Source organism: Vulpes lagopus, chromosome 7 (genome assembly GCF_018345385.1).
Source record: "Vulpes lagopus strain Blue_001 chromosome 7, ASM1834538v1, whole genome shotgun sequence".
In the NCBI taxonomy this organism is placed as follows: Eukaryota; Metazoa; Chordata; class Mammalia; order Carnivora; family Canidae; genus Vulpes; species Vulpes lagopus.
In genome coordinates, this window is record NC_054830.1 from 41,077,137 (window position 1) to 41,149,225 (window position 72,089).

A 72,089-nucleotide genomic window follows, 5' to 3' on the forward strand; every position below is an offset into this window, starting at 1 on the left:
TGGCAATAGCACAAATCACACAAGTGCTTATTTCTATTTCCATTCTATATGTAAGTTAAATGGGACCCGGATAAGTAAAATGATTTGGTCAATATCAGTTGTTACTGACAGAAGGAGTCAGGCCTGTTTTCTCTTTGCAAGAATTTCAGGGCTCCCAATTTCAGTGTAATTCTGTTTTAGGCAAAGAAACCAGCCCATACATTTAATGTTGTACACACACACACACACACACACACACACACACACAAATGTTTTGTGTTTTTTTTTTAAGATTTTATTTATGTATTCATGAAAGACAGAAAGAGAGAGAGAGAAGAGAGAGAGAGGCAGAGACACAGGCAGAGGGAAAAGCAGGCTCCATGCAGGGAGCCCGACGTGGGATTCGATCCGGGTCTCCAGGATCACGCCCTGGGCCAAAGGCAGGCGCCAAACTGCTGAGCCACCCAGGGATCCCCACATAAAATGTTTTTAAAAAAATCCAAAACAACCATATCTGGATATACACATTTTTTCACCTTCTTGTAATTTGCAGACCCAGGTCCAAATATATGTGGCAGGCCTTATTACTGTAATTAGAGAGGCACTCTATTAGTCTAAATAGAGGGGTACTAGGTAATTTGCCCTCTCTATCGTGTATAAAAAATAGCCTGTGGACCAAGAAAGGACATCCAAATCACATCTCAGAACTACTTCAGTACTCTTGGTCACAGATGCTACACTGGATTGTGGCTAATGAGACTAGAATTTCTGTTGGTGGGATCTCCAGAAAGAAGAGAGAAGTATAAACACTGTGGCAGAAATGGATCAGACAGGATATCTACTTCTAGTTCAAAGTTTTATACTCAGACACTGACATGTATGTTTCTAACTAGCAGAGCATAGGTCACAGGTCTCCCAGCATTTTTTTTTAAGATTTAGTTTATTTATTCATGAGAGACAGAGAAAAAGAGAGAGAGAGACAGACAGACAGACAGACAGACACAGACACAGACACAGGCAGAGGGAGAAGCAGGCTCCATTCCATGCAGGGATCCTGACCTGGAACTGGATCCCGGGTCTCCAGTACCACACCCTGGGCCGAAGGCGGCACTAAACTGCTGAGCTACCCGGGCTGCCCTCTAGCCCAGCTTTAAGAGAGGTTGACAGCATCTGTTTCTGGCCTTGAGAAGGGACAGATTTCTAAGATGGGAAATTAAGAAGCAGAAGCAGAACATTCAAAGCTTCTAGGCAGAGTATCAAATGGCAAAACAAACATTGAAAACCCCTTCCTCTACACAAGAAAAAAAGTACAACTTCCATAAAAGCACACATGGCCTTCAACAAAGTTTAAACCATTTTGGAAGAGGTGACATGTCTCATCTTTCCTTGTAGATGACTGCCGCACTGAATCAACTAATGAAATTAAAGTGTATAGCTTTCCTTAGCAGTCTTTTTACTTACTTTTACTTGGAATCTGCCTACAGCTCTTGGCAGGTTTGCCTTCCCACAATTCCACTTAATCTGAGATGTACTCTATCCAAGGACATCATTTCTTATTTCTGATAATAGAATAGGGACTTGGAGCTAATGAAACACCTTTCTGATACAACATGCACATCCACTGTGACACCGGATAGGAAAAATCTGCATTAGAATTATACATTTTTTTATCAGAGATTACTAAATAAAACATTTAAAATAAAACTAATTTTCTTTCCTATAATTAATGTCTTTCACTGTAGCAACTTCTGACAAAATTCTCCACTTAAAGGTGAAGTTTCAAAATATTATCATGCTCTATTTTTTTATAGAATTCGATCTGCCCTATATCAACTCTACATTTAAGTTTCATTTAAATTATATGTGTAAGTTGCTCTTTTGATATTAAGTCATGTCTGTTTGAATTTTGGTAACAAGGGTGTTATTAATTCTGTTCCAGCTTCTACTCAGGTTTCTAGCTTACTCATTTCAGCTTTTGTTTCTAAGTAGCCCATGTTAGCTGTCAGAGCCCCACAGCTCTGGCTTTCTTCTGGGTTTTTCAGCATTCTAGACATGGGGAGAGTTTAACCCATTCCCTTTTTTAGCAAACCCTTCACTAGGCAGCATCCATTTCCACCTTCCTTTTTTTTTGTTTTTTTTTTGTTTGTTTTTTTTTTTTTTTCCACCTTCCTTTAGTGGGGGAAAGGGGATTCTAATCTTACCTGAGTACATGACAGCCCACTGGAGACTACCTTTCCCAGCCTTCTTTGCAATTAGACTTGGCCATGTGACCAAATTTGGGCCAATGGAATTAAAACAGAATTATGTCTTCAAAGTCATCTTCTAAATAAAGATGAATTGCTTGCCTCTGACTTTCTCACTTACCACCTCCTAAGGGCTGGGTCACAGATGTGATCATGATCCAAGTTTGACCATGAAGACAAGAACAGCACATGAGGGGATGACAGAGTAAAAAGTTACAGTAAACCAGCCTTACCAGCCTGGAAAATTCAACCCTACAGCTCTGCAAGAAAGACTGCAATTTTATCATTTTGATCTCCACTGTATATTGGGATCTAATGGCAGCTTAAGTTGCAGCCTTAAGTAATATATCTGGGGTAGCTCCCAGGATTCTAGTATATCCTTCACCTAACTTCTCTTCTGAACTCTCCCATTGAGATTCCGTCTCAATTACAAGAGGATTCTCCTTCCCACGTTTTCCTCCCTTGATCTCTTCTTCCCTTTTATGTTCCCACAGTCCCCAACTACATTACCATGTTCCTTATAACATCTCCCCAAATCCTATTCACACATCCTATTTTTCTCTTTGACTCTCCCCCTGCCAAATTAACCTGATGTCCCTTTTTATAGCCAACCAAATTCATCAGAAACTCTGAAATTATTTTACATTTCTTTGAGGGCGAGGAGCATTCAATCTTCAAATCATCCAAGAAATTATGGAGAAATATATGTAGTTATTCTTTTAGTATCAAAGAAAGGAAAATGCCAAATAGGAATTTTCATATTCAATTTATAATCCAGTAGTTTTCTAACATCTGTAAGTTGTTCTGGATTTTTAATTTTTAAAAATATCCTGTTCACTTAAAATATACACATATTTATATAAAATACATTAACATATCTTCCTCAAAATGCCTTTCTTCTTCCTTCTAATTTCCACAGCATATTAGCTAGGTATAATAAAATTCAACATATTGGGACAGAAAAGCATTTAATGAAGCATTTGTTTTAGTTTCCTTATTTCTGATTGAGGGATCTGAGAACCAGATTAACTGAGCATGTTACTCAAACTGATAAGGCTAGAAAGTGGTGGGTTGGAACTATACCCAGAAACCTGGCTTTGATACATATGCCTTCTACTCTCCCACCTGTTTATTATTCTTCAGGGTAAGCTTGTAATTGACTTTTAGTATAAAACCATAGTGTTATAATAGCAACAGTCACTTTTCAGGATCTTAAGTAGCCAGTAAATAAATTAACAGAGTTAGAAGGTCCCAGTTTAAAATCACTGAGTCATTCAACATTCTGGATCTAATTTCTCTTTAAAACTGTACTCTTGCTGGGGTGCCTGGGGGTCTCAGTCAGTTAAGCGTCCAACTCTTGGTTTCAGCTCAGGTCATGATCTCAGGATCCTGGAATCAAGCCGCATGTCCAGCTCTGCGCTCAGCATGGAATCTGCTGGAAATTCTCTCTCGCCCTCTCTCTCTGCTCCTCCCCCTGCCTGTGCTCTCTCTCTCTCTCTCTTTCTGTCTCTCTGTCTCTCTCTCCCATTCTCTCTCAAATAAATAAATGAAATCTTTAAAAAACAAAACAAAACAAAAAAACTGTACTCTTGTTGACACAAGCATAACACAAATTCACAAAATTCATTTTAATTAATGTGTTTCTCAAAATTCACAGTCTAACTTTTTTCTCCTTTGGTCTTTTATTTTGTCAGCAAAATATGTATTGGGAAGCTTTCTTTTCCTTTTTTTTTTTTTTTTTTAAGAGGGAGAGAGAGAAAAGGGACAGGGAGGAGAAGGACAGAAGGAGAGAGAGAAAATCTTAAGCAGGCTCCACCCCCTAGCACAGAGCCTCACATTGAGTTCAAGCTCACAACCCTGAGATCATGACCTAAGCAGAAATCAAGAGCCTGACACTTCCCAGACTGAGCTAGCCAGACACCCCAGCTTTCTTTTCCTTTATCTAAAATACTCACTGCTTGCTTCTCAGTCTTGTCACTTTCATTTTCTTTTTCCTTTTTTTTAAAAAAAATATTTTATTTATTTATTCATGAGAGACACAGAGAGAGGAAGAGACATAGGCAGAGGGAGAAGCAGGCTCCATGCAAGGAGCCTGTCATGGGACTTGATTCCGGGACTCTGGGATCACACCCTGAGCCGAAGGCAGACACTCAACCTCAGAGTGTCACCCAGGAGTCACTCAGAGCCACTCAGAGTCACTTTCATGTTCTATAAGAAAATTGAGGGAATGCCTGCATGGTTCAGTCAGTTAAGCATTGGACTCCAGATCTCAGCTCAGGTGTTGATCTCAGGGTCCTGAATTCATGCCCCACATTGGGCTCTATACAGGGCATGGAGCCTACTTTAAAAAAAAAGAAAAGAAAGTTGAGTACAGTTTCTTTTGATCTCCTTTCAAGAAACCTGCCAATAATGGTAGCACAGTACCCATCCTGTGGGCCACGTGCTTATGGATGCTTTTTTGTTTTATAGTTGAAGACTACTAATTGATTACTTGCATATTCAGTACACTGACTTCTGCATTCAGAGAACTGTTATCTGTAATAACCAGACCTGGGAAGCAGCTTGTTTGCCTTTCCACTGTCTAGTCTCAGCAATAGCAAACATCATTTTGCCAATTTCATCCCTTCCTTTCCATCCCTTTCCTTTTACTTTCCCAAGCAATTAATTTTGCAGTACCAATGAGCCTCTCTAAATACCTCAAGAGTGTCATGACATTCCCTAATGGTTTTAAAGGACCTGCACATTTCCTTTCCATCAATGTCTCTGAGTTGATATCCTTGTACTTCCACAGATGGTGTTTGATGCTGTCCCTTGGCACTATCTTGTGGCATTTTCCCTTTTTTTCCCTATATACAACTGTGCAACTGAGAGCATTGCTTGTGTCTATGCTTTATTTATGTTATCTTATTGTGGAGGACATAGATAAGTTGATAATCTGTACAACCAGTACCCATACTTCCATTATCACTGCTTTATTTCAATTTTCAAATTAAAGAATTAAATTAATAACTAATTTGAATAATCGAGTAAATTAAATTATTAATTTAATTTATTTATTTAATTGTTTAATCATTTAAATAAATTAATAAATGATGGATTAAATAAAGGAGTTAAATGCTTAAAATGAAATTAAGATCTCTGACTATTCTCTAAATCTCATCACTTATACTGTTTCCCAAAGGCAACCTTTATCAAGGGTTCATTTAATATTATTCCATTCCAGTTTCTATATTTTTCAACTGTAAATGCATTTTTCTAAACTACATGTTTTGGTACAAAAAGGTAGCTGCTTAAACAATTTGGCATTGGGTAATTATAACCTTGCAATTTTCTGTTTTCCAATCATGATTATGTTTTTAAGATCTATCTGCTTTAGTGATGCCTAGGTGGCTCAATAGGCAAGCGCCTGCCTTCCGCTTAGGGCATGATCCCTGGAGTCCCCGGATCAAGTCCCATATCAGGCTCCCTGCATGGAACCTACTTCTTTCTTTGCCTGTGTCTCTGCCTCTTTCTATGTGTGTCTCTCATGAATAAATAAATAGAATTTATGAAAAAAATTCTATCTGCTTTAAGATGTTAAGAGTTGCATGTAACATTCTATTGTGTGATTATATTCACGCTTCATTTTGTCATTTCCCTATTAATTACATCCATGTTGTTTCCGATTTACTATTACCTCAAATGCTGTATGCTGTAGTGAAGGCACACTTGATCATGTCTCCTAATGAACATGTGATTCTCTGGTATATATGGAAAAAAATACATATGTATAATGAATAGGTAAAAGGATGTGTGGATTTCAGTTTTACAAGATATCACCAAATATCTTTCAAAATAGGTTATATCCATTTTAAGTCTTAAGAGTACTCTGAGAATATCCAATTATCAAAATCTTTCCCAATATAGGATATAGATAGACTTTTAGAAATGATATCTCAGTGCTATAATTTTAATTTGCATTATCCTTATTATTTCCTATTAGGAAAAGAAAACATTTCCTTTACTTGACATATTGTGAGTAAGGTAGCATCCTGCTTTATATTAGTCTGTAAAATAACTTGATTTATTCTTGCGTTAATGGCATTCTTACCTTATTCAGCCTTTTTAAGAACTATCCATTCTAGGGACAGCTGGATAGCTCAGCAGTTGAGTGTCTGCCTTTGGCTCAGTGAGTGATCCCAGATCCAGGGATTGAGTTCTGCATTGGGCTCCCTACGAAGATCTTGTTTCTCCCTCTGCCTGTGTCTCTGCCTCTCTCTTTGTGTCTTTCATGACTAAATAAATATAATCTGTTTTGAAAAAAAGAACTATCCCTTCTCAATTTTAAATATATCTAGACTATATTGTATAATGATTTTCTGATTTTTCTAAACTCTACTTCTAGAGCTTATTTATTTATTTATTTTAGATTTTATTTATTTATTCATGAGAGACACAGAGAGAGAGAGAGAGAGAGAGAGGCAGAGACACAGGCAGAGGGAGAAGCAGGCTCCATGCAGGGAGCCCGACGTGGGACTCGATCCCGGGTCTCCATGTTCAGGCCCTGGGCCAAAGGTGGCCGCCAAACCGCTGAGCCACCTGGGCTGCCCAGAATATTATAGATTTACAAGATAATACAGTAAAAAATCCTCCAGGATCCCTGACTTTTAATACTAAGGCAGCATGCTCTTAATTCTCTCTCTTGGGATGAGTGAAAACTTAGATCTATCTTGCAAAATCTGGCTGTGTCTCTACTTTTCTGAGTCTCCAGCCAAGTTCTTCATACATTTCAGAAGCCTCACAGGCTCTTCCAAATAGTGAGGATGCTTTTCTCCATTCGTAACTATGTCTTACAGTGTCCACTCTAATTTTCCAATCACCAGTAGCTGAAGCCTGCTCCTCCATGGACCATCTGCTTCTCACAAAGTGGAGATCAGAAGCAAGATCCATTGGCTTATTTCCTTCCGAAATCCATTCAAGAGAAGCAGAAGCAAGCACATCATTATTACTTCAACGGCTGTATCATATTAACACAAAGCACTAAGATATTCTTGTCATCATGTTCTAATGACTAGAATAAATTATTATTTTTGCTTTTATTTTTTTTTGTCATAGGATTTGCTAATCCTAAACAGTCTGGTTGTCTTTTTCTCTCTCTCTTTTTAAAAAAATGCAGTCCTCAGGGCACCTGGGTGGCTCAGTTGGTTAAGCACCTGCCTTTGGCTCGGGTCATGATCCTGGGGTTCTAGGATTGAACTACACAGCAGCCTCCCTGCTCAGCGGGGAGCCTGCTCTCCCTCTCCCTCTACCTGCTGATCCCCCTGCTTGTGTTCTCTCTCTCTCTCTCTCAGATAAATAAAACCTTTTTTAAAAAAAAATACAGTCCTCAATAAATGCAAACCAAATATTAGAAACTATTCTAAATGCTAGGGAGCATCCAAATGTTTGTTCTGAAAGTACTCCAGTTTATAAAATATATTGCAAGCTAATCTATCAAAATGTCAGTGATTTTAACTCTTAAGACCTAAAAATTTGGTAAAAAAGATCTTTCTCAAAAGTACTGTTCTCTGACAGCAGAAAATAGACAAAATGTGGGAGAAACCAAAATTAGAGTGTAACAGTAGAGGATGTGGGACACCATTTAGAGGCATGGTGCTTTATAATATCTATGCTTTTCCTAGTGTGTTTCTTCTTTAATGAGACATTGTGGTAACCAGGGTCCCAAGTCTAGCAAAGGTTAAACTGTTTATCTTCATTATCACAAGTGCCGGAGAACTTAATAAGTCTCAAGACACATGCCGAATGGTTTCTGTCCTATATAATCGAGTGTGCTATACTTCCAACCAAGATAAAAACCTCAGGATATATTTTTAAGGCATTTCTATGAATGTTTACTATATTCTCAGAGGGTTGACTAAGCTCAGTACTATTTTCTGAAAATGTAACATCCTTTCTGATAAGCTCTCAGTTCGTCCAAACCAAAAAAGGAGAATTCATTTTATTTAAAATTGAGCAATGGATTATGCAATCATGTTTTACAAGCTGAAAACAATTCCATTACTTTTATCTTACTAATAATCATGAGCTGTCTCCTTTGAATAGTAAAAATGATGAGACCAAGGTATGATCAGTTAACAGTACAATTTGAGGGTGTTTTCCCTTCAGTGATGATGAATTCATGGAGATCCTTTCCTCAGCATATGCCTGTTTCTGTGTACAGCTCTACATGTGTTAAATTGCTGATTCTTATAATGTTGTAATCTGAGACCCAGACTGAAGTTAAATGAGATTCAGCCCAGAACTCCTTCATAGGAGATCTCACAGACAGATGTTTGCCATGTGCTAAAACCCAGTTAGGAATTATTATTCCTAAATATTTTTCTCAGCTAAGTAAAGCAGCAGGGTGGACTGATACTATCAGTGAGTATTTAGATTTTGAGATGATTGTTGTGACTGAGTGTCCCAGGCTAAATCAAATTAATCCAAGTTGTTGCTGATATATGCTGTATCATAAATAGTAGGGGCATCTGCTTTGTTATCCATTCATCCATCCATTTATCCATCCACTCACCTACTCACTGGTGCATTCATTCATTAATAGAGCACATATTTATTGAGTCTTTATTTTGGTGGCAACCATATGTCAGGCACTAGTCTAAGTACTCGGGCTATAATGCTACATAAACCATATAATGGTGCATAAACATACTGATCTATATCAGTTAGGAAGTCAAGCTAATGATATCAAAGGCCCCTTCTATCTCTATTATTTTGACTTCTGCTGAGTCATTCATTCCACTATTAAAAATGAAAATGCCTTATAAACATTCACAAACCCAAATGCCTACAAAGGCATTATGGACTGATTCGTGTCCCCCAAAATTTGTATGTTGAAGCCCTAATCCCCAAGGTGACTTTATTTGGAGATGGGGTCTTGCCTTCCTGGAACTTACTGATTTGTGGGTGAGACAGACTAGTGTATGTAAATAAGCAGTTATAATAAATGTTGACATGTAGAGAGATAAAGGTAGGCAAAGGATGCTTTGAGAGCCCCTGGAGAGGTGGTATACTCAGATGCAAGGGGAGATCAAGCAACATTCTGGAGAAGGTTGCATCAGAGCTGAGAAGTGAAGGAAGGGGAGATATAAGGATACAAGAGAAAAAGCAAATATAAAGGTTAGGATATGTGCAAAAGTGATGCATTTTAAAGACCTGAAAAAGGTTTGGAAAAGCTTGGCCATGTTGTGAAAACTAGAGAATCACAAGAGAGAAGGCTCGATAAAACTATGGGAGTGGGGAAGGGTGTGACATCATCTCCCAGATGCCTTGGGGTGTGGTTGGCTGGAAGTACTGATCAGAGAGTGTGGGTGATTAAAACTGGCTCTGATTTTGTTTTTGTGGTCACATTATTTTCAATTCATTGTAAGAATGTATTTAATTTATGTGATTTTTAAAAAATCGTTTAAAGTAGTTTCCAAGGATACCTAAAATACAACTGCATGAATTTAGGTAGAGTGCAAGGAGACAGACAAAAGAAAACCACAATTGGGATACAATGAATACTCCTACAAAGGCATGTTATACTGATCTATAAGCTACATCTGAATAGCACAAACAGTAGGAGGCCGGAATTTTTTTATTCTTATGATGTGACGGGCAGTATTTTCAATGCTTTGCACCTGTTCTGTCATTTCATCCTTGCTACTTAAAGTGTGGTCCATAGACCAGCTGCCTCAGCATCACCTGGAGCTTGTGGGAAATGCAGAATTTCTGGCCTCATCCCAGATCAGCTGAGTCAGAATCTACAGTTTAACAAGGCTCCATGTGATTCCTGAGCACAGGAAAGATTGCCAAGAACTAGACTAAGAGGCACTCAGTGTTATTACATTTTCACGTGAAAGATCAGAAAACAAGGTTCTGAGAGAAAAAGCAATTTCCCCAAACCCAAACACTTAGCAAATACAGGGGAAATTTTTGAATTTTTATCTTTCTGACTCTTGACACTGTGATGTCTCAGTGGCATAGCCTCTCCACACATTTGTTCCTAAGCTCAACGTTGATCAGTCAAATAGGAAATCTGGGCATTTTTACAAAATATGTTGTCACAAAGATAATATCAGGCCAATTGCTCAGAAGAACAGCTGGGCAGCTGTCACTGATGTTATCAGAAAAGAATGCTTCCCAGGAACGTACATAAACAAGATTTTGTGTGATGTGATGAATGATAACCCAAACAAAATTCTCCCATAAATGCCATCTGATAAATCAAAATGATGTGTTTCAGTGGAAAATAAGTAGTAGTGAGTAATTAGCATTATTTGATTATCTCATAAGGCAAAAACAGAAGTTGAACAGACAGGGACGATGACCTCAGATCTACATCAGTTAGGAAGTCAAGCTAATGATATCAAAGGCCCCTTATACCTCTATTATTTTGACTTCTGCTGGTCATTCATTCCACTATTAAAAATTAAAATGCTTATAAACATTCACAAACCCAAATGCTTACAAAGGCACTATGGGCTGATTTGTGTCCCCCAAAATTTATATGTTGTTACCCCCAAGGTAACTGTATTTAAGATAGGGTTTTTTAAAGAGGTCACTTAGATTATATAAGGTTATAAGTATGGGGCCCTAATCCAATAGAACTGGTTCTTTAAAAGAGGAAGAGACAACAAGGAGGCATGCACACACAGGAAAGGCCCTGAGGACATGACCAGGAGGTGTCTGTCTACAAACAAAGGACAGAGGCCTCAAGAAAAACCAAACCAGCCAACACCTTGATCTTGGACTTTGAGACCTGTCGCTATGAGACAGTAAATTTCTGTTAAGTCTCCTGGTCTGTGGTATTTTATTACATCAGCCCTTGCGGACTAATGCAAGGAGGTAGGCAGATAATTTAAGTAAGGGAGGCAGCAGGGATTAAATGTAAATGCATGCATATGGCCACTGGTCATAGAACTATAGAATCCATATTACCCAACTCCGTAACCTTAATTTAAAGAAAGAAAAAAGGGGATACCTGGGTCGCTCAGTGGTTGAGCATCTGCCTTTGGCTCAAGCCCTGATCCCAGAGTGTGGGGATCAAATCTTGTATTGGGCTCCCTTCGAGGAGCCTGCTTCTCCCTCTGCTTGTGTTTCTGCCTCTCTCTGTGTCTCTTATGACTAAATAAATAAATCTTTAAAAAGAAAGAAAGAAAAGAAAGAAAGAAAGAAAGAAAGAAAGAAAGAAAGAAAGAAAAAAGAACAGTCGTGTAAAGTCTATTCTTTTTAAGAATATTTTTATTTATTTAAAAAGGCATAGGGGGATCCCTGGGTGGCGCAGTGGTTTGGCGCTTGCCTTTGGCCCAGGGCGCGATCCTGGAGACCCGGGATCGAATCCCACATCGGGCTCCCGGTGCATGGAGCCTGCTTCTCCCTCTGCCTGTGTCTCTGCCTCTCTCTCTCTCTCTCTGTGACTATCATAAATAAATAAATAAATAAAAATTCTTTAAAAAAAAAAAGGCATAGGGGTGCCTGACTGGCTCACTCAGTTAAGCTTCTGCCTTTGGCTCAGGTCATAATCCCAGGGTCTTGGGATGGAGCCCCAAGTCTGACTCACTGCTCATCAGGGAGTCTGATTCTTCCTCTCCCTCTGCCCCTCTCCCCAACATGTGCCCTTCTGTGCTGCCTCTCTCAAATAAATAAACAAACCTTTTCTAAAAAGTCATAAAATATTGTGTGGTCTATGCAAAACACATCTAGAGGTTGTAACCTCTTTGCCCAGACTGTTAACAATATTGTATAGTAGAAGCAGTGAAAGATTATTTGGCCATTGATACATCTCGCTTTTATATCATATCATCCAAATAACACAAGTATAAGCATTTTTTCTCAAACTTCATAGATGCTATACTTAAAAGAAAGGCTGCCCTAAAATATGCAAGATAGAACTGTCAGACCTTGACACCACATGTATATTGAAGGAGGCCAGAATAGCTATTGCTAAAAATGCATTTCATTGACTATTCCATCTGCAAATGTTGTGCCATGATGACAATCAATCAGGATAAATCACACAGCTACTCAACTAATTCATCCATAAAGAAAACTGGTAATTAGAATGTTGAAGTCAGCAAGGCTGAATTCAGATGCCCATAACATCTGCATTTGTGGGAGATGAGGCCTTAATGGTAATCCATCAGAAATTTTAAGAACAGCCATATCAGTATTATCCACAACCGTCATATGAATAGCATCTGCCATGATTTTCAAGGTCGTGTGAGTAGTTAAAAATGCAATTCTTGTGCATGTATGAATTGTAGGGACTTTCTGGAAGAAGTTCTAAATAATTTCCCTGTTGCTAATTGCAGTTCTGAAAACTCCAAATTTGAAATGCCAACTTCTTTGTTGGAAAACAGTTTCATATTGGTGCGGGTCAGTAAGATTTCCCAACTTGAATCTATCACTTGATGACATTTTATTCACCTAGAATTCTTATCACTTTTGTTGTTTGGTTGCAGGACTCATTCCATGTTTCCTCTCTAGTAAAATTCTTTACCTTTCATCACAAACACTGTTCTCATCACCTCTTTCCTGGATTTTTGCAGTAACTACCATCCTAAGGTTTCCCAGCCTTGCCTTACTCTACAACATGTCATTAATCTTTCTCTCTAAGGAAAAAGTTTATCACAGATTTTGGATTGACGTCCCAAAAATATAGCCTGGTATTCGTGATTCTTTAAGCTCTCGCCCCAATCTGCCACTCCAATATTATCTCTTACTAGGCTCCTTTTCTGTTTCATATGGCACTGCTCAAAGGAACTTGTTGTTCATGGAAACACAGGTTTACCAGTACGAGTGTCCATACTGTCACCCGTTAATTCTGGAAAAAAACAAAAACAAAACAAACAAACAAACAAAAAAAAAAACCAGATACATTACTATCTAATGGTGTATGTAGAATTGGTGGTATATGTAGAATTATAAATTTTAAGGTTTTTTTTCTTGCTTCAAATATTTCTACAGATATATTCTCTTTTCCTTTTGGTATTTAGGTATTGTGTATGTTATACTTTTTTTTTTCTTTTAAGGTAACCTCTGCACCTAACATGGGACTTTAACTCACAACCACAGGATCAAGAGTCACATGATCTACCCACTGAGCCAGCCCTGTGTATATTACACCTTTTGATATCACCTTACAGTTCTTAGATGTTCTGGGGTTTTTTATTCTTTTCTCTTCCTTTTCATTTTATTTTGGGACATTTCCACTGATCTATCATCAGGATCTCTGATTCTTTCCTTGACCGTGTTCAATCTAATAAGGACTCTGCAAAGGCATTTTTCATTTCTTTTATAGTGTTTTTTATTTCTAGCCTTTTGTTCCTTAGAGTTTCCATCACTCTGTTTATACTACCCATCTGTTCCTACATGGTATCTACTTGTTCCATTACAGCCCTTAACCCATTAGTCACACTTATTTTACATCCCCTTTTTGATAATTCCAATACCTAAGACATATCTCAGTTCTTGTTCTGATGATTATTCTGTTTCTTTAGATTTTTTGATTCTCTTTTGTCATGCCTTGTGATATTTTATAGAAAGCCAAATTTATAATATTTTATAGAAAGTCAAACATGTTTTATTGCATAGTAGGAAACTGAGGTTAAGTAGTTCTGTCATGTGAGAATTTTGGGGAATCTCCCTAACAGTAAGGCTATATTTAATGTTTGCTATAGCTGCACTGTGTCAGAGGCTTCAAATTCATCTAATGATCTCATTTTAGTCTCCCCCTCTTGATGTGGGGCTACCCTAAGTACTTCTTTTCAAAGAAAGGCTTTGTTTTGCAGCTCTTTTAGCTATAGTCCACTATCATTATGTTGGGACCTTTTTCCTGTGATGTGAAGGTGTAGGGAAAAGAGAATATAATATAAGCCTCCAATTAAATCTCAGTGTCTGAATGGGCCAATATCCTGGGACCATGACCTTCTTGGTATAGCTTTTCCCCCACTGCCCCGTATCTCCCTCCCTGGCTATAGCACTCCCAATCAATTTCCTTGAACCCTGAATATGTTTGCTCCTCCTAGGTGAGACAGGAAGGCTAAAGGGAACTTGAGTGGGAGAAATGCCCTGCCTACTTACTGAAATAAACTTCTAGCAAATTATTTTCCTCTGGAGAGCCCAGCCTTTCTTACAGATAAAGCTCTGGTTTCTTTCCAGATTATTCTTCCCTTCCTCCTGCCTGAGCCGTGAGGGAGTTTTTCCAGATCTTCAGTGTGACAAACAGGTCAAGTGTGAGGGACCCCGGTATAGCACCCTCCACCCCCACCATCTAGTATTTTGTCAGAATTAGCATCTAAGCGTTCCTACCAGTATAGGGCTCCAGCAGCTTCTGCTCCAGGTAAGCAGATCCCCAATGTTCCTGTCTGGGTGCACCTAAGGAGTCCCAGAAAAGTCAGTAGTGTTGAACTTGTTTAACATTTCCTTGTTGTAAGACAAATGTGATGTCTAAGCTCTCTACATTTCAGCTACAATGGAGCTGAAACCAGAAGCCTAAGCTTTCTTTTTTTTTTTTAATTTTTTTATTTTATTTTATTATTTATTTATGATAGTCATACAGAGAGAGAGAGAGAGGCAGAGACACAGGCAGAGGGAGAAGCAGGCTCCATGCACCGGGAGCCTGACATGGGATTCGACCCCGGGTCTCCAGGATCGCGCCCTGGGCCAAAGGCAGGCGCCAAACCGCTGCGCCACCCAGGGATCCCCAAGCCTAAGCTTTCTTAAAAGTTAGGGGGTTTTGTTTTTCTTTTTAATGTTTAGAAGCTACAAAAGAATTGAAATGCATGCGAAGAATGCCTTGGGTAGTATGAAGGCAGCCTCCAGTCTTTTCAAGTCTACTGAGGGCCCAAAGGATAAAATGACTTCATCAGGCAATCATATCCTCACATAAAATGTGTGCTCCATTGATGCTTGCTGTTGCTAATAGGGACAGAATTGAGACTTGAACCCGAAGGTTACAGTGCTGTTTCTGTTAATACAACATAATGCACATGTATTCTTTGAGCTGATAATCTAGGTGGAGGTACTCCATTTGTTATCCATTGTGAGTTTTGACAATTTCCTAGTCTACTATCAATTCTTTAAGAATAGCAGGGTCCTTATTCAAATACATATTTTGTATTTGGATAAGGAGAGAGAAATTTTACTAACTGGCACACAGAAAGCTTAGCACTTAAAACTGTATATTTTAATATCCAAACAAGCCTAGGAGAATGAAATTTCGTAATCCCCCTTTGTAATCCTACATCTCCTTATGAGGTGAGAGGTGAGTCTCAGATTGGATGGGCGATATGGTCAAGAGTTGAATGAGCAGCAGAGTCAATGGAAGCCAGCTCTGTCTGATTCTGGAGATCATAGCAGCTCTTGCAAGGCATGACTCTCACAGTTTTGTCTTGTCTTTTCTCTGTATTTCTTTCTGTACTCCCATTACCACCCTCTCCCGAGCCAGTGTAGAGCTACAGGTAGCTAATCAGTTTCCTGTTAGCATTTTAACCATAAGTTACCATACACTTGGTTATTTAAACAATACAGATTTTTACCTTACAGTTTTGGAGGTCAGAGTCCAAAGTGAGTCTCACTGGGTCAAAATCCATGATATGTGTATAGTTGCCTGCCTTCTTGGAGGCTCTAAGGAAGATTCTTTTTTTTTTCCTTCTTTTCTCTCTTTCTGTATTTCTTCCTTCCTTCCTTTTTTCTTCTTCCAGTTTCTAAAGCCTGTTTGTAGTCTCCATCGCATGGTCCCTTTGCTATATCTTCAAAGCTGGTGAAATTAAACTGAATACTTCTCACACTGCCATCTCTTTGGTTCTCTCCTCTCTCTACTTTTAAAGACCCCAGCTGATTTACCCCCCTAATACTATTTTGCCCTATAACCTAACATATTCGGTTTTTGACAGTTAGGACATGGACATCTTTGGATGTCCATTATTCTGCCTACCGTAGACAGATAGATTGAAAGATAGTAGATGATAGATGATAGATAGATAGATAGATAGATAGATAGATAGATAGATAGATAGATAGATATTCCTCCTTTAGCACATAACTGGGTGATTAGATGTACAAGTTGGAAGACGGAAACATTTATTAGAGATAAAGATAGCATAGAACAATTGATTGATTAGGTTCAAGTTGTGACCGTTAGAATAAAAAGAAATCACTGATCTAAAAAATCTGGATACATTCAAGAAAGTTACCTTTCTTGATGCCCAGCTAGCTATTGTGCTAACTGGGAATGTTATCAGAGACAGGGATTTTTTAAAATATATTTTTAAGTCTTTATTTATTCATGAGAGATACAGAGAGAGAGAGGCAGAGACATAGGTAGAGGGAGAAGCAGACTCCCTGCACTCAACAACTGAGCCACCCAGGTATCTCAAGGATTTTTTTTTAAGATTTTATTTATTTATTTATTTATTTATTTATTTATTTGAGAGAGAGAGCATGAGGGGCGGGGGGGTGGGGTGGGGAGGAATAAGCCGATTCCCCACTGAGCAAGGAGCCCAACATGGGACTCCATCCCAGGACCCAGGGACCACCACCCAAGTTGAAGGCAGATGTTTAACTGACTAAGCCACCCAGATGCCCCAAGACAAGGATTTTTGATGATGATCTTCTTGTAAGCACTTCCAGAGAGACTTTTCTACATTTGAGAGAGAAAATGCATGCATTTTAAGAATTTGGGTTTTTGAGGAAGAAAGAAGGAATTTTACTTTTCTCCTACATACATTTGATTTTTGACATTTCCACACCTAATTCCCAAAGCACAAATACCACCTGTGGCCACTGAGGGACCAGTTCTGTGTAGGTAACCAGGTGGCTTTTTCCTTCCAAGTAGCCATCTCCCCCTGACCAGACTAAACCCTCAACCCAGGACCAGAGCAGAGAGCAAGACTTGACTCCTTCCCAGGGTGACACAGGACAAACACCACGGGAGCCCATGCTGCTTCTATCCCTTTCCTGCCTCCTCCATGGGCCCTGCAGGCAACACATCTTCCTTTATCCACCCACCACCCCCCTCCACACACCCCTCTGTTTTAGAGAAATTCAAATTCCTGACCTATGTTTAGTTTCTCCCTACCATCTCAATTTCATACATTCTCTTACATTTAACTTGTGAAATAGAACGTGCTATTATTATTATGTAACAAATTAAAACACATTAATTTTTAAAACTGTCAAATATCAGCAATTAATTGTGGGTCAGCATAAAAGATTTGTAGAGGTTCATTATTACCTAGAAATGTGGGGGAGAAGGCAATGATCAGAAAGTTGTTCTTTAAAATCACCACAAGAGGGTGGTAAGGAATTATGCTTTACATGTGCACAACAGCAGCATGGTTGTCTTTTTCTTCACCCACCCACAAAAATTATTATAAGATGGAGCACTGACTATTTTTTTCTTTCTCATTTACATTCGTTAATCATATTTAACATAGCATTGTTTGGCATCCTCGGAGTGTGTTGGCTGACAGCTGGACATCTTCAATGCAGAGAACAAGGCTTATAAGCACATATCTCCATCTTCCATGTGTGCCTGTACACACTTAAAATGCAACAGCTTCATACATAAATTATGAGCACCTCGTCACTGTCAAACTTCTAATCTGTGATGATGAATTAAATAGAATTTTAAATGGATAAATCTCTATTTTAAATCCATCTCCTCTTCTTGTTTATGAAATGAAATATTGAAGTGAATTGAAGGGAGTGGTCCTGTGGTTCATGCTTGAATGTTGGTTAGTCAAGCTCCTACTGTTTACTGTTCCCAGTGACCTTGATCAAATTGCTCAACTCAGCTGGGAACTCAGTTGTGTATTTAAAGGATTAAGCAGTGCTCCCCGGACATTTGGGAGTCAGACACACCTACCATTCTTGCTATGGCATTAACACTGTGTCCCTTTCGGATTAAAGTAAGAATCTCCGTTCTGCAAAGGGAAGGTCTCAGGGGCTTGAAACCATGTTTACTCCATCCTTCTTGTGTTGATTTCCCTTTTCTTTCTTCATTTCTCTTTTTTAAACTTAAAAATTTCCAGTTATTAATAGACATGTATTTAATTTCTCTAGAATTTTCTGATGTTGTTCTGTGCCCCTGTGTGGGTGACTGTATTGGTATGTGGGTCTGTGAGAACGTGTGCATGTGAGTATATACATATGTGTACGTATGTGATATATATGTGGGTGCTTGCTTAACACATGTGTGTGCATCTGTGTTAGCATTGTTCCTGTGTCTGCATTGTGAATTATGTAAGCGTGAATATTGCATGCATGAGTGTGTATGTGTGCCTATATGAAGTGTGTGTGTGTGTGTGTGCATGTGTATGCACATGCATGGGTATGCATTGTGTGGTATTCACCAGTATACTTGCATTTATATGTGCGAGCATGGGATATGCAATACAATGAGCTTATGGGTGATGTGTGTGCATGTGGTACATGTGTTTGTACATATGCATGTTCTTGATGTGTATGTGTGTGTGCCTATCTGTGTATTTGTGGCATTTGGGTGGGTAGGTAAGAAGACTGCAAGTTGTGTGTGTGTGTGTGTGTGTGTGTATACATAAAGATAAGGAACTAGACAAATTGTCTATTGTCATAAGAACACTGTTTGTAGTTATTTTTCTGAGCCAAGAGAAGGCAGTGTGCTGCTGGCACTAATCTTTGAGTTCAACAAGAAAAAGCTCTGAAATCTAGTGACCTGTTATTGCTTTGCCTCTTCCTCTGTCTCCCGCATAGCATTTCATTTTACTGTATTGTGTGAGAATCCATTTTAAGTCTCACCAACTCTACCCTCAATTTTCATTTCACCTGTGTGAAAGCCTTGTACTTGAAATTAAGAGCACTTCAGAATAAGAATACAAGTGATTTATCAGGGTATGAAAGCAATGATTCATGTATTTGTTTCTGTCACTTCAACGTCTGACTTCCTTTGGTACTTTACAGTTTCTGCTTTTGGGTAACATCATAAAAGACTTTGAGTTTCTGGAGAAAAGAGAGGTGTAATCTATCTTTTGATTTATCTTTTCACTAATAATGACCTTTCATTAACCTCAGCAGATTCTTAAAAAGAAATATTTTCAGCTAATCTTTCTAAAGCTCAGTTTACATCTGTGTTTAACATAAATTCAGTACTTTTTGCCAAAAATGCCAGAATAGACTTTACAAGTTCTTCAAGTTTGCTCACCTTTAAGATTTGTCTTGAAAATGTGTCCTCTGGCTTCAGTGCTTGGTACTTACTCATTTATTTTTCCCTCTTCCTTCCTGGTTAAGTTAGTTTTCTAAGTCAGCTTTTTCTAATTTCAGAGTACTGTAAAAAGAGCAATGATGTTGCAATCAGAGAAGCCCAAGATCAAATCTGGGACCATCCACATATCAGGTTAAATTCCTGAACTTCATTAATTATTATTATTATTATTGAAGAATTTATTTATTTATTCAAGAAAGATACAGAGAGAGAGAGGCAGAGGCATAGGCAGAGGGAGAAGGCGGTTACTTGGGGGAGCCCAATATGGGACTCGATCCCAGGACCCCAAGGATCACCACCTGAGCCAAAGGCAGACGCTTAACCACTGAGCCACCCAGATGTCCCATTCCTGGACTTTATAACTATTTCTCATCATATCTTCTGAACATCTAAAAAAATTTGGTCTGCACTATAAAATAAAGAGTTAAATAGTATACTGTTTTGCATTTTTCTTTTTCACAGAAGTAGCTTTGACTTCTTTTTTACTATATCCTGCCTACCACTAAGTCATATAGTTCAGTTTGCCATATACTCATTGTCAATGAAACTTTATGAAGGAAACTCTTTTAAAACTGACCATTTCAGACAGATTACTTTTGAAATGTGTTAATGTAGTTGATTTTCTGCATAAGAGCCAGAACATTTTAATTACACAAGATCCAAAATAGTGAATTTTTTTCTTCAAAAGAACACTAAAATCTCTGAATTTAAAAGTATATAGACGACATAACAATGTTTAGCAATGTTCTTCCGATAAATAATTATCAGTACTTATTGGCCTCATAAGAGGCAAGATTTGGGTGGTGAGACTTGACTTAACCACCGGAAGTTTCTAGTGATGGCCAAGATTCTTATATTACTGTAATTACTCCAAGAGCATAGAAGTTCAGATCTTCTTTTAATTCATTTTCAATAGGAATATGAACTATCTCTGAAGGAGATGCTGGCAGATTATGTTTCTTGATAAACAATGTCAAAACCAAGTGTCAGAAATTCTAATGACATGGTTAGGTCAATTGATCAACAAGATACCTTCATTGTGAACTTGTTTGGTTCTTCTCGATCCACGGCTATTCTCTCTGTTCCTCTGATCTCAATTCAAGATTTATCAGTACACATTTCTTACTTTAGATTGATTCATCTTTGATCTCATTGCCTTCTTACCCTACTCTAGCTAACGGACTATGGTGACCTCTACTACCTAAGAAGATTAGGGGATGCCACCCTGATCTATATGCATTTTTCAAACTCAGTTCAAGTCAACTGATATTTGAGCATCTTCTTATATGCAAAACAGTTTCAAACTCTAAAGATTCACAAAGACAATGCTCTTTCCTTTATCTAATATAAGCCTGTAGGTGCAGCCAGAAAATACTAAAAGATATAGGACTTCTTCCTCACCATAAGACTCAGATGCTTAGTGTAGTACAAATGCAAAAATAAAAACAAAGGTTTTTTTTTTTTAAGATTTTATGTATTTATTCATGAGAGAGACACAGAGAGACAGGCAGAGACACAGGGAGAGGGAGGAAAAGCAGGCACCGTGCAGAGAGCCTGATGTGGGACTCAGAACTCCTTCCCAGAACTCCGGGGTCATGCCCTGAGCCAAAGGTTGACGCTCAACCCCTGAGCCACCCAGGCATCTCAAAGTACTTTTAATAAAGAAAATTTTCAAAAAAAAAATAATAAAGGAAAAATTCTTCATTTACTTCACTACTCTTGAGATTGCCTATTCCTACTGTTTCATTATATAGATTGGGTGATCAAAACAAGAGTGAGAGTAAATTAGTCATGTTGTATGTTGTGTTGTTGTTGTTCATCTACCATTAACTAATTCTATGTAGTCATCACTGCATCCAGATGGGAGCATGACCTTGTGCCATATTGAGTCCAGTTTTTCAAGAGCTATGCAATCTTCTCTAACTCGAATTCACTCTTCTACTTTAGGAATCGAAAGAACAATGAGAAATTCTATCACAAGATGTAAAAATAAGGGTAGATAGCTTTCATGATTGCAGAAACACAGTGTTACTGATAAGATATGGAGGGCAGCCTGGGTGGCTCAGTGATTTAGTGCCTGCCTTTGGCCCAGGGTGCAATCCTGGAGTCCTGGGATTGAGTTCCACATCAGGCTCCCTGCATGGAGCCTGCTTCACCCTCTGCCTGTGTCTCTGCCTCTCTTTCTCTCTCTCTGTGTCTCTCATGAGTAAATAAATAAAATTTTTTAAAAAATAAAGAAATAAGATAAGGAGAAAAGTGTAGATACAGGAGAGACCCATGGCTTATTACACAGGCACCTTACCTGGGCTTTTTTTCCCTTCTTTCTGACCTATTTCAGCCTTATTCTCTTTATACCATTAATCTTCAAGCAATTTTATTTAGTAAACATCTGTTGACCAACTATGAAATCCCAGAAGCTGTAAGTTTTAGGCATCAGCTAACACAGTCTGGTAAACAGTAATATGCAATAAATAGTTGAGATCAACGACTAAATAAAAAGCTAAATGAAAGAATGCAGAGTTTTTCCTACATGGAGATATTCTCCTTTTTCACTTTCCCTGATTTCTGGGTATAGCAAACATCTGTGGGCCCACTGGATCTTTCACTGATGGTGCTATTTATGCTTGTTGACTCAGACCCTCTCTGCCTATGCAGCACTTGCTGCCTGCCCACTGCCCCTTCTGCTTAGCTGGAATTCCATGCCACAATCTTACTGACCAAATGATTGTGTAGTCTCCAAAGTTTTCAAATTTAGTGCACAATGCAAAAAGGACTGAACCATTCATTTATTCATTCTTACATTCTAGAAAAACAATGAACATCTACCAAATTCTAGGCCATGCTACACAAAGAGGATCCCACATTCAATAAACAGCATTTCCTACCCAGAAAATACACAGAATGACAAAGAATCTGATAATAGCCAAAAGACAGCCCAGCTTGAGCACTAAAAACCTATATTATGTAAAAACCCATTCTTAAAGTCTCCAAAATGGCCAAAGTTTGGAAAGTGCCCAATGAAAAATTTTTTTGATATGACATATCTGTGGGCACTTGCCAAAGACCATTCTATTTTTTAGATCAACAGAAATCCATTGTATTAAGTCAATATAGAATAAATTGCATCAACAAAGGGATGATATTGACTGGAATTACAAGAATAAAAACAAAATGATCATTTATAACATAAATTAACTAAACTAAGCTAATAGCCCTGGTAAGTAGAAAGTTCTAGAAGACCTGCTTAAAAGGGGAGCAACTTATTTTTCTAATTAGTTTATCAGCCTTTAAAATAGTGCCTCTAAAGTGGTTACACATGCCTTAAAAGAGTTTGCTTTCCTCAATTGCTTTTACAGAACTCTTGCTAGGTATGTAGTGCCCTGTTAGAGGTCACTACAGCTATTGCCACATGATCATAAACTCCAAATGAATGCCTTCTAAATGAATGAAATTTTACTGCAAAATAATTCTACTCATTTCTGCCAGGCTCCATAAATGCTTTGAAAAATTTCAGGAACCCAATCCTCATAAGCTACTAGGAACTCAACTTCACTATGCAGTTATGGTCACCAATTTTTCCCAGAAATGACATATAAAACCTCTCATCTGAGCAAAACGAGGCAGATTAATGTTGCATAAAACATATACAGTCTGGATTACAAAATCACAAAAGCTATCTCTTGGATAGAAAAGCCAGCCCTCTTTAGATGTCTGTAATTACAAGACAAATTTCCCTATAGCCTAATATTTCTTACTCTTTCAAAGAGAAAATTCTACATAAGAGAAATAAGCCTTGGTATAGGGAAATTTTAGTAAACTTTACTTGCTGGCTAGGAGACATAAATAAGAATTGTCATTGTTGAGACACCCGGGTGGCTCAGGGGCTGAGTTGCAGGTTGTGATCCTGGGGTCCAGGATCCAATCCTATATCGGGCTCCTTGCAGGGAGCCTGGTTCTTCCTCTGCCCAAGATCACGACCTGAGCCAATGGCAGATGCTCAACCACGGAGCCACCCAGGTGCCCCTCCCCACCCATCCCCTTTGAATAGAGTTTTATCCTGTGACTCTCCTACTAAAACTGTTTCAACTCTACTGAAAGGGTATATTCTGAGCTTCTTCTGCTTATGTGCTTAAACATCTTTCTGAGAAGAGAATTGGTCTGTATGGCCAACCCTTCAGGGATGAAAAGCCTAAGTATAGGCAGTAAGGGGCTGCATCTTATTTAGAAGCCACACATACTGACAAGCTACTGCAACCTTAGCTTTCCAATTCCAGGATAGCAGGGAGGATCACTGGAGGGCGTGCCGGACAATGGAAGTTACAGCGCCCTCCCCGCTCTCAACTCCATCTCTGGGGAGGTGCTAACAAGCATGTAAATGCTCCCTGCAGGCAAGAAGCTGTAGGGGGCTGAAGAGGCTGCAAGTCTTCAAAAAACCCACAAATTGGATTATCAATTCCTAAATAATCAGGAGCTGGTCATTTTAACAAAACATGCCTCAAGGCATAGAGTTCAAATGCCACTCAAAGCAGAAGTGAAGAAAATATTTCACATGCATTCCTTTTGAGGGGCAGCCGTACGTACACAGTGCTGAGAGCATAGATGGGACGGTGTTAGCACAGTGTTTGGGTTTGTGTCTCAGCTACCACTTGAGCTAGCAGTCTGGCCTGGACAAGTTATTTAAATTCTCTACCTTTTAGTTTCCTCATCTATTTAATGTGAATAATAATGGTAGCTATATCATAGTGAATATATAAAAGGCTTAGAACAAAGCCTGCTGCATCCTGAGCAGTACATAATTATCTGATATTGTTGGAAAATATTTGTTCAACACACACATTATTACAAGCACTGAGCTAGAAACTGGGGAGAAATTCAGATTTTCTTCCTAAAGATTTCAATGGTAATTAGACACAGTACAAGATGGGAGACACTGTGCTTCAGGAGGTGGGCACAGGATGCTATGGAAGCTCAGTGATACTGAAAGGAGGTTACTGGGAAGAGGAAAGTGGGAAAGGACCACTTGAATGTGACTTAGAGGGACAGGCAAATTTGCCATGATGCTAAGGAAGCTTCAGCTCTCCAGCTCCTCCCTTGAGAAGGTTCCTAGGAGGGCTGGGGTTGTACAAGGGGGGGGGGGGGGGGAGGAGAAAGCCAAGACACAACAGGATATCATTTCCCTTTGAACATTAGTAAATTCTCTAAGATCTTGGAAGAGGGCGGCTTCAATATCAAACCTGCAATAATTTGTTTGACTACTCCTCCTTAATCATTGTTTACTTCCAATATACCTTTTGTATTTGTAATTTTATATATTTTTTCTTAAAGTAAGCCCCAATCTATATAAGCTTCAGACCCCACAAAATCTGACCTATATAAGTTTCAGACCCCACTTCTTTCTATTCAAAAGATAATTGGGATTTAGCTAAGGTAAGGGTCCCACAGGTTCAAGTTGGTAAATAAGCAGTAGAAGAGATAACCAGCTTGAGTAAAAGTTCCTAGGTGAAATAACCCCAACCTTGAGTAATCCCAAAGAATTTCACAGAGCATCTGCAGTAGGGCATTTGAAGTTTCTTCCTTTCCTTTGCTCCCATTCAGTTGTGTAAGAACTTAATTGTGCAGAGATTTGGACCTTTCTTTTAATTAATGTTCAAGTCACCATATCTTTACCTCTTTTCTTTCACTTTTGAAAGACTCATACAGGAAAAGCAGGTTCAGTCTGTGGCTCTATGTTTTATGCAATGGAATCTTAAATAAGTAGCACAGAACCTTTAAAAAAGAGGGCATAAGGAAGTCTCCCCATAGACATCAACTAAACAAAAAGTCCTCTCCAGCTTTTTATGTTGAACACTGTAAGTAACAAATGGATATATGTATGCATATACAATTATATACAGTGGTGTACATATAATAATACTTCTGAGCATAAGCATTTTTTTATCTTATTTTTCTAAGATTTTATTTATTTATGTATTTGAAAGAGGGAGAAAGAGAGAGAGAGTGAGGGGGAGAGGGAGAAGTAGAGTCCCTGCTGAGCAGGAAGCCCAGTGCGGGAGGGTGGGGGCTTGACTCCAGACTCTGGGATCATGACCTGAGCCAGAGGCAGATGTTTAACCCACTGAGCCACCCAGGAGCCCCTAAGTAGTTTCTTAAGTAGACCAGAGTGAAATACTAGAAAAGCTTATTGTTCATATGGTTCCATTAGTCTTGTTTATGTTGTCAAGGCTTTTTAAATATGGGAGATTTGGATGCATGCATGTTAGTAATACTACCTGATATATATATAATTACTTTTTAAGGGAACAAGGAAAAATAATGTGCAAATACTAAATCTTTGTAAGGGGTAAACTTCAAAAGGAGAAACCCAGCATATTAAACGTGAACCCTTTCAGAACAATATGTTGTGGTCACAGATGTTACACATTTCATTTTCCTAAGAAGGAAAAAGAAAAGAAATGAGAAACACAAACTAACAAATGTCATGGCATTAAAAATCAATAGGGGTTAGTATGTTCTGTGCTTTTAAACCTCTAGTTATTCCACTGGATTATAACAGAGGATTTTTGCACTAGTGTAGCCTGAAATAAGCCACAGAGACAGGTCAGAGTCAGGTGCACTCAGAGGCCGTACACATTCTCAATTGATTACAGAGAGACCAAACAACTTCTTCCCTTTCAAATGAGCTTGAGAAAAATTGGGTTGTTTTCCCAAAATGGAGGAAGTAGATGAGAATTGCTCATTCTCTGAAAAGGAATCAAGTTAATGAAATGACAAAGAGAGCTTTGTTCATTTAAATACCATAAGGTCCATCAGAATTGGTAATAGAGCACATAATTGTCTCTTTTATATCTCAGTCAAATCTTTGCAAAGGGGCTGGTCTCTCCAGTCCTAAAGAGAAAGAAAACTGGAAGGGACTCAGTTTCATGATATTTAAAATCCTCCCCAAGGGCACTCAGGCTTCATAACAACCACAAAAATTAATTACAAGATTAATATAATTCTTTGAATTGTAAAGCAAACAAATAGAAATAACAGAAATAACAAATATCAGCAAAATATTTTGCTTAATAAAAAAACCAATGTTTATCTTACTTAACTGTAGTTTTCCAATTAGTTTGCCATGACTATGTAATATTAATTGGTTAATTACTTTTTTAATGAATGTGTTATCAATTCATCCAATCCCATGTAATGTTTGACTACATCTCTGTCAATCTATATGCAGAAATAGAATGAAAAATCATACTCATATTTCTGTGTATTGAAATTTTTATCTTTTCCATAATTTGTACATTTTCCATAATGATATTTTGTTTGTGGGATAGCTAGCTCTGATTTAACTTTAAAATCTAGCACATCAATAATATTATTTATCAAAATATATACCAGGATAAAAGTCATTTTTAGCAGAATATTCCTAAGTGCTGTTTCATTACATAAAATGTAACCTGGGCATGAGAAGGTTTGCCCAGGTTATTTTTTTAATTATCTAACCACAGGGTGAATGTGGCTCATGAAAATTAATTGGGAGCACCTGTTCCTAGGTACCTTTCTGACAGAGGAACATTAATCTTCCCATTGTATGTAATTCTTCTTCTAAAGAGACAAGAAATATCTCTTTTTTGGTGAAGTCAACATATCTGGTCATGGAACCAGGCCTTTCTTTGCAATAGCCTCCTCTAGTGCTTCTAGCTTCATGTGACAAAGGGATGGGTCGATCAAAGTATTTTTAAATGTGAATCAACTGGGCAGCATTGTTGAGGAAATCCATTCAGAATCTGCAGTTGTATTCTCCTGCATTTGAAGTGGGCCTGCGGGATTCAGATGTGATAATGGCAAAGTGGATAAATGACAGCTCTGGGCATCAGTTTCAAGGAAGTGCTTCACTGAATATAGAAATCAAATGGAAAAAAACAAATAGCACTTTGTGGATCCTCTTCTCCCAAGCTTGAATTGTTCCTTGCTGTTCTATGCTTCCTGAAAGAAGGCAAAAGGTCAACTGGTAACCTTCTATTGCCCTCGGCATTGGGTGATATTCTTCTCAGTTTATACACACACACAATCTCTCCCATACTATATGCACACAGCTCTAAAAGGCTTGTTTATCATTCCAAAAATACCTGGTCATTTCACTGGGGCTGAATTGTTGTTTGCCACTTCACCCATGAGCAGAATTTTTAAAAAGAAATACAGCTCAATTCTTCGGAAAACTGATTTGAAATCCCCGTCTGGCTAATGAGCTTTTTAACTTCATGTCCAGCTTACTCATTTGCAGAATGAGATCACAGAACTAGAATCTTTCTAAAGCCCTCGTAGTTCTCCATTTTAGAAGATGCATTTGTGACTAAGATAGTGTGATTATACAAATTCCGCTAGAGAGAGACATCATTATAGTATGAGAAGGCAGAGAAGTGGGCTCCAATTCTGACTTTTCCACTTAGCTGTGTGAGGGGGCAATTTATTTATTTATTTATTTTTAAAGATTTTCTTTATTCTTGAGAGACACAGAGAGAGAGGCAGAGACATAGGTAGAGGTAGGAGCAGGCTGTCTTTGGGGAGCTTGATGTGGGACTCCATCCCAGGACTCTGGTGTCACACCCTGAACCGAAGCAGATGTTCAGCCACTGAGCCACCCAGGCGTCCCAAGATGGGGCAATTTAAGTTTCCTCATCTGTTAATCAAGATAGCACTTCTCATTTCATGGGGTCATTGTAAGAATAAAATAAAATAAAGTAAAATGACAGCATAAGAGAACTGTTCAACGGATAATTTATTATTATTATTATGTCATCATATCACTGATTCTTAACTTTGCTGAGTATCAATTTCCTTGTCTATAAAGTGAGAAAAATAATGATTTTCTCCTATGGTTATTTGACAATTAAATTAAATGATCTAGGGATCCCTGGGTGGCGCAGCGGTTTGGCGCCTGTCTTTGGCCCAGGGCGCGATCCTGGAGACAAGGGATCGAATCCCATGTCGGGCTCCCAGTGCATGGAGCCTGCTTCTCCCTCTGCCTATGTCTCTGCCTCTCTCTCTCTCTCTCTCTCTCTGTGTGACTATCATAAATAAATAAAAATTTAAAAAAAAATTAAATGATCTAATTCTATATACTAAGTTTTATATTATTTGACAATTATTTTTTATATTATTTGACAATTAAATTAAATGATCTAATTCTATATACTATGTTTTATATTATTATTGGGACTATTATTTGAAGACTTTCAAACCAACATTTCCCAGAGTTTGCTCTATGTGCTATCATTTGTTTATAGTAGGAAAAATCCAGTGAATCTAAATATTAATAGTGCCATACTTATATTACATATGTGAAATGAAAATGACTGCCAAAAAAATACCTGTATAATCAAATTTTCTGTTGTAACACACTTATTTAATTAAAAGAGGTGAGTCACTTTGGACAAACAGATAAAAGAAAATAACAGTTCCAGAGGGACTCATTCTTTCATCCATTTTCTAAGTGCCAACAATGTGCCAAGCACTGTGCCATTGCTATGTCTAAGAACTTGTCTGCCTGACTGTTGTATTTACCACCTCAAACCTGCATACTGGATTTCACACAATAGCATGAGAATCCTTAGTGTGCAAGCTGAACTGATCATTTTATTGCCACAACAGCATACACCCTGCTAACAAAGCTGAAATTGCCAATAAGTAGATTCCCAACATCATATTCTAAAAAAGATCAAAGTGAAAGAATATGACCAATATTCCTCACTTTTCTACAATCTGGTGCTATAGGGAAACACAGAATTATTACAATGCAAACAAATCCAATCCAATCAGTGTATCAGAAATGCAGATCCGACTTCCACACAAGGGAAGGTTTAGAATATTATGGCACTTGGCCAGGGTAGCCTTATGATCTTTGTCACCACTGTGTTTGGCTTACTGTCTAGGGGAAAAGAAAGAGTTAAGATGAAAGAAAATGCTATCCTAATATTAGACAAGGGAGTTTCACTAAGGAAAACAATACACGGGGTAGTTATAATTGCTTTTGGCTTCAGTGAAAGGTAAGCCTTAGCATGTTTTTTTTCCTTAAAGAAATGAATTACAATTACCTATCATTATAAGAGTAAACAGGGTGGGCTTGGTTTTGCACATCATTTGTGAATAAATAGACGAGAACTAGAGCAAAGACTTGTAGCCTTTCTCTTTCCAGCTCCTTTGTCTGAAAGAGCACTGCACAGCACAGCTTGTCTTATACACAATGACACAGAAGCAGAGGAAAGCTCTTACCAAAAATGCAGACTTCAGTTACAGTGTCATTTGATTTTGCTTCTCAAGATATCCTTTTTGAAAATGTCCTTGCAGTTCAGTCCCGCATCAGTAAAAGAAAATCCTGTACACAAAAGCCAAATCTATATCCAGGCAGCTATATGTGTAGCTGTGAAAAATTGCTAAACGTGTTAAAAAAAATCTTGATGTAAATTAACCTAAACTTCCTCCATGGATATTATCAATTATTCATGGCATAAATTATGCAACAGAGCTGACAGTTAGTACTTGATAGAATATACAGAATGAGATATGTGTATACATACATACGCAAATATACATGCATACATATATGTGTTAATGCACATACATTCACATACAAATATTCATGAATATATATGCATAATTATGCATATGCACATACACATACATAAATCAATAAAGTGATAGAGTACAAGAGCACTGAGATATGAGTCTGGAGACCTAGATTTGAGCCATTTAATACGAGTCACTCACTCCTGCTCTCAGCATTTTTGGGCTCATTTTGGACCAATGGCCCTTTTAATTATAAAATTATTTCATTATGTATCCCAAGCTCCTGTCCTACCAAATGTGGTACAGATGTCCTACTGAGGATGGATGTGTCATGGCTGTTAAGTTTGGGCACTTGTAAGTGTTGATTTGGAGGAGTGAAAAAAGCTGTCCCCTCAACTCACTAGTACCTGTTCACATTTCAGACCTTCTCTCTGCCAACTCTGTGGCCTTTTTTATTATATCTTGTTGGTATGGTTTTCTTAAATGCTAAAAAAGTGATCCCAGTTCTTTTGTGTGAATTGAGCTTCTATTTTAAGGCCCACCCAGTAGAAAATGTGCAGCTCATTTGATTTAAGTGGAAATAGAAGACCAAGTAGTTAATTATTTAATGAAGTGTAAAAGAATAAAATTAATTGCTTATTATGTTTCTATTATACTTTTTTAATTTTCACTATACTCAAAACATTAACAAAAGGCTTAACTGGAACTTTCCAACAGAAGTCTTCTTTTTTATGACCTAACCTAAGAGCAAATGCTTCCATTTCTCTATTATTTTTTACTGACTATTTTGTCATTATTATTACTAGTTTTTTGAATAATACTGAGTATTTGGAGGGGAGACAAATTTTGTATTTAGTCACCTAATTTGCATAGCTAACCTATTATTAGTGTCTCAGTTTTAGAAATGAGGAAACTTAGGCATAGACATGTTGAGTAACAAGGTCACACAGCTAGTGTGTGCTGGAGCTGAGATCCCAATTGGAGAAATTTGGCTCCAGACGCTGTTTTAGTAGCCAATGCATGATACTGCCATCACTGAAATATTTGCCAGTAGGACTATGATGGATACTATTTCTATCTCAAACATCTATAGTATCTTCAAATACAAGGTCATGTTTTAATACTATATTTCTACACACTGAGACTTCTTGCCAAGAATAACTAGCTGTGTGACCTTGCACTAATTATTTAGTTCTTTCTACTTCCATTTCTTCAATCAGAAATGGTTCTGACAATAGTCATTTATCTCATAAAGTTGTTGTAAGAATTGTATGAGACAGATCACATAAAATACTTGTAACCTTGCCTATCATATAGTTAGTGCTCAATCAAGGTCAGTTAGCAATAGTCAGTAGTAGTCGTAGTAGTAGCAGCAGCAGTCATACCTCAGAGAAAATTTAGATTTGGATATTAGGGGCACCTGGGTGGCTCAGTGATTGAGCATCTGCCTATGGGTCAGGTTGTGATCCCAGGGTCCTGGGATCAAGTCCCACATCAGGCTTCCCACAGGGATCCTGCTTCTCCCTCTGCCTATGTCTCTGCCTCTCTCTCTCTGTGTCTCTCATGAATAAATAAATACAATTTTTAAAAAAGATTTGATATTAGAGAGGATTGAATTTGAGTTTTGGATTTATCACATGTATATTTCATATTTTTTTTTTCTTATTTTATTTTATTTTATTTTTTTTTATTTATGATAGTCACAGAGAGAGAGAGAGAGAGAGAGGCAGAGACACAGGCGGAGGGAGAAGCTGGCTCCATGCACCGGGAGCCTGACGTGGGATTCGATCCCGGTTCTCCAGGATCGCGCCCTGGGCCAAAGGCAGGCGCCAAACCGCTGCGCCACCCAGGGATCCCTCACATGTATATTTCAATTACCTCTATAGTCTTGCTGGTATAATGTTTCCTGTTTTGGTGATTATTATATCTATATTATATCTATGATATTTCTACAAAACCAATATAAAACCCTATTTTACATATGCAAACAAATATGTATAAAATAACATTTTGTGTGTTTTAATATAACATTGCACATATGTACATATAATAATTCTACAAAATATGTATGCATATACTTGTATATTTTTATATGTATGTGTATGTATGGGTATGTGTATAATACACACAGATTCATGCATTAAAGAGGAGAAAAAGATAGGGAGAAAACATTGAAAAACTGCTTGGTCTCCCTTACCTCCTCACTGGAAACTGAGGCATCCAATTTATATGCATAGAAAGTAGAAGTACAAACATGTTGGTCAGATGAATGATTAATTATACAAGGGTAAAATAGGAAACAACCAAAATACTCAGTAATAGAGGCTTGTTAAATCAACAGTAATGCACTAGTATGAGTGAAAACTGTTCAACCACTAAAATCAGGCTTTGGAGGAATATTTAATTACCCCAAAAATCTTTACATAGCAGGTTTTTAAGTGAAGAAATCAGGCACCAGGGCAGACTGTGTATCAAAATCCTAAGGTGATATGAAAAAAATCCCAAGGTAGTATAAAAAAAGTCCCAAGATAGTATACACTTGTAAAAATAGATATGAATAAATGCATACAATAAAGAGGACTCAGAATTAACAGTGGTTATTTCTGCAAAGTCATCACTAGCAATCTTTATTCGCTATGTGTCCACTTGTGTTTGTGTGATTTATATAATATTTTACATCAACATGGATTATGTTTTAAATAATAATACTAAAAATGATACTTTCATCAATGATATTCAATAAAGTAAAAAAAAAAAATGACTCAGTGTTTCAGAGAAAATCTCCTATTTACCTTCCTCTCCTATCCAGTTTGTTCTACCCAGAAAACCCCCAGATACATGTGCAGCTTTGTCATTGCTGCCACTTGCTTGTCCTTTTCTGTCTGTCCAACCACATATTTCCACTGAAGGTTCTGTCTATGCTGGCTTTCCAAAGTAGCTTCTCCCATCTCAGGTCATTCTTGATATTTGTCCTTCTACTTGCTGATATGTCCTTTCCAAAACCAGTGTTTAATTTTTCTATCAATCCAAGGTGATTCCCGTTCCAAGAGGCCTGCTCATGCCCCTCTTCATGTTACTTTTCCTCTTCAGGAAAGTAACAACTTAGAATAAAATCTGGCATGCCTTCAGTTGCTGGCGGCGAGGAGATTTCTGTTTCCTTGGCCTCCCTTTGGCTGCCGAAATGCATTTTGGTCCCTTCTGGATTGATTGTGGCCTCTTCTCATTCACATGCTGACATGTCCTCTCTCCTGATCTAGGCCAGAGGCGTAGATTTCTTTAGTCATCAACTATGATCTTCTTACCAACAGGGAAAACTCTATCCACAGAATAGGTTGTGGTGGATGGTTTGGCCCTACAGGTGTGACTATTAACATGGAGACATTGAGTCCTCCTACAACAGCTCCACTGAGGAGACACCCCTTCAATGTTGCTGACCTGCTACCTAGCCCTATTCAGGATTCAGTCTGGGGGGTGTTGAAGAGGAGCAGGACAGAGGAGGGAAGGGAGCCAAGGGATGGACATCTTGTCATTTTTTTCTTTGAATAAATGCCAGTTTGATGCAAAGTAATAATACTTTTTCTGTCACATGTGTTTAAATGTACATAAGCTTCAAAGATATTCTTTTAGGAGATAACTACCTCTCCTTTCCATTGTTTCTCTTGTTGGTGCTTCATAGAGTGCTTGAGACCAAGATGTTGTTCAGTGGACTAATGACTGGCCAGCCTGGTTTTCTTAATCTATCTAGACTCCTAGATCTAAATCTTTCACAGTATTGGAAATGTGTAACAAAGCAGTCATCCCTTCTCCCTACCACCCCCGCCCTTACTGCTTGAATTTAATGCTGCTATCAGGCAACAATGAATCTTTCACCTGGGGCAGAGAATGAGGATTCATGGACATTTGTAATCCAAAAATCAATGCTACCTTACAATATATCTACTTGTGATTGAGTCATTCTCTTTACTGGTTATTCTTAAAGTGTATTGGATGCCCATAAAGGAGAACAGGAATGGATTATGATGGAATCTGTAACCATTTTTATGTATATGTATCTTTTTCTTTTTTTAGCAATCATGTCAACTCCTGAAGTACAATAGCCACATAGAGGTGGTATAGAATATTTATAAGGTTTCTGCACCTAGAGACAAGAAACTTGCTATAAGACTTTGAGGGTGTTACACTATCTCTGATTTTTTATTTCTTTGTCTTTAAAGTGGAAATACAATGCATTATTTAAGGTATCCTTTTTTTAAGGACTAAATGAAATAAAGTTTTAAAATGCTTAACACAGGGATGCCTGGATGGCTCAGCAGTTGAGCTCTGCTTTCAGCTCAGAGCGTGATCCTGGAGTTCAGGGATTGAGTCTAGCATTGGGCTCCCTGAGGGGAACCTGCTTCTCCCTCTGCCTGTGTCTCTGTCTCTCTCTCTGTGTCTCTCATGAATAAATAAAAAAAATATTTTTAAAAAATTAAAATAAAATAAAATAAAATAAAAATAAAAATGCTTACCACACACTACTTCTCAGCCGTTTGGCTAAGATCAAGTATAAAATGCTTACCACGGTGTCTGGCATACATAGTAAGGTATCATTGACTGCTAACTCTTGACTGCCAAAAAATACCCCCCCCCCCCATATGTCCATGTCTTAACCCTTGGAACTTGTAAATGCTACCTTTATGAAAGAAGAGTGAATATTATTTTATAGGGCAAAAGATGTCATTATGTTCAGGACGTTGAGAGGGGACATTTACCCTTGATTATCTGGGTGGGCCTAACTGTAAACACATGGAACCTTATAAGGTAGAGGGAGCTTGGACACAGACACACAGAAAAAAAAAAAAAAAAAAAACAGAAGAAGAGAAAGTGATTTGAAGGTGGAGATGGAGATTGGACTGAGGAAGCCCAGGAGTCCCTGTAGCCACCAGAAGCTCAGGCAAAGAACAGATTCTCCCCAGAACCTCCAAAAGGAACACAATCCAGCTGACTGCTTCATTTCAGCTCAGTGGAATTGATTTTGGATTTCTGACCTTCAGAGCTGTAAGAGAGGGGAGGGGAGGAAATCTGTTGTTTTAAGCCTCCAAGTGTGTGCAATTTGCTACAGTGGCAATAATAAACTAAAACAGACTTTTTATAACTGCTATAATAAATTCCTAAAAGCAAAAATGTGTCTTTGGAATAGGGTACTGAAGAGTGGCAAGAAGAATTTGGGGAAGTATGGTAGCAAGTGTCTAGATTTCCTTGAGCAAATTGTTGGCAGAAATTTGACATTAAAGGAGATTCTGGTGAGAGCTCAGAAGGTGGTGAGGAGCATGGCAGAGAAATCTATAGTTTCAGAGAAAAAAATATAGAGTCATAAATGAGATGCTGTCAGAAATATGAACACTAAAGGCACTGTTGGTGAGGGTTCAGAAGGAAATGAGGAACATGTTATTAGAAAATGATGGACAGAGTATCTTTGTTATACAGGAACAGAAAATTTGGCTGAATTGTGTTCTAAAGTTGTTTCTAAAGTAGAACTTACAAGCAATGACTTGGATATTTAGCTGAGGAGATTTCCAAGCAAAATGTTAATGATGCAGACTAATTTCTTCTTACTGCTAGTGGTAAAAATCCAAGAGGAAGGAAACAAATTTAAGAAGGTATGGCTAAGCAGGAAGGAACCAGAATTAAATAATTTCAGAAATTCACAGTCCATCCAGATTGCCAAAAAAAAAAAAAAAAAAAAAAAAAAACAAAGCTAAGAGAGGAGCTTATTGTTAGAAAAGCACGTTTTTAAAGAATGCGAAGGATATGGCTGGACAACAGTTTGATAAAAGGACTTTGGGTGTATGACTCATGGGTGCATTCATGCAAGTCAGCAGAAGTTAGGAATAGAGATCGAGTTATCCGGGAAAGATCAGTGAGGGCATTCTGCCTAATGGTGTGACAACCCATGACAAACATGGAAGACCCACAAGGTTTTTGAGAATTTTATAGGAGCAGAAACAAACACTGCCAGACTGGAAAGAAAGGGGCAGAGATGAGACAAAATGCAGGAAGACTGTTAAGAATTCTAGGGTTCTACAGACAGGAGACAGTGATAGAGTTCTTAGCTTCAAATATGTGCTACCCTTCTATAAGAAAGAGGGATGAGGGCAGCCCGGGTGGCTCAGCAGTTTAGCGCCTGCCTTTGGCACAGGGTGTGATCCTGGAGACCCGGGATCCAGTCCCATGTCAGGCTCCCTGTGTGGAGCCTGCTTCTCCCTCTGCCTGTGTCTCTGTCTCTGTCTCTCTGTCTCTCTGTGTTGTTTCTCATGAATAATAAATACAAATCTTAAAAAAAAAAATAAAGAAGAGAAGAAGGAGGGATGACTCTGAGGGCAAAGACCCCAATACCAGTTGGGCGCAGAGGGCAGAGTTGCAGGCCTACAAGCAACATAAGATAACTATCAGGCCTTGAAACCTAATGAAATATGCTTGCTGGTTTTAAACTTGCATGGGTTGAGTGAGCCCATTATTTCTTCCATCACCTCCATTTCAGAATGGGAATGCCTATAATTGTTATCTCATGCCCATTCCACAGTTGTATTTTGGAGGCAGGTAACATTTTTTTTCCCCTAGGTTTCACGGGTCCACAGAGAAAGAGGAATTTTCCCCAGGATGAATCATACCCAGAGTTTGAACTATGCCTGATTTAGATGATGAGACATGGAGTTATTGGGCTGATGATGTTTAGATGACTTTGGACTTTGGTTGATGGTGTAATGGGTTGAAACTTTGGGGGATGTTGGGATGGGGAGCATATATTTTACTTGTAGAGGCCAGAGGGCATACTCTGATTGGCTGGAAAATGACCCCTCCCCCCAAAACAGTCATGACATGTCCTAATCCCCAGAACCTAAAGACTTCACTTTATGTGGCAAGATTGTGAATATTACCTCATTGGTTAATTAATTTATGTGATTAAGCCAGGAATCTTGAGAAGAGGCACTTATCTTTTATTATCTAAGTGGACTTGAAATACAATCACATGTATTCCTATGAAAGAAAGCAAGAGGGAGTTGGAGATAGACATACATAAGAGAAGATGCACACAGAAGGAAAAGCTGTGTGAAGAATGAGACAAATTGGCATGATGTGACTATAAGCAAAGGAATGCCAAGGGCTGGTAGCAACTACCAGGAGCTAGGAAATAGGCATCAAACAGATTCCCCCCAAGAGCTTCTGGAGGGATTGTGGCCCTGCCAACACCTTGATTTCAGATTTCCGGCCTCCAGAATTGTGAGAGAGTAGGTTTGTGTTGTTTTAAGCCACCAGATTTGTGGTAATTTGTTACAGCAGCATAGGAACCAAATAATAGCTGTTTTACTACTTTTTAGTCACCAAGGTGGAAAAGGCATTAGCCCAGAATAAGCATAAAGCCTTTTTGATAATATCTTTATGCCCTTATGGTATAATTCATTTCTGAGGATATTGTGCATGTGCCATAAATGCTTTTTGATTTAAATGAGTGTCCTCGAAATGTACAAATAGATTTCATGGAACTTTCCAAAATAGTCTCAAAGGCCATATTTCAAAAGGTCACTCTTTCCAAACACTCTTGTAAATACTCATTTCAAGTAAACAACACTCCAAAAACAAGTTTTAAAATGCAATTTGACTGCCGCTCACCAGCAGCAAAGAAGTACTTTCCAGACCACATATTTACATGGTCAATACCCAAATTAAACATGAGATTTCCCTGAAGTCATTCTACGAATTTGTTAAAACGAAAGGCACTTTTACCCTCCATTTCGGGGAAGGAGATCACCCAACCCCCAAAATACATCTCAGATTATTTAAGGCATGAAAAAATTCTTTGTTTCACTTGGTTAGGCTTGATTCAGAATTACTGTAAACCTCTTGCACAGTCCCAGAATGTTGACTGAAGCTCTCTGCCTTCCACCAGAGGGGAGAAGAATGCCCTATCAATACCCACAAGGAATCTTTTTCTTGTTTTTAATCATCTCAAACACTGCTGACTAGTTTATCTCTCAGAGGAGCTGCTTTCTTTGTTCCAACTGTTATGAAGTGAAGAGGGGTGTGGAGGGAGGGGAGCAGTCTGCTCTCAGCAAGAAGCAAATGGCAGTTTTGCAAGATAACCAGGGGAGGTGAGACTTCTGCTTTCTTAGTTCTTTGTATAACTCGTGAAACACTGTGTCTGGGGAATGGCTCCACCCAACAAGGCGTGTTGCTTTCACCTAACTCGGTGCCAACGCCCCTAATAAGCCTTAATAGGTAACCCAAAACCCAAAACCAAGTGGAGCAAATGACTGAAATCCAGGAGGAGTTGATGTATGAAGCCCAATTAGGTAACCTAAATGTTGCATCCAAATGGTGACTAAGCCAAGACTTGAAAAACATCAGCATGAATTAGAAGGGCGTGAAAGGTAAAACTGACAAGGTATAGACAGAATGCAATGCAAATAGTCAAAATATTAAGAACATATTTTCCAGAAAGAGAGCAGATGGCTGTGACCCCAAACCTGACTTGGTAAAATGTTAGTATCTCTCTCTTTTAAGTTTGTAGATTGTGGCTGGTAGTTTGTGGTTAAAATGCATGGATAATTTATGAAGTATGTACTACTAAGTTTTTAGCAGGTACTGCCTTAAATATTTTATATTTGTTTCTAGTATCCCTACAGAATGAAGTCAGAAGTAGAAATTAAAAAAGAAAAAATTAAGATAATTGCTGCAAACCACTCAGCTCATAACTGTTGGAGCCAAGATAGGATTCACGTTCACCATCTTTCCATTAGACCATGCAGCTATTATTCTTTAGTCAAATTCTCTGAATTCTGCTCTTCCCAAACACTATCTCTCATCCTTTAATGTTACAGATATGATTGAGACTTCTTAGCAACACTCTTCAGATGTAGGTGGAGTGAAATAATACGGCAGTTAAGCAAGGTTTCATATAGGATTTTAAGAGAGATTCTCTCAGTACCTATAATCTAGTTACCTCCTTCAGCTTTTTATTCTATTTTTTCCTCCAGTTCTTTAAGGACGATTGTTCGTTCTGTTTACCACAGGTCGAAAGAAAGTGAGATGCTCGGATGCCCGGGTGGCTCAGCGGTTTAGTATCTGCCTTCCGCCAAAGGCATGATCCTGGAGTCCTGGGATCGAGTCCCACGTCCGGTTCCCTGCATGGAGCCTGCTTCTCCCTCTGCCTGTGTCTCTGCCTCTCTCTCTCTCTCTTTCTGTGTATCTCTCATGAATAAATGAATAAAATCTTAAAATAAAATAAAAAAAAGAAAGTAAAGCACTTACAAATGGAAGTGGAAGGTGGATTGTCAATTTATTGAGAACCTGAAACATGCTTAGTTCTCTCTTGGTATACCTTGGGAGCTGCAAAAGGAATGTATAGATTAATAAAAGCTCTACCCTCAAAGATCCTATTATCAAGAGGGAAAGAGTAGCACTTAATGAACTTATCAGGCAGTATAGCCCCAAACTCAATTCAGGACAGAGACTTCCCTCCTTCTGATCCTACTTCCTATTGTGTTGTAATATCTTCACTGTTACCATCTGGAGAAGAAACATATACTGTTTCTCATCCAATAACAGGCGTTTGGATTTAAAACAGATCATTTCTCTTTATCTGCTCTGGCATCACCCTCTCTTCGTCAGGCAGTATGGCACTTGCAGGATTCTTTACATTGTGACAAAATATCATAAATTAATTAAGGAAATTTAAAAGATTTTTTTTTTTTTAATTTATGATAGTCACACACAGAGAGAGAGAGAGGCAGAGACACAGGCAGAGGGAGAAGCAGGCTCCATGCACCGGGAGCCCAACGTGGGACTCGATACCAGGTCTCCAGGATCCCGCCCTGGGCCAAAGGCAGGCGCCAAACTGCTGCACCATCCAGGGATCCCAGAAATTTAAAAGATTACACTTCAAAATGAACATGGTATAGGATTTGCTAAATATAAGGAATGAAGAAGACTAAGAGGCAGAGGGTCTTTGAGATGATTGGACCAAGTCAATGGCATTCATTCATTTATTCATTCAAAACATAGCTGACAGGGACACCTGGGTGACTCAGTGTTTGAGCATCTGCCTTTGGCTCAGGTCATGATCCCGGGGTCCTGCTTCTCCATCTGCCTATGTCTCTCTCTACCTCTCTGTGTGTGTGTGTGTCTCTCATGAATAAATAAATAAATAAAATATTTTTTAAAAAACCATAGGTGACATAGACGAAAAATCTATTAATGCAAGACCGGCCCTTCTTCTCCTATTCCTTCCCTTGCCTGGTAAATAGAATCTTATCATTGGCCTTCAGGTACTGGCTTTCCCCTTTTGCTGCTGCCTGTGTGTGTTTCCTTGACTTCTGTACAATTTGAGTAACAAGAGAAAGAGAGGCAAGAGGGATGGGGAATGGTGGAAAAGAATAAGTGTTTACAGGAAAGTTTAAGGTGGAGAGCTGAGAAAGAATGGGAGCTATAAAATGGCAGATTAGGAGGAAGATAATTTTATAAAGTATTCATTTGAACTTTGAATTAAGTTTGTCTTCTCTAAGAAATGCAAGTTTGTGGGTATGTGACAATTTGAACTGCTTCTGGTTCCTGGGCCAGGTGCATTTGACCAGAATACTACTCAGAAACTGTGCCACATGGGTGCCAGCTTATGTTCAGGTTACATTTATTTTGCACCTTCCATGTGGGGGCACCAGGCTAGGCAGCAGGACACATTAGTAATCAAGACTGGCATAGCCTTCAGCACCCAAAGAACTTCCTTTCCAGTGAAAAGGCAAAGATAGAGAAATGATCACAGGAGGACGATAGTTTGTGAGGACATATGGTGTCTTTTATACACAGTACCATTTATTCAGTTCAATCTCATGAGATAGAATTATCAGTTCCATCTAATCATGAGAAAACAGAGCTCAAGGAGTCCAAGATCTCTTCAAAGATAATATATATAATTGATAGCAGAGCTGGGATGGAAAATATAGGTTTGTCTGATTCCAAAGCCTTTATCTCAACAGTGGAAGATATTGAATGGTTAATATGGGAAAGAACTGAGACCTTGGAACTAACCTTTGGGAGAGGCCAGTGGTCATGGATTGAAAGAGGAAAAGCTCATGGAGAAGAACTATGTGAAGTATTCAGGATGTGAAGGAGATGAAAGACAAGCTTATAATATAAGGGGGGGTATAATCTTTCTGAAAGTCAAAGAATATTAAATTGATGATATCAAGTAATAAGGAAAAATAAAGGAAAATGGTGGTCAAGAACCCATTATTTTTGGAAATGCTAGTATTAAGGAAATGGATTTCAGGAAGATGTTGAAGCTCCCTGCCTGAATCCTCTCCCCTCCCCCCTCCCACCCCCGCCCCAAATTTAGGCTCTGCAAAGGCAATGTGTTTTGAGAAAAGGATATGCAACAGTGATCCTTTATCCAGTTTAAAAAAATAAGATATTGCAAGAATAATTACTAAAAAAGGCAGTAATTTCTAAATACTCAAACAATGAGCTTATTGGTAAGGATTTGAAGGAGGAAAGAAAAAGCCAGTTGAGATGAAACTATTAAACAATGCCACTTGGCAGCATTATTCCGGGGCCCCATTCATTTTGAGTTTCAAGTTATGCTTTAGGAAATGCCTTGTTTATAGTTCACACTATGAATGGTGCCCTCTAGAGTTGTGCAATGGGGCAACCCTGAAACTATGTTACTTTGGGAGCAATGTCCCATAAAAGTTGGCATGAAAGAGCTTGCATGGTATTTAGAAATGTCACTGTGTTCCCTTGCATAATTTTTTAAAATTATCTGCACCTTGATGTATATAAAATTAAGAGATTGAACCAGGTCAATTTTGTGATAATATCTAGGAACATTAATTCACATTTGTTTTTATAAATCTCTTTTCACAAACACAACCTCATTTAGTCTTAATAAAATATATAATGAAGTGTTATGAAATCAATCTTAGAGTTTCATAATCTTTTTTTCTCAAAAAAAAAAACAAAACACTAAAGTTCAGCAAATTTAACATTCTCATCTCTAATCAGACAACTAGTAACTAGAGGTGGCCAAAATAAAAATCCCAATGTCAGATCCAATGCAGAAGGAAATGGTATTTAGAAAACAGAATTGACGGGGCATTTACATGTTCTTTCCATGACCTGTTTGAAGATATAGTCTAGGGACATTCCTGTTTTCTGATATAGAGAAATACTTTTATTCATTAACCATGAAGGATTTTTTTAAAGGCCCATGAGTTATTGCCGTTGAAATGTTTGTAAGCAAAGTTATAATTGGATTTCTGTTGTCCCTGCATCCATAAGGCTTTTATAATGACATAAACAACAAAAACACAAATGTAAATACTTAGTAAAATATCAAAACAATTAAAATAGAAAAACATACCTTAAAATGTACTTTTCAGTTTTCTTTTGATATATCAACTTATGAATGATAACATTTGGAAGCCATCTGAAACAGGTCAAATGCTTACACAAGTAGGCATTCTTAGTTGAAAGAATACAAGCATTTATAGCTGCCGTATCTTCATTGAGCATTGCTTCATTGAAGATATCTTCATTGAAGATTGCTAGAAAGCCCTTAAACATTTGTGGGTTTTTGAAAGAGTGAATTGGCCCTTCTGTGTCTTGGTGTCTTCAGCCTTGAATTGGAGATGATACCTATCTCATAAAATTGTGATGATTACATGGGATAAATGTGTGGAGTAACTGATAGAGCATGGTAAATGGTGGTCTCTGAACTAAGAATAGTCATTTTTATTAATATTAAAGGTTCTATAAGGAGATCTTTAAACACACGTGTTTGGCAATTAAATTTCAAATTAATTTAAAACACTTCAGTTTGGCATTTATGATAATAAAGCATGTTTCCCTTGTGACTACATATAATGTAGACCAAGTGTTACATATTACAGGTTATTCTTGTAAAAATATGAGACAGCTCATTTAAATCCATACTATTGATTATGGATATGGAGACAAGGTTTATTAAAATTAAGTAATTGATTTGATTATATCAATTTGTGTTTAGGGACTTGTGTTCGATAAATTAGATTCACTGTTTCTTCTCTTCCATTGAATTTTATGGGCTTTGATCAATAATTCGGAAGCAGCTTTTCTTTAACATGCCTACACGCAACATAAACGGAACTGAATGACCTGGACATTAATAAAACGTTCCTGGCTTTCCAAGCTGTGATTTTATTTTAAAATGAATGAACATAAATGTCATCTCATTTGCCAAATATGATTTAATCATGCAGTATATTATGGTTAGTGAAAAATATGCATTCAGTGAGGATGCTTTGGGCTTAAATCCCAGTTTTGCTATTTATTGGTTGTGTGTGCTGACATAATAAGTTGCATAGCCTCCAAGCTTTAGACTGCTCACTGGGATAGTAGTCAGTAGTAACACCTAAATTGTAACTTTGTTTGGAAGATTAAATGACATAAATAATAGTTTCATTTAAAAAAATAGCACAGTATCTGGCATGTAGTAGTGCCTCAATATTTGTTACTTTTTCATTTTATTTGTTTAAAGATTTATTTATTTATTTATTCATGAGAGACACAGAGAAAGAGAGAGAGAGAGAGGCAGAAACACAGGCAGAGGGAGAAGCAGGCTCCATGCAGGGAGCCCAATGTGGAACTCGATCCTGGGTCTCCAGGATCACGTCCTGGGCCAAAGGCAGGCACTAAACCGCTGAGCCACCCAGGGATCCCCTTGTTACTTTTTTAAAGATTTATGTATTTATTTGTGTGTGTGTGAGAGAGAGAGAGAGAGCATGCAACTGAGGGGAGAAACAGAGGGAGAGGATCTCAGACTCCAGGCTGAGTCCAGAGCCCAACACAGGCTCCATCTCAGGACCCGTAAGATCACGACGGATCCCAAATCACTAGCGGGATTCTTAATCGACTGAGTCACCCAGGTGCCCCAATAATTATTACCTTCATTATGGTTATTATTTTATATATTGTTCTGTGGGTTGGAAATATTTAGCCAATGTCTTTAGAAAATTTCTGAAAAGATGTCTTCTACTTAAGATTTTTATATTCTAGATAATAAACTTTTATGTTCAAGTATATTTTTTAGAGTACATAAAATTAGAATGGTAGTTTTTAATTTCTTTTTTTTTTTTTTTAGCTTAGGATACTACCAACACCTGCAAACAGAATGATCAAAGCCAAAATAGTGTTATAAATTCATAAAAAATAGGTGTCACATTCTTTAAAACATTTTATTGAAATAAAATAAAATAAAATTATGATTTGTAACAAATCATCATGAAGACAGTGGCAAAGCCATCAGGCAGATGAAAAGATATGAGTGCTTTGTAAACTACTGCTTCCCCAATTAATAGAGGAAAACTAGAATTTACTAAGAGGAGAAAGTAAAGGCATATAATGATGACATGACTCATGTTGGCAGCTTTTGGATTTCAAAATGCTTCTCATATCCTTGGCTGAGAGGATGAGGCAAGAGTGCATTGAAATTATGAAATTAGAGTTTTTCATACAAATGTAAGGAATTTGCTGAGGGCAAGTGAGGAGAAGGCTGGTTCCAACTGTGCCAATCCTCTGGCCACCCAGCTTCAACAAATAAGAACAAGCAAAAGCACAGGAAGTCATTTCTCTAGCACAAGGATAATTGCCCTGAAAGAGAACTTGTGTTTTCAGCAGCTCATGCCAGTAGTTCTGAGGGTAAATAGAATCAATAATACTAGCAACATAGTAAGTGCTAAATGAGCACTTAATGAATTGAAAACAGACTAGAAAGCCAGCTATCAAGACACAGCTGAGAACCAGGGAGGGAAGGAGAAAAAAAAAATCCTATCACCAATGAAGCACAAGTTGCTATTATATTTCTTTAGTTGACTTGACATCCAATTTATTTTTAAAATTATAATGCAGTGTATTTCCACAGTGTGAAATTGGAAAATGCAGAAAAGAAAATAAAACGATTTAAAAGATAGTAGTATATAATTTTTTTACTGTAAAAAAAATGATTCAAAAGGTAGTAGTATGTAATTTCTCACTTGGTGAGGACATTTTCTAGACTTGTGACCTTAAGGACTTAATTAAGCCTTCTTAAGCTTCCATTTACTCATATGTACAATTATAGCCCCTTCTTGTTAGTGTTTTGTTGGGAGTAAATGAGATGATATATAGGCTTAACACAACACCTGGAACATAATAATGGAGTATTAAAACCCAGTAGGTTTAAAAGTAGCTTTAATATTGAAATACTGTATTTTACAAATGGTATCTAGTCTTTTCTTTTCCCATTGTATGGCTGACAACAGTGTTCAGAATTAATTTCTTGGGTATAAACTTGTATATCTTGCTTTTCCCATGTTTATCATAAGAACTTTCAACCATCAACAAAACCTCTTCATAAATATCACACTGAATAGCCACATAATACCCCATCATAAGAATTTACCAACTTTTCATGAATTACCTCCTACTGATAAAAATTGAGGTTGTTTCTTCTCACTCTGTCATAAATAAGGCTATGTGAAGATTTGTCCGTACACTTTCCAGTAGTGATTCTTCCAATACCCTGAACCTTGCCCCTGTAACTTCCTCTGCATTTTAGCATCCTTTGCATTTTAGCCACATGTCATGGCTTTTATTTTTTAAGATTTTATTTATTTATTCATGAAAGACATACAGAGAGAGGCAGAGACATAGGCAGAGAAGCAGGCTTCTTGTGGGGAGCCTGATGTGGGACTCAATCCCAGGACCCCAGGATCATGCCCTGAGCCAAAGGTTAATGCTCAATCACTGAACCACCCAGGTGCCCCTGTGTCATAGCTTTAAACACTTAATTGGAGAGGGGAAGGGCATGGTACATGATGAAGTTTTGGAATATAGGTGAGGTCTGGAGTAAACAACCAAGAAAGAACTCTGGAGAAGTCTTAGGTGCAAAATGGTGGTTTTTTAAAGCACAGGAACAGGACCTGTGGGCAGGTAAAGCTGCTGCCCCAGGGTTGTGAGGAGTGGCTGATTATATACCCGGGAGGTTGGGTGAGGTAGGGAAAAGGGAGATTTTGAAAGGATTTTCATATGGTAAGGAGGACATAGAAAATACTGGAAGCCTTGCCATTTTCAAGTTAAAGATGGTTTTTCCCTCTAGCAAGGCATTAACATTAAGACAACTGGAAGCTTCCTGAGGAATGCCACACTTATCCTACACTGGGGGAGTGTGGGATGGGGATCGATTTGTGGGATATCAGCTTGTGCTTTGTCCTCAGTTAGCCCTCTGTTCCCCATCAGTAGATTCAGTTTTTAGTCCTGCCTCTGAATGTCATTTGACCTCAACTGGCCCTCATGTCTCTAGATCACTCCCATTCCTACCATTCTATTAATTTTAGGTTTTGAAATTTTTCTGTAGGTAAAAGATCATTAGCTTTCAAGTCACCAATTCCACTTATTACTGCCCCTCATTCATGTGACTAGATGACAATACCTTGACCAGATGGCCTTCTGAGGGTCACTTACCCCTTTATTGATGTGCCCTGTTTACTCTTTGGGATCCCCATCCCCATCCCCACTCCTCTTGGTCAGTGAAATTCCAAGGCTAATGGTCATCCAGATGCTAGTCCCACTGAATCACAGCCTACAGCCTGGAGTGATCTGGTCCCTACTTTCATCTCTGACCTCTGTGCAAGCTGTCCTCCTCCAGCTAAGCATACTCTAACCACATTGCTGTCTTTTGGGGTTTTTGATATGACAACTCCTTTCTTATCACAAGACTTTTTATATCTCTTTCCTGTATCAGTCTCCTCAAAAATTTTTAAAAAATTAATTATTTTTAGATAGGGAGAGAGAGAGGGAGAGGGAGAATGCACATGTGCAGTGAGGAGGAGCAGAGGCAGATAGAGAGTCCCATGCAGTCTCCTTGGCTCTGGGTTCTGTAACTTAGCCTCCTATTGGTTTAGTCACTTCATAACAATGATCACAGTTTGAATTTATTTATTTACCTACCTATTCATTCATTCATGTGTATTTTTCTTTTTCTTTTTTTGTCTCTCCCACTGTTATACAAACTCCATGAGGGCAGAGTATACAGCTGTCTTATTCATGACTGTATCACTAGCCTCTACCTTCCCCTATGTCTGGTACATTTTTTTTTGCCCTCAATAAATATATTTTTAAATATTTAATCTTTATTTTAAAGAGTTTTTATATTTTATTTATTTTATTTATTTTTAAGATTATTTATTTATTTATTTATTTATTTATTTATTTATTTATTTATTCATGACAGACACAGAGAGAAGGCAGAAACATAGAGGGAGGGGGAGAAGCAGGCTCTCCGCAGGGAACCTGATGAGGGACTAGATCTCAGGTCCCAGGATCATGCCCTGGACTGAAGGCAGCCAGCCACTCAATCCCTGAGCCACCCAGGCATCCCAAATTTTATTTTTTTTTAAAGAGAGAAAGAGAGAGAGAGGGCACAAGCAGGGGGAGCAGCAGGCAGAAAGAGGGAGAATGGGCTCCCTGCCAAGCAGCGAGCCAGAGGAGAGGCTTGATATCAGGACCTGGGGATCATGACCTGAGCTGAAGGCAGGTGCTTAACTAAGCCACCCAGGCACCCCAATAAATATTTTTTAAATAAATGAAGAAATATTAATTGACCAGATTTCTAGTGAAGCTCTGCAAAGAAACCAATAAACAAGAAAACAAAACAATGAGAAAACACCCCATCTCAGCCTTGTTCGAACCTGAATAAAATAAATATCAAGAGTGTTTTAATAAATGTTAGTTTACTTTCTACACAGCCCTCACCATCTTGCTTATGGCCAGAACACCTAGTAAATCAACCTTCCACTTGATAGAAGATCAACTAGAGAGAATGGAATTCAACAGAGATGAAGTGAGGATGATCATAGCAATCTTCAGAGTAGTGAGGTGATTTATAGGTACAGACTTCTTCTAGATTGTCTGCCACCCAATTTCAACGGGGACTCTCATAATATTCCTGCATGAGAAAAACACCACAGCTCTGGATGCACTGTCAATATTGAATGCCACGCAGAAATGTGGCTTTGAAAAATGTACACATCTTCAACATTAACAATGCAGGTAGCTACATCAAGAGAATTGCTTTTTTTCCGCTCAGTCCTGCTTTTCTTGAATAAAACACAACACAACTGTTTTATGTGTACATTGGGACCCACCTTTTCTCTTTCCTCCCCTCCACCCCCAATTTAGGTTTAGCTATCTCTGCCGAAGAATGACTTTTTGCAAGTTGCAATATTGCATTGATTTTGATTGGTTTCCTTCTGTTATTAATAGTAACTTAAAAGAGACAAAAATCGTTATGGAACATTGGCCATTGCCAAACCACCATCTAATTGTCCACATCATTAAAATCAGACCACAGAGACTATAATGGACTCTAGCTTCAGGAGTTTACCATCAGGCAAGGAAGTGCTTTTGTTCGAGGTCAAAAAATTTCATTCATGCTGCAAATAACTATGCTTCCAGCCACTGTGCAAAAAAGGCTGTGTATGTTTATCAAGGATTTTTGGATGGCTCCTGCTGTCTGTTTATGTGCCAGAATCTTTGAAGAGAGCATTGTTCTTGTGCAGTGAATTCCAGTTCAGGAGGGAGAACATTCCTCCTCAAAATAACCCCTTTACCCCTTTAGAACCAAGCTCTGAGTACTATTCATACACTAAGATTGAGCATTCTTATGCACCTGTGTGTGTGTGTGTGTGTGTGTGTGTGTCTTCTTCCTAAGTTTTGCCACTATGTTCCCAAGAGAACCTCTTCCCTTGCTCACGGGAAAATATGTTGTGGTTTCAAAGCTTCCCGTCTTTCTAAGACAGTATGTTCCTCCCGTCCCCCCTCTCTGTTTTCATCCAGAGTGCCTCAAGCTGGGTGCCAATTAAAACGGAAAGGACATTATAAGGTTCAGAGAGGCAACAATTTTCACCACTTTTGTAAACACATGTCATTTTCATTGAACATGGAAAAGCTCAGAGGCCACTTTCCACTGGACCATCCGGAAGGGGCTGTCCGGCTTGCTCAGCCACGGATTTTACAGTTGCCACCAATAAGGAAATCATTTTGTGATGTCTCCAGAATTTGAAACCCTCTGCCACTTTGAATCCGGCTTTTAAATCTCCTTTTGCAATGCTTGCCAAGAGCGAGTTTGTGTTTAGAGAGCTAGTGTTTCATTTGCAATTGAAAGAGACAACCCTATCATTGAATGTGGTCTTTTAAGGGAAGGGAAAGAGCAAAAGGAGTTCGGGCAAAAGTTGGAAGGGAAGGAACTCAAGAAGAGACCCTTTAGCTCTGACTAGATACTGTGAATGGCTTTTCTGGGAATTGCTACTGTTCCTTAATTCTCCACTTAGTGCCCGTCATGGACCATTTGGCTTATGATTGTAGGTGGCTGCAAGTCAAAGTTGTAAACCAGGTCACTTAAACTCAGAATTTAGCCAGTGGCTCTTTCACATTTGTAAGCAAGAATATTGCTAGCCTCCCCACTGAGCCAGCAGGAGGATTGACCTTTCGTGGATCACAGGAAGGAAATCTGGCTTCTCAAAGAAGTCAAACTGGTTTTGACAGAAAGGACTTTACCAGCAAAACTCTGGGCAGAAGCAGGGATACTCAACAGCAGGAGAAAGCAGAGTGTATGCCAATGGTAGAAATACAAGGATCTTGAAGGTAGGAAAGGGGATTGGGGGTGGCTAGGTACAGGATAGGGGAAGGCACAGAAGAAGCCAGGCTAAGAAAATCAAAGCATAGAGCAGATGGATTCCCCTCCATCAGAAGTGACATGTTGTCTTTTTCCAAATGTGTAAGTAGGAAGGGTGGGCTTTTCCAACAGTTTTTAAGGTTATGTATTTTTAAGGCTTTCATCATCATAAAAGGATATTGGCCAGAAGACGGACAGTAAGACATGTACAGGAGGTACTGCAGGGAAGCACTTTTTAAAAAAAAGTAGTTTAATCACCACCAACCGGCTGAGTTGGTGCATGTTTGGCCCTGCCCCTAATTACCTTGATGTTAGAACTTGATTGTTAAGGGAGGTGGTCCATTTAGGTAATGTGCATATGAAAACACTGGGCTGAAGAGGCAGGTGGACACCTGCAGAGGGGGACTGCCAACTTCACCTTCAGGACCTTGGGATCCTTGCCTCCTGAGAAATGTGGTATGGTGGAAAGAAAGCTTTGAGGTTCTTTCCAACGATAAGTCAGACCAATTGGATTAACGTCCTGACTCATACTCTCAACAGCTGTGTGATCACAGGTGGATGTTTCGACTCTCTGAACCCAATTTCCTCCTCTTTGGAGGAAGATAATAGATGCCTGCTTTACAGGAATGGGTGGGACGAATTGAAAAGGAATTTGCAGTGTCTGGCACGAGGTGGGGGCTACGTAAATGATAGTTATTATCTGTCTAATGAAGGGCTGAATGGCTTCTGTGATTCTTTCAAGCCCCTGGAACTTTCTCATTTCATGGATCATTGTAAATGATTTAAAATTTTTGAATATGTGCATAGGCACTACAATTATATAGCACAGACTTATTTCTTTGTGTCTTTGGTAAGACTGTTTTCCTTTTGCTGTTTTCATGGGTCTATTTCAAAAAGAGAGAAAGAATAGACTCATTGGGGCCCATTAAGATAATTTGCCATGAGAGAAGTTAGTTCTCTAATGGGAACTTTCCAGAGTATTTTCCCTGTGTGTTTGCATCTTCACATTTGATCTAAGACAAAATGTCTTGTATCCTTTTTGGGCTGTGACTTTACAATCCAATGATTTCTGCAGTCAGGACTTCATTTCTAGTCAAAATTCACCTTAGTTTCAGCTTGTGCCGTGCTCAGTAATTTACTTTTCTCTGATTCATTTTGTAAATGAAGGCACATGTACCAAGCCAGCTTTCGTTCTTCTCTATGTGTGTGCAACCCATTGCAGGTGCTTCTTGAATCAATAGCTTCCCTATCAAAAATATACACGTACTTTTCCTTTCAGGATTTGTTACCCTCCTTTGCACTGAGAATGTATGGATTAACGAGATGCAACTAACACAATACACAACTGAACTTTTTGAATTTTAGGCTTTGAAGAACAGAAAACAAAAAGTGATAAAAATCTGAGACACAAGGAGATCATGTAAAAGAACAAAGTTCACCTTGGTATCAGTAAAGCCATAGTATATACATAGTCCCTGGTGGCTCAAGCAGCACCAGGACCACTTCTATCCACATTTATGAAAGATACGCTAAGATCCTGCAAGATTGAGGCAAAAAAACATAATAAATTAATAAAGAGTAAACCACATTTACTCTACTGTGTCTCTCGGTATTGGAAGAAGGCTAATACAACTTGGGAATAACTTTTAATACCAGGGTGGGAATTAAAGCACTTTTTGCTTTGATTTTTCTGGTTGATTTCCAGTTAACTGAAATGATTTTTTTCCTGAATACTTAATTTGTACTATTTCGGTTTTTCTAGATGTATCAGTGAGGATTCTTCTGGTTCCAATGACAACTGTAAAAGGAACAAAAAATAAGAAAAAATATGATTTTATATAATAGGAAGTTGAGAGATGGGACAGGCTTCAGGCTTAATGGGGCAAATGACTCAACAGTGCCCTCAAAGACTTTGGTTTTTAACATCTCCCTGTGTTGGTTAGATGGTCTGAAGCGATTCAAGGCATCCCATCCCCCAAAAGGCAATGTCAGGAAGAAAAAGGGAGATTATCTCTCTTAGCAGCAAGCAGATTTTCACAAAAAACTTCTGAAATCTTGTTGACCTGAGCTGGGTCCTACGACTGTTTCTGAACCAATAACTAGTGAGGGACATAGAAGTACCTTAAAACCAGTCAGACTCAGCCCTGTTTTTGTCTCTGTCGGGGAGGGGTGGACAACTTAACTGTCCTATAGTTGTGTCAAGAAAAGAATTGGGGAATGTATATTGGGTAGACATCCAACAGCATCTGATATAATAGTAATCTTTGAATTTTAACTTGATACCCTCACCAGAAACATAAAAATAAATGATGCTTTGCATATCTATGGCCTGTGGATGTCCTAATTGCTCGGAAGCATTCTGGTTTGTGAAGTATCTAGTACTTTTCTTGCTCTTATTGTTTGTCATTGCTGAGTTTTTTGTTTATTGCCCTTTTCTTTTCCCATTTTCTTTCTTTTTTTAAACTAGAATTCACTAAGCTTGTTATTTAAAAAGTTCTCCAATATCGTTGAATACAAGCAGAGTGTCAGGGGTGTACTTCTGCAGTAAGTCAGAGTACCTGGAATGTAGGCTGCGTGACAGCTTATATAAATTCTTTCAGGAAGTGTTATGGAAAGGACAGAGCACCGTAGGTTCCATGCTCCAGGATCATGTTTAGAGAGTTGTGGTTTGATTTCATTCCCTGAAATAAGATTCTTAGTTATGATTTGGTAGAGTGTAGACACAGGAAATGACAGCTTGTACCTGGGGAAGGGATTTGAGTGGGTATGCTTTCCTCCATCCTGGGGAAGTGTTTCTATTTTCCTTCTAATAGAAATATCAGGCGTTAGGGGCAGCTGGCAGTTCATTTGGTTGAGCGCCTGACTCTTGGTTTCAGCTCAGGTCATGACCTCAGGGTTGAGAGAGCAGGAGTCCATGCTCAGCCAGGAGTCTGGGATTCCCTCCCTCTGCCTCTGCCCCTCTTCCCCACTTGCATGCACTCTTGCACTCTCTCTCTCTCTCAAATAAATAAAATCTTAAAAAAAAAAAGAAGAAGAAGAAGAAGAAGTAGTATCAGAGGATATTCACTGTTACATCACCACTGCCTTTTCCCAGGTTCAGTGTATATGTTGATATTGGACATGTGCTTTCACTGTTTTCTAAACTTAATGAACCCATGGCCCTTCATCATTACCTATTTTTTTGCTGTTGAACTGTCAGCTTTTTCTTTACACGGTCAGACAATAAGACAAAATGTACATCAAAGCCATTGATAATTTTGTGAACAGATCTGAAATTATTCTTGAGAATGAAATACTAGGTCTAGTATAGTATGACAACTCCAGATATCTGAAATATGATGTTGTGCTATTCTCATATATTTGAAAGAGAAAAGGAAGACATTTATTAAAACAGTTAATGTGGACTAGGCTCTGTATCAGGCATTTTGAAAACAACAATCCTACATTATCCATTGATTCTCAGAGTTAGTATCAGACACTCCTTGTGGCCCATCAAAGTCAGTCTTCCCTAGTTCTTTTCTAACAAAACCCACGTGCCCAGCTAAGAGCATCTGCTTTCCAAACTCTTCTGTGTCTAGGTGGCAATGGTGGTAGAGAACTTGCCAGACAATGGGAAATCTGCTAGAAGGTTTTTAAAAAACTATTGGTTTCCTGATGGAAGCCTTTTCTCTTCTAGCTCCTTTTATGTCCATTTACACTTTCCCGTTTGTGATAGAATTGTCTTAAATGTTCCCTCTGTCCACATTTAGATTCATAACAGGTACTGTCACAACTATTCTTTCAACCAGCAAACATACTTAAGGAAACTTGGTATGATGAGAAAAAAATTTTAAATGGAAACCTGGGCATTTTTACAGTATTTCATAAGAACATGGGTCTTATTTAAACCTTCTACTCTGGGGTGCCTGGGTGGCTCAGCGGTTAAGCGCCTGCCTTTGGCCCAGGGCATGATCCTGGAATCCCAGGATCAAGTCCCACATCAGGCTCCCTGCATGGAACCTGCCTATGTCTCTGCCTCTCTCTCTCTCTCTTTCTCTCTCTCTCTCTCATAAATAAATACAAATCTTTAAAAAAAATAAAATAAAATAAACCTTCTGCTTTAGCTGACATCCTCTGACATCACTCTGGCATGTCCTGGAGGAAGAGAACATTGTTCCATTACTATTGAGTGGAGGCAGAAGTTCAAACTTCCCGCTCAGTTTTTGTTAACACCAGAGGGGTCGAGTTCACCATTACTAGATTGAGATGGGAGATCTGATTTCTCATGTACTTTCCACTGATGCTATAGAGGCAGGAACCTGATTATTTGCCTCTAGGGATGAAAGTCCCAGGTCCCTAGTTAGTTTTTTGATATTACCCAGCAGTTGTGGCAGGAAGCTTCATTATATCATTGCGTGGGTAGAAGCTGGGGTTGCTCTCTTGTCTTTTGCTGTTGGGGATGGGGCTACATTTCTTTTTTTTTTTTAAGATTTTATTTATTTTTTCATGAGAGACAGAGAGAGAGAGAGAAAGAAAGAGAGAGAGAGAGAGAGAGAGAGAGAGAGAGAGGCAGAGACACAGGCAGAGGGAGAAGCAGGCTCCATGCAGGGAGCCCGATGTGGGACTCAATCCCAGGACTCCAGGATCACGCCCTGGGCCGAAGGCAGGCGCTAAACCACTGAGCCACCCAGGGATCCTAAGGGGCTACATTTCTTGTAATGTTTGGCTTGAGTAGAGTGGGAATCGTACGAAGTTTTCAATCTTGTTAGGCTGGCCCTTTACTGAAACTTTGTTTAAAGCAAATAAGCTTTTGTTGTTTTTATTGTGGTGGTGGTTTGTGGGTTTTGTGTGTGTGTGTGTGTGTGTGTGTGTGTGTCTGTGTGTCTGTGTGTCTACATTTATTGGTATTTCCAAGTTGCCAGCTTCTTTAACTCTAGCTGTTGGGTATGTGAGAAACCCCAAGAAACTCACAAGAAGGTCATCCTTTGGGTCTTAGAGTCCCTAGACAATCTGTATTCTTCAGTTTTTACGTGTTTGTTTTATATATAATATCCATGCTTAAAAAAAAATCCATGCTTTTAAGTTGTACTTAGTAGGAGAGACGGGGAAAGTTATTTCTACTCTACATTCCTAGAAGCAGAAATTACTCAAGAATGTACATTTTTCATAAGCATCTAAGGTGATTCTGAAGCAAGTCAGGATCAGGCCACACTTTGAGGTACATTTTATACCATTTATAATTTTTTATAAATACCATTTATAATATAAATTTTTATTCCATTTTATAATGGAACTGAGCCCAGACAGACTAACCCCAAGGTGCAGATGTCAAATACTTGAGTTGCACAACACAAAGTCTGAACTAGGACCCGTGTGTCCCAGCTTCCATTTCAAAGTCGTTTCCTCCTCTTGGCACTAAATAAAACTACTAAGAATATCACAACAAATTAAAGTACCAGTTTTACTGATATCTGTACTAAGATCAAATCGTTTGCCTAAAGGTAATACATGGGCTTAAAGAAGAGTAGAGGCAGGATCTTTCTAATTTATTTGCTTCCCACAATCTACAATGTAATTTCTACTGAGGAATATTCCAGGTAATTGTTCCAAGATGAGGCATTGTCTGCACATGAAAGAGTTGTTCTTGGAAATGGAAGTCTTTGCAGTCTACTCAGGGTGCTGCACACAGCCTGGAGAATGTGACTCCTACACGGTGAAGCTTTTCCAGTTATGTTAATACTCATTTGGCAGCTGCCTCTATAATTGCCTAAGTCAGTTGGTAGACATGAAGGAAATGTTAATTCTCTGCAAATATAGTTATTCATAACTTAGTGTCAATCGTATCACCCTCAATAGAGACAGCTCTTCAGATGTCACTGGCATTGAGGGTGGGAGGTCTGTATTTAGTCAGCCTTGGGGAGCCCTTGAACTCCCTAAAGGGAAGTCTGGAGGGACAGGAAATGCCGTGAGACTGAAGGCAGCACACAAATACATCTAATAAAATACGGGCATCCTTCATTTGACTGGCCCTGTGCACAGGTTGTACCAGATGGCACTCTCATGGTTTCCATCAATGTGGAAATGTGATGAAGAAGGGGAGGAGAAAAATGGATGAGAAAAATAACGCCAATCTGTACAGCTGAAAATAATTATGATTACGTAGCTAATGACCCAGGGAATTAGACAAAGCCAAACTCATTGGAACTCAGGCCACATGCAGGCAGATGTCACAACTTAATGACAAAAGATGGATTGCTTTATCTTCTACACAGTAACTCATGATAAGGAGTCGTGATTCTCTTTTTTTAATTGAAATACAATTGACATACATTATCTTATTAGTTACAGGTATACATAGAGTATCATTTTTTGGTGTTTTTATGCACTATGAAAATGATCACTACAATGTCAGTTATCAACTGTCACCATACAAAGTTATTAAAATGTTATTGATTTATTCCCCATGCTGTACATTTCATCCCTATGACTTACTTATTTTATAACTGGAAGTGTGTGTCTCCTAATCCCTTTCACCTAGTTTGCCTGCCTCCTAATCCCTCCCCACTTTGGTAACCAACACTTTGTTTCCTGTGTCTGTGAATCTGTTTCTATTTTATTTTGTTCATTTGTTTTATTTTATATATTCTACATTTAAGTGAAATTCTATGATATTTGTCCTCCCTGGTCTGATTTATTTCACTCAGCATAATACCTTCTAGGACCATCAGTGTTGTTGCAAATGGCAAGATTTCATTCTTTTCTATGGTTCAGTAATATTTCATTATAAATTATATAAAATCATTCCATTATATATATATTACATATATACATCACATATATTTCACATCTTCTTTATCCATTCACCTATGAATGGACATTTGGGTTATTTTCGTACCTTTGCTATTGTAAATAATGCTGCAGTAAACGTAGGGGGGCATATAGCTCTTCCAGTTGGTGTTTTCATTTCTTTGGATAAACACCCTGAAGTGGAATTGCTGAATCATATGGTAGTTCTATTTTTGATTTTCTGAGGAACTTCCATACTGTTTTCCATAGTGACTGCACCAATATGCATTTTCACAAACTGTGCAAGGGTTCCTTTTTCTCCACATCTTTGCCAACACTTGTTATTTTTTGTCTTTTTGATAATAGCCAATCTGACAGGTGTGAAGTGATACTTCATTGTGGCTTTGATTTGCATTTCCCTGATGATTACTGATGTTGGACATCTTTTCATCTGCCTGTTGGCCATCTGTATATATATTCTTTAGAAAAATGTCTATTCAAGTCTTCTGCTCATTTTTTAATTTGTTAGGTTTTTTATATTAAGTTGTGGAAGCTCTATATATATTTTGAGTACTAATCTCTTATTAGATGTATGATCTGCAAATATATTCTCCCATTCAGTAGTTCTCCTTTTTCATTTTGTTGATGTCTTTTCTTGCTGTGCAGGAGCTTCTTATTTTGATATCCCATTTGCTTATTTTAGCTTTTGTTGTCCTTTGTGAGGAGACTGGTCCAAAAATATTGCTAAGACTGATGTCTAAGAGTTTACTGCCTATGTTTTCTCATAGGAGTTTTATGGTTTTAGGTCTTACATTCAAGTCTTTAAGCCATTTTGAATTCATTTTTGTATATGGTGTCAAATATTGGTCCAGTTACATTCTTTTGCATGTAGCTGTCCAGTTTTCCCAATACTACTTACTAAAGAGACTGTCTTTCCCCACTGTATTTTCTTTTTGTTGTTGTTGTTGTTTTTAAAGATTTTATTTTATTTTTTTCATGAGAGACACACACAGAGAGGCAGAGACACAGGCAGAGGGAGAAGCAGGCCCCCTGCTCTATGTGGGACTCTATCCTGGATTTCAGGATCACGCCTTGAGCCGAAGGCAGATGCTCAACTGCTGAGCCACCGAGGAATTCCCCAATTGTATTTTCTAGCTCCTTTGTCATAGATTAATTGACCATATATGCATGAATTATTTTTCTGTGCTTTTTATTCTATTCCATTGATCTCTGTGTCTGTTTTCATAGTAACATAGTGTTATAATTACTGTAGCTTTGTAATATAGTTTGAAATCAGGGAGTGTGATATATCCAGCTTCATTTTCTTCCTTAAGGTTGCTTTGGGTATTTGGTGTGTTTTGTGGTTCCATACAAATTTTAGGACTTTATCTACTTCTGTGAAAAATTATTGCAATTTTGATGAAAGTTGTGTTGAATCTGTAGATTGCTTTGAATAGTATGGACATTTTAACAATATTAATTCTTCCAATCCTTGAGCATGGAATATCTTGCCATTCATTTGCATTATCTTTAGTTTCTTTCATCAAAGTCTTATTGTTTTCAGACTGTAGGTCTTTCACCTGGTTAAATTTATTCCTGGATATTTTATTCTTTTTGTTGCAAAGAAATTGTGATTCTTCTTTCCAAATCCCTACCTTAGAATAAAATCGTTAGGAGACCCATGTCTTGAGTATCTTCAGTTTGAAAAAGAATTTAAATGGGGCACCTGGGTGGCTCAGTCAGTTAAGTGTCTGCCTTTGTCTCAGGTTATGAACCCAGGTCCTGGGATCAAGCCCCACATGACTCCCTGCTCAGCGGAGAGTCTACTCCTCCCTCTCCTTCTGCCTCTTTCCCTCTACCCTTCACCCACTGTTTTTATGCTCTCTCAAGTAAATAAACAAAAATCTTAAAAAAAAAAAAAAAAAAGATGGCAGTCCCAGTGGCACAGTGGTTTAACGCTGCCTGCAGCCCAGGGTGTGATCCTAGAGACCCAGGATCGAGTCCCATGTCGGCCTCCCTGCAGGGAGCCTGCTTCTCCCTCTGCCTGTGTCTCTGCCCCTCTCTCTCTCTGAATAAATAAATAAAATCTTAAAAAAAAAAAAGAAAAGGAATTAACTAGCAACAGTTTTGGACTCTTAAAGGAAGTCAAGACATCTTAGTAAATATTATATTGGTATTTATTTTTACCTATCAGAGTAGTAAGCAGCAATCCACAGGATGTTGGAGATAGTCTCTCTCCCACCCAAACATAGATTATGCATTCCTTGGAAGAAAGGGTCAATCTTACATGTCTTTTTGTTTGTTTGTTTGTTTGTTTTGTTGTTGTTTGTGGCTACTTAAAAGCATTTATTGAGATTCTGGAATGTTTGTGCCTCTGCTTAACAACTTGTCTTGGAAAGATGAAAGGGATACTACCTTCGTCCCCTGCTGCAGTTTTGCTCATCGTAGTGTATACTTCGTAAATATTGATTCGTGGTGGATGATTGATTGCTATTCCCTACGTATACCCTGCTAAGGTTACTGAAATTCTCACTGCCTTCCATTAAAGCTGTGACAACTAATATTCAAATTCTGGCAGTTGGAGTATTCATTCTTTTATTCACTTAGTCATTCAGCAAGTCTCTGTTGAATACCTATTATGTTTCAGGCACTGTGTTTGGACCTAGGTTTAAGCTGGTGAATACAATATTAATATATCATATGTCAGTATATGATATATTAAGCCATGATCTATTTTAAAAAATTAAGAAGAGTAGCAGTCTTATTGAAATCATTTATGATTATTTATGGCTCAAAAGGTTGATAAGCACAAGATAGTAGTATGAGTGTCTCAACTAATGTATCGGCCAGTTAGGGGAAAAATGTAAAGCATATGCCATTAATATATTGAGTCTTAAATATTATGTTTATAAAAAAATGTATTTGGGGAGCAGATATCTCAGAAATTTGGCAGTGAAAGACCAAACATTTTAAATCCATGTAATTGGTTGAAATCCAGCCAAAATTGATAACAAATCCAACTCTTCCCCATCTGCTGGTTTATGTTAATGAGTTGGTGATCTCATTTAGTTTGCTAGGAGACAGGTGTCTATATTGCTAAAGCAGCTACTCAGTTGGCACCTAGCCCTAGTCTCAGGCAAAGTCTTGCATTTAACTGTGGTGTAGGACTTAGCTTACAATATGGTCCTAAAAATCCCAAGACAAGAGAGTAAGGCTAAAACTGAAAATCACTGTAGGTCTTAACCCAGTCTGTCCGAGAACTGACTCAGCCATGGCAGGTAAAATTCCAATCTGCTGTGTATACATTCTCTCTGAATCCTGCAGAGTCGAAAATCTGCCAAGCAGAGAGTGCTGATAGAAAATTTTTGGTAAAAAAAAAAAAAAAAAAAAAAAAAAGAAAATTTTTGGTAGATACTACTACCAAACCCAAATACCAATACTAAACCTGGTTGGATTGTACCTTATTTCCTTCTGGAACTTTCGTGATTTTCCAGAAAACAGGAGGATGCAAGTATTTTTTTTAAAGGCTTGTAGGGATAAAATATCACAGATAGAATATCACAGTAAGGAAAAATCCTAACCTTTAATGAACACCTGTTATTGGTAAACAGAGAAGTGGAGAAGAGTATAGACTAATAAACTAAAGAAGATCTTCATTCCAAATCTTCTTATGGTCACTTATTTGTGTAACTCTAGGAAAGTTACTTAACATTTCTCATTTCTTCATGCATAAAATGGAGATGATAGAATTATCAAGTTCATAGAAGATTACTATGAGGATTGAGTTAAAGCGTGTAATATACATATATTTTTTAAGATTTTATTTATACATTCATGAGAGACACAGAGAGAGAGAGAGGCAGAAACGCAGGCAGAGGGAGAAGCAGGTTCCATGCAGGGAGCCCGATGCGGGACTCGATCCCGGGTCTCCAGGGTCACACCCCTGGCTGCAGGCGGCGCTAAACCACTGCGCCACCGGGGCTGCCCGCGTGTAATATATTTAGAACAATACCTGGCATATAGTGTTTTGTACAAGTTATCCCATGCTACTGTGTGCCAAGAACTGGCTAGTCACTGGAAAAAAGAACCCTCACTTTATTTTTTTTTAAAGATTTTTATTTATTTATTCATGAGAAATACACAGAGAGAGGGAGAGAGAGGGAGAGACACAGGCAGAGGGAGAAGCAGGCTCCATGCACTAAGCCTGACATGGGACTCGATCCAGGTCTCCAGGTTCATGCCCTGGGCCAAAGGCGGCACTAAACCACTGAGCCACCCGGGATGCCTGAACCCTCACATATTGAAGTCTGATATCAGGTATTATGTGCTGCCACTTTACAGATGAGGACACTAAATTTCAGAATGCTTAATGGTACGGAAGAATTAAGGTGGTTTGTCAGTCTTTCAAATGCCAAACCAAGGTCTTTCTACTATAGTTAGGTGCTTGAGATTGCTCAGCAAGAGGAGACTAGGGATTGTATCCCTAGCTTCCTGGTTCTCAGTTGAATATACTTTTTATGCATTTTGTGAACCATAATTAGAGAAATATAGTAATTTCCAGTTTCTTATTTTACTAGTACAAGAGGAAAATATGTACAACTTAGTAAGGAATGCTTAAATTTTATGATTTTAAAAAAGACTTTATTTATTTATTTGAGAGAGCAGAACAAGAGAGAGAGCAGCAGAGAGTATGTGCGAGGAGTGGGGAGAGGTAGGGAGAAGCAGGTTACCCGCTGAGCTGGGCTGGATCCCAGGACCCTAGGATCAGGACCTGAGCCCAAGGCAGATGCTTAACTGACTGAGCCTTCTATATGCCCCTAATTTTATTTTATTTTTTTAAATAATGACTAAGGGCCAAGGGAACTTATTTTTAAAAAGTATTCATTGCTACACATGACAAGTATTATGCTTAATTCAGGGGTCATGGGGCAAACACTGCAGATAAAATGATTCCTAAAAAATGTCTAATCAATTCCAATTACTCAGATTACTTTTTTTCTTTCACTACATTCTTTCACCATTTTTACTAAATTGAAAACTGCTTCTGATTCTATAGGCTTTTACTTGTTTTTTTTATTATTTATTTATTTATTTATTTTTTTTTTTTTAAGATTTTATCTATTCATGAGAGACAGAGAGAGAGAAAGAGGTAGAGACACAGACAGAGGCAGAAGCAGGCTCCATGCAGGGAGCCCAACATGCGACTGGAGACTGGATCCCAGGTCTCCAGGATCAGGCCCTGGGCTGAAGGCGGCGCTAAACCGCTGAGCTACCAGGGTTACCCTATAGGCTTTTACTTGTAAACAAAAAAATTATACTTGCCCATAACAATTTCACAGCAACTATAACCATAATCTGTAAAAAATTATCATCAGGCACTTAAAGGAAGAGATTATTTTACTTATTACTCTATTGACTTAGCTCATTAAGATTTTTACATATTCATGATCCACTCAAATAAGTGGACTACCTAGTGGTGCTAGGATGATATCTCCTCCATGACTTTAAGAGCTTCCAAAAGAGGTAGACCATAATGAAGGCATTTGTTAGAGGTCTATGAACCAGGGAGGTGGCACACATTGAAGTTCCTGCATCATCATTCATACTGATCTGATTAACTCTCCCAGTCTCATTTCCAGAGTGCAGGGATCAGGAATTTTGGCAACCATCTGGGTAGCAGAAGTCCCTCCCCAAGGATCTTGTAAATTTCTGTCCATATGTTCCCTGTAAAATTGCATTGCCTACGGCTTTCTTCCCACAGCTCATGTCTGCAAAGATGACCAACCAACCAGATCTTCTGACAGGGCCCTTCAGCCTTCCAGGAATGTGCTAGTGTTTTCATTCCTCACTTGAACATCTACATGGTTTTTATTGATAATGTGAGTATTGTGAATAGTAGCAAATACATTGGACATGGGAAGATGTCTGATACTAAACTTACAATACGTAGAGCCATCATAAAAGGACTTTGTATATAAGATGCACCAAAATATAGTGTCCCTTCTTATAGTTCAACACCTGGGAAGCAACTTTTAGGAACATGGAGTCTGATGTAATTCTTTCCAAATGGGGAAACTGCGAGGGAGAGAGATACAACATTGATTTATTTGGATTATCTCACAGATGCCATTTTAACAACTTTAAACTAAGGCTTGATTCATAGAATTATGATTATTAAAATGATAGCAATCCTGGGCAGGGTTTCTCTTATCTGATTTCCCTAAATCCCAAGACAGCCCTTGGTAGAAACGTCTTATACTTGTCAGCAGTTTTCATCAACTGAATAATAAATGAGAGTTTCCTCCTTCTGAATAACTCAAAGGAGCATGTGCTTAGAGATTGTACATGCTTCCCTTTTCTCTCATTTTCGGTCTGAGCTAGAATATTTATCTCTCTGCATTCATCAGAAGATATCTACTTGAAGGATGTGCGATCATGGCAGTAAACATTGAATATTTAGCTCATTTTTGAGGGCTGAAGAAAAAGATACAGACTTCTCTCTAAGAATATTCTTATTCATCTAAAGATTTCATTTAGAGCCCTGCTATTGAAAGGGAGAAAGAACCACACAAGTATCTATCTCCTGTTCTCAGACAACCAGAAACCAATGTGTAACAACATGAGAATGGGCAAAACTTGACCTTCTAACACCTTGATCCCTTGATGAGAAAACATATCATAAAAACTAGATTGTTTTTGCTGTAGCTAAACCTGTCCTAAACTATTAAAATTCCCCTCCAGATAGTATCTAAAATTACTCTAAGGAATGCATAGATATCAGATTGTGTAATTTTCTCGTTGGGGCCCTAGGCCCAACCACACTCCTATGGGGTGGGTGGGGCTTACTTAAAAAATAGTTGGTTCCATTGGCAATCAACCCCATAGGACAGGACATAAACTCATTCAACTTTAGAATTTCATGAGTTACAATCTTCTCTACTTTGTGAAGTTATGGGTTATTGTGGTCCAGCCCTCAGGGCCTAGGGATAAACAGAGTGATTCCAACGGTGGTTATAAACCACCTCTTGACAAGTAGGCATGTTGGAATAAAACAAGACTGTGGCTGGGTGAGGGATTCTGAAGTTCTGTTGGAGTCTACACAAAAACTGTGCACAAACTCTGTTAATCAAACTCCACTTACTTAATTTATCAGTTTTGCTAGTGCTCTGCTATAAAGCATAATCACTGACACCCATAGGATGAGCAACCAACAGGGTTTCCCCAAATCTATCCTGGTTTTAGCACTGAGAGTCCTGAATCCCAGGAAACCATCAGTGCTAGAAAAATCCAGGTTGGTCACCTTACACATTGTGCACTGAGTGTGAATACCTAGAATGAAATTCTATAGTGACTTATATACTTTTGTTCCCACCAATTAAATTGAATGTCTACCAAGAATTTGTTATGTCATTTGTTCCCAAACCTGTTTAAGTTACTTACTTGTTATAATTACATAATTTAATTCAATATAATATAAACTGATGATATATCTGTGTGAAAATGAAGTGTGTATCACTGTGGAAATGAATTTGAATGTTTTAGAAAGACCCAATAAAGAAAAGTTGCTAAAGAAATTTTGCTTAAGTATATGTGACAACTGCAAATGATTCAGGAAAAGATATATATCACCAATATCTTTAAGTTCTCATTCCTTGTTATAGAAACTGAAAATGGAAATTATAGATAATCCATTATGAGTGTGGTTTACATAAGGAAGATGACAGGGAATACTGAGCAGATGATCCCTGCATAAAGACAAGACGTTGGCCTTACATTAAAAGATTAGTGTTGCAATTTCTATGTTCCAAACTAAAAATAAAATGTGTAAGACATGTATAATTCAATTTTTTTATCCCCCACTCTAACAAACTTCTTCCATTAGCTGACTGCTTATCTTAAAAGTTAAAAAAAAAAAAAGGTTTTCTATGGCATTTGTAACTATTCTTCATGATCATGTGTTGTGCTTTTCTTCTATTATGGCCAAACTTTATTTTTTAAAAGATTTTATTTATTTATTCATGAGAGTCACAGACAGAGGCAGAGGGAGAAGCAGGCTCCCTGTGGGGAGCTTGATGTGAAACTCCATCGCAGGATCCCAGGATCACGACTTGAGCTGAAGGCAGATGCTCAACCACTGAGCCCCGCAGGTGTCCCTATGCTCAAACTTTCAGTAAGATCCTGGATCTTATTATTCTCCATCGGCCACTGTATGTTGATGCCTGGCATCGTGTAACAGGGAGAAATAGAGACCCATGAACACAAGTTGTAAACTTTGTCTGCCAGGGACCAGATCTGTTTTATTCCCTATTGCCAAGCACCTTCATTGCTACCAGGAAAATACCAAGAGCTCCCTGTATGAAGAATGTTTTATAAATGAACAATGAATGAAAGAATGAGTGAACATCTTTCAAGAACCCTATAGTTGACCTGAGAGAATTAGGTGTTAAATTATTAAAAATTAGCATGTATATTACTTATTTAATCAATCCTTTTTCCTTAGAAAAAGAATAGGCAGGCATCTGATTATGGCACTTTTCTAAGTATCAGAAAGATTGTAAAGATGGATAAGCTACAAATATGCAAAAAGTACAGACATGCACATATTCAAAATTTAATGATGGATTCAGCATTGGCATAAAACAATCAGAGCAGAGGACTGGATAATCAGAAAAGATGTCATCATCATCCAGTAGTGATACATGCGGACTGAATAATTGGACCTGAGTTTAAGGAAAAAAGTATTCAATTCTGAGTTAGCCTTAGAGCTCATTACGAGTAAAGGCCTTAGAATCAAACAGACCTGAATTAAACTAAGAATCTCACACTTAGAACTGTTTGCACTTGGGTAATTTACTTAACTCCTCTCAGCTTCACTTTTCTCATCTATACAATGGGCATAATGATGCTTAAGTAGTTACAAGGGTCAAATGCAGTAATATATTTACATACATTGCACTTATGCACTATTTATGACCCATGGCAAGCACTTTGCGCCTATAGGCTATTATTCAGAGAAATAGGCTGTAAATTTTGAGATGATTTTAGGACAAAACTAGCATTTGAGCTTCTAAAATGAGGATAAAGGGCAGCCCTGGTGGCACAGTGGTTTGGCGCCGCCTGCAGCCTGGGGTATGATCCTGGAGACCCGGGATCGAGTCCCACATCGGGCTCCCTGCATGGAGCCTGCTTCTCCCTCTGCCTGTGTCTCTGTCTCTCTCTCTCTGTATCTATGAATAAATAAATAAAATCTTTAAAAAAAAATAAAAAATAAAATGAGGATAAATTTGGATATGGGTAGGGAGGGGTGTAGGGAGGACAATAGAATTTTCAGGTACAAGAACAGCAGGAGCAGTACATTCAGGGAATGCTGATAAATGACAAGAAGAGCAAGGTTGGAGCATCAGAAGAAAGGGGAGTGTTTACCTAATTTTGAACACTCTAATTGCTTTAGACATTTTGGGAACAAGACACTTACTACAGCCTGGGATATATGGCCAGTCTGTTGCAGAGGGTGAACTCCTAAATGAAAGAGAAAGAGACCCAATATCAGGCAGTCTGTCCCTTGCAAAGGTAAGGACCCTTTGAAAATTGCTTATCAAAAAAAAAAAAAAAAAAGAAAATTGCTTATACAACCATGGGATGGTGAAAAAAAAGGAGAAAACGCAGCCATGGAAGTGATCCAATCTCACATCTTTCTACTTGCAGGAGTGTTAGTGAACTGTCCACAAGTGCCTACATTATGACATTGGCAATAGAAAATTTCTTCCTCATCTCTCCTTTTGATTCTGGTATAGAGTTTGCAGTACTTAAGTAATTTGATTTGAAATAGTCTTTCTTCCTTATGTGATGTGCTTTCAGCTACCTCATTAATTTTGATTTTATGGTCAATAAAGTTTCTGTTATTTCTGCAAATTTCATATCTGGTTAGTCTCCAGGATTTCTTGCCTTTTTATCTTGTTTTCACAAGTACCGATCCTTATCTCAGTGTTCATCCATTTCCTCCTTCAACCAGAGTCTTATTCTGCCCGCAGATCTTTCCTGTCCATGCCAACCCATGTATTTTTCATGTTCTGATTTCCCATGGATCTTATTAACAATGTTTGTCATTGACCTTTATATCTCATACAATAATTCTTAGATTTTAGGTGAATAAATATATCATTTACCCTTCCATTCCACTAAATCATAATTCACCCCCCCATGCTATTTTTTCTACAAATATAAACTGAGTGTGTCCTTCGTATAAGACACTACAGTGGGGCTATAGATAGAACAGTAAACAGTAATACTCCCAGCTATCATAGACCTCAGGTACAGTAAGAAAGATAACAGAAATGTGATGTAACTAAATGAAATAATTTCTGATAATGATAAACCCTCAAAGAAAATAATGGGAGTAGACTGCAGTGATCTCACAACTGATTCTTTTGGATAGAAAGCACAAGCACAAAAGCAAGGCCAGGCCAGGTTGAGCAACGCAAAAATGGTATGTAAGGCTGGAACCTAGTAAGCCAGCAGGCAGTGGTGCAGAGGTAGAAGGGAGCTAGACCCTGTAGGTCCAGGAAATGTAAACAGAGTTTGAATTTTACAGTGAGTGAAATGGAAAGTCAGGGGAAACTTTCAAGCAGAAGATATACATAATGAGACTTGAGGCACTTGCCTCTGCCTGTGTCTCTGCTTCTCTCTCTGTGTCTCTTGTGAATAAATAAATAAAATCTTAAAAAAATAAAATAAAATCTTTAAGGCTAAGTAAGCCCTTAATTAAATTAAAAAAATAAAAAAATAAAAGATCCCATTAGAAAAAAAATGTTACTATGTCATTGTTGAAGTCCAGCTGAGAATTGATTTTGCCTTGCCCTAGGATTGCAACAGTGCTGTCAGAGGGAAGTGTGTGGATTTGCAACACCTGTTGAAGGTAACACAGGTAGCCATGACAGGAGTTGCTATTGAAGTGAATGTCTGAGTAAGAAGAGACAAATTAAGAATGAATCCTCCTTTTTTGTCCCAAGCATTTGAGTGGATTATGATATATTGCTGAAAAACCAAGGTTTTTTTAAAAAATTTTAATTTATTGATCTGTTCTCATTTAAGAAAATGTTTTTCTCACTGAAACTAATGATAGTCCTTTTTATTTATTTTTAAAGATTTATTTATTTATTCAGAGAGAGAGAGAGAGGCAGAGACACAGGCAGAGGAAGAAGCAGGCTCCATGCAGGAAGCCCAACATGGGACTTGATCCCAGGTCTCCAGGATCACACCCCAGGCTGCAGGCCGCACTAAACCTCTGTGCCACCAGGGCTGCCCCTGATAGTCCTTTTTAAAAGATAACTTTTAAAACAACTTTTCCAAGTTAATGCTGATGGCTACCCAATATCTTTCCAACTTACTTTTTTTTTTTTTTTTTAACAATTCCTATAATATATATTAGAATTTGGCAAACTTTTTCTGTAAAGGACTAGTAAGTAAACTTTTTCTGTAAAGTTAGTAAGTAATTCAGGCCCTGTGGGCCATACTGTCTTCAGCCGTAAGCATTTTATAAGTACCATTTTATTTACAAAAAAACAGATGGGGGATCCCTGGGTGGCGCAGCGGTTTGGCGCCTGCCTTTGGCCCAGGGCGCGATCCTGGAGACCCGGGATCGAGTCCCACATCAGGCTCCTGGTGCTTGGGGCCTGCTTCTCCCTCCGCCTGTGTCTCTGCCTCTCTCTCTCTCTCTCTGTGACTATCATAAATAAATAAAAATTAAAAAAAAAAAAAAAACAGATGGTAGCTGTAGTTTGCCTACCCCTCTTATATATGGTCATAGAATGATAATTCATATTAATCTTCAAAAACATATTCAGCTTAAGAATGGAGCCTTCAAAAGAACACAAAATCAGACATTTTTTTTAAAAGAGCCATTTTATTTTCCTTATTAAGAATTCCAGTAAGTGTCTATGTTCAAATACTCATCCCTGAATGTGCAAGGTATTAAACTGGAAATCTGATATGAACATTTGATTAAAGGATATCTCTGTTTTCAAACCTCAACAGAAAAATGGTGGTTAAAAGGCCTTTTAAAATTGAGTGGCAGAAGTGGGATATTTATTGTTCTTTTTAATTCAGTTCAATTATTCCAAGTGGCTTTTCATTCTTCTAATTTCTTTTTTAAAGTACCCATCCTTGAAGGGTGTCATCTGAATTCAACAATTACTTCCCCTTTGTAGGGGTCAGAGCTAGTTACTGTCTGTATCTCATAGAAAAATACAGTCCCTATGTTCTAAAGGTTATTAATATTTACTCCAAATTGTGATGTATTGAAGTCACAGCTTTTATCTCACCTCTGAGGTCCTGATAACAAAAAAGACAGGAAGATCAATAGCCACATGATGGGTAACTAATTGCTTTTGCTTCAACCTGCAACCTTCCATCCCTCTCAGAGCTCATTCCAAAGTCCATTTGACAATCTCAGATATTGTTTTCAACCTTGGCTCTCAATAGCCTGGATTCCAAACTGAGTCAGAAAAATACATTAAAACTTTTTCGTTCAACGATGCTTTACACAAATGTACTCCTCAGTACTATCCATACAGAAAATTTATTAGAAGTAATTAGCAAGATGATTATCAAGAAATGGAACTTTTGTTTGCTGAGAGTGATTATCTACTAAATTATATTTAATTATTTTTTTGTTATATTTGTAATGGTTTAGTCACTATTACCAAGTCAAACTTCTCATTTAAAAATCATTTATTTAGTGCTTATTTAGTACCACTGTTTTTAGCTAACATGTTTTCATCAGTAATTAGAGGCCCCATTCTCTCTCTCTCTTTTTTTTTTTTTTAGAGGCCCCATTCTCATCCAAAGGCTTAACAAAATAACTTACTGAATCTTTACAGCTCCACAAGGTAGGTTCTCCTATTTTCTAAATTCAGATTCAGAAGTACCTCTAGCTTTATGGTAAAAAAAAAAATGAAAAAAATAAAAATAAAAAAAAATTCTGAATTTCCTGCTTGTCAGATTTGTGATCTTGGGCAAATTTGTTAATCTCTTTGTGTCTCAGTTTTCTCATCTATAGATTGGGAATCACAGTAATGCCTTCCTCATTGGGTTGTAAAGTAAGTTAATATTTTAAAGTACCTGGAAGCACTCCTGGCATATGTTAAGGATTTTTAACTAAGATAAAGCTAACTTGTTCAAAGTCACAAAGCTAGTAATAGCCTGGCCATTATTTGCAAGATTCTATGAAGGATACAGAGATGAACCAACAAACTGGAAGATCTGACATGAATACATCCTAAAGGATGAGAACATTTTTTTAAGGTTTTTATTTATTTATTCATGAGAGACACACACACAGAGAGAGAGAGAGAGAGAGAGAGAGAGAGACAGAGGCAGAGAGAGAGGCAGAGACACAGGCAGAGGGAGAAGCAGGCTCCATGCAGGGAGCCCAACGTGGGACTCAATTCCGAGTCTCCAGGATCAGGCCTGGGCTGAAGGCGGCGCTAAACCACTGAACCACCCAGGCTGCCCTGGATAAGAACATTTTAATGGCATCCAGTCTGGTTTTGCCTTTTATAGCATCATATTTTTATTTTATGAATAGGAAATATATCTCCACCCATGCAAAGTGAGGGATATGTTGTGGCTTTGCCCATCAGTTTATATCTACTGGTAGGAAATACTCATCTTTGAGCTAAGAGGCAAACAAACTGAATACAGCAGGTCCCTTCTTATCCAAGGTTTCACTTTCTGCAGATTCACTTAACCCTCAGTCACCTGTGGTCTGGAAGCAGGTAATCCTTCTGATTATGTCAGAAAGTCAGTAGTAAGCTAACACCATCACAACACCAACATCATTCACCTCACCTCATCTTCTCACATAGGCATTTTATCATCTCACATCATCACAGGAAGAAGGGTGAGGACAGCACAATAAGAGATTTTGAGAGAGAAACACACTGTATTCCCATAACTTTGATTATAGTATGTTAGAATTGTTCAATTTTATTACTAGTTATTGTTGTTACTCTCTAACTGTGGCTAAATTATGGTATGAATATATAGGGGAAAAACAGAATTTATTGGGTTTGGTACTATCTACAGTTTCAAGCATCCATCAGAGATCTTAGAAAGTATCCCTGTGGATAAGGGGAGGTACTATATATGATGAGTTCATTCTTGTTTATGTTGTTTTCAATGTTTATATTGATTCTCAACTACATTTACACCTTCCTGTTGAGAATTTGCTGGGTGGAACAATTGTAGGGAGTAGTTTTTCCAATAAATAAAATACTTAGCATTTTTCTATTAAAATGCTGATAACATTTTTTGTTATTAACTTTTAAAATTATAATAGTCTCTTACCAAACACTGAGTATTAACAGTATAGTTATCTGTAATTAAGAGTTTTTGAAGGCCATTTCCATTTCTGTGGCTATAGATATATTTCTTCCTGACCCACATCCTCCAATACTGTGCATTTTGATGAGTGATCAATTTTAAAGATGACTGAGGTAACTTTTGCAAGACTGTGGATTCATTCTTTTCTGCTCATCTTGCTCAATGGCTGCCCTCAATTTTAATCAGAGATAACCTTGTCCCTTTTTCTTCTTAACTAGCGGTGTTTTAATATTTCATCATCTTAATTTAAACACTTGATTTATTCCCTTTCAATATGAGCTCAAAGTTATTTCCTAGCTAGATGAGAAATTTAAAAAGGAGATAAAAGAAAAGCTTTCAAAATATTCAGATCTCTTTCCTCTTCCTCTTGATATATCACTTGTTTTGGATAATATGCTTAAGAAAGAATCCCGGCCAATCTGATGAATGAAGCAAGAAGTGTTGAGTTTGCATCTATGTCAGGAATCAGTCTTCTTTGGCTGATTAGCCTTCTATGCCTAGGCTGCAGTACTATGCTACTTGAGAATATTTCTTTACCAAAGTACTAACACAGAAAGCCAACCAAAAGCCTCTTAAAGATTTCTTGCTTAAGTCCATAAAATCCCATCCTCAAATGTGGACAAATTGATGGGGGTGGTGTTGGAAGTACAGCCTAAAAGATTTAGTTAAGTCAGGAGATACTCTCTACATAGAATGACATGGCTCTATATATTGAGAACCGAGTATTTGATATAGCCCTTGCCTTAGAATCATTCCCTTGGTGTTGCAAGTCCTTTAAAAGCTTTTCCGAATAAAGCCGATTTGCTTTCTTGGAGTCTTGTACTTTTAATGGGCTTCATGCTGTTACAGATACTCAGAAAGGACTTCCCTTTCAGTTCCCTGAAATGCTAGATTGAGACAATTAAATTCTTTTTGTGAATCTTTTGGAAGTAATCTTGAACTAAGGCAGTGGGGAAATAAATTGCTGTAGATCAGTGAGTCTCTAAATGTGGTCTCCTAACCAGAAGCATTAGCATCTCCTGCTAATTGTTAGAATTATGAATTTGCAGCCTGAGCCCAGCCCTACTAATTCCGAAATGCATGAAGGTGAGGTCCAGCAATCTGATGCACTCAAGTCATTCTTCTTAACGAAGAAATTCATGCTCTTCCATGAAGTTTGTGAAAATGCCATTGTATGTGGTTC

At 38.2% G+C, this 72,089-nt stretch overlaps 1 long non-coding RNA gene and 1 other non-coding gene across 2 annotated transcripts; both read left to right on the forward strand.

The window, feature by feature from the left end:
• Positions 1–18,109: 18,109 nt before the first annotated feature.
• LOC121494368 lies at positions 18,110–39,221 on the forward strand. The gene is made up of 3 exons (XR_005988796.1): positions 18,110–18,154; positions 19,545–19,617; positions 39,090–39,221. It is a non-coding gene; the product is annotated as an uncharacterized LOC121494368 (long non-coding RNA).
• LOC121496372 lies at positions 33,064–33,224 on the forward strand. Its single transcript, XR_005989194.1, has one exon. It is a non-coding gene; the product is annotated as a small nucleolar RNA SNORA67 (small nucleolar RNA).
• Positions 39,222–72,089: the final 32,868 nt, after the last annotated feature.